Here is a 56316-nt window from a genome sequence, read left to right on the forward strand (position 1 = left end):
CGGTGGAGAGAAATGCTCTGTAGCTTTTGCAAACTGATATGGAAAAGAGAGTTTGGGATATGGTGGCTCACGCCTGTAATCCCAGCACTTTGTGTGGCCGAGGCGAGCAGATCACTTGAGGTCGGGAGTTCGAGACCAGCCTGGCCAACATGGTGAAACCCCGTCTCTACTAAAAATACACAAATTAGCTGGGCGTCGTGACAGGCACCTGTAGTCCCAGCTACTCGAGAGGCTGAGGCAGGAGAATCGCTTGAACCCGGGAGGCTGAGGTTGCAGTGAGTCGACATTGCGCCACTGAGCTCCAGCCTGGGCGACAGAGCGAGATTCCATGTCAAAACAAAACCAAAAACAAACGAGAGTTTGGGAAGCTGAAAATTGGGGACTGTAAAAGTGTTCTGTAAGCCTTCAGTGCTGTCATCCCCCTGTGCAAGCCCCCCACCCACAACCAAGGTGGCGTTAGATCTCCAGTTCTGGGCCCATCTGCACCCCCCTGCTCACCCTCAAGCGCTATCCTAGGATTCTCCCTCGCGGAGCCTGAAGCTGATGGAAAGGAGAAGGCTCAACACCGCTCACACCACACCTTCAGCTTCCAATCCAGTGGGAAAGGCAGCTCTGCTCTGTGACGCTGACTCAAATCCTTCCCTGGCCGAGAGGCTGTCGACCCTGGGGACAGCCTTAGCCAAGCTCTGTCTGGGCCTTACAGGGAAGTCCTCCCAGCTGGGCACGCAGCCGGGGTGTGGGAGGTGTGTTGCTGGGGCCACTGATTCAGCTGCCCTCCCAAATGTGAGTCTGCTGAGCAGGACACTGCCTCACTCCCACCTGCCTTCACTCATCCTGCCCTGGCAGTGCCTACTGAGCGCAGGTGCAGATGCCAGCGAGTCCAGAATGTCACACAGGCCAGCCTGCTGCCAACTGCTCTCCTGACTCCCTGAGGCATGACGACAGCTCTGCTGGGTCACCAGGAACATCACGGCCCCAGGGATGGAAAGGAAGAGAGTGTTGCTGTCTGAATTTCCGGTGCATGCCCTCCCCACCCTTTTTTTTTTTGAGACGGAGTTTCGCTCTTGTTGCCCAATCTGGAGTGCAGTGGTGCAATCTTGGCTCACTACAACCTCTGCCTCCCGGGTTCAAGCAATTCTCCTGCCTCAGCCTCCCAAGTAGCTGAGATTACAAGCATGCGCCACCATGTCTGGCTACTTTTTGTATTTTTAGTAGAGACGGGGTTTCACCATGTTGGCCAGGCTGGTCTCGAACTCCTGACCTCAGGTGATCCACCCACCTCGGCCTCCCAAAGTGCTGGAATTACAGGCGTGAGCCACTGCGCGTGGCGCCCCTCTCCACACCACACACCCAGTGCGCAGCCTAGAATGCTCCCAGGACAGGGCCTTGCCCACCGGAGAGAATGGCCTAGGAAAATTCATTTCCTTTCCTGCACTACTTAGGATACATTCGGAGGACATCCAGGGTCTGGGCTTGGGTGAAATGGAATCCTGGGAAAATCACTTCCAGAATGATGCTGGGGAAGAGAAAGGGTTTATGTGAAGCATGTCCTGAATTGGAGTGAGGGGAGGAAATGTGGCCAAAGCCCTTCAGAATGCCCTCCAGGTTCTCACCAGACTATCTACAGTTGGAAATTCCACCATTAGTGATTCATTCCTTTGGCTGACACCCCTGAAATCGTGTGATCTTCAGGATCAGGGGTTGCTTTCCATTGGAAGGCCAACAGAACTAATGAGGAGAGCAGGTGGTGTTGTGCATTTGTTATCCTGCTGCATCTTCAAGCAGCCCATAAAGTGCTGCCTTCCCCATTTAGCAACTGAGAACACTGAGGCTCAGAAAGGATAGGAAATTGACCAAAGCCCCCACAATGCCGGGGTTATGCTGAATTTGATCCCAAGTTCAGCAAGACACAGTCCCTCCCTCCAGGAGCTCCCAGGTCTGGGACCGGTGCAAGTAGCTGCATGAGGAAGGATGGGGCTCCAAGCCGTGATGCCGGAGAGCAGGGGGCATGACAGGGAGCAGAGGGGAAGCCCCTAAGTCAGAGGAAGGCCAGAAGTTCCCCAACGCTGATGCCTGAGCTGGACTTTGAAGGATGAGTAGGAGTAAGTCGCGTGGACAAGGGGATCAACAGTTCCCACCAGCAGGACCAGCACCTCCAAAAATCCAGGGGCATGAAGGAGCAGGCTGTCCTGGGGAAATGCAAGCCCAGATGCCCAGGAGGAGGGGGCACAGGAGGTGCAGGTGTCAGACTGAGGAGTCAGCAGCTGCTATGGGGCCACTAAAGAAGTCCCAAGCCATCCAAATAGGAAAAGAGGTCAAAGTATCTTAGAAGAAAAGAAGAAGAAGAAGAAGGAGGAGGAGAAGGAGGAGAAGAGGAGGAGGAGGAGGAAGAGAGGAGGAGGAGGAGGAGGAGGAGGAGGAGGAAGAAGAAGAAGAAGAAGAAGAAGGAGAAGAAGGAGAAGAAGGAGAAGAAGGAGAAGAAGAAGAAGAAGGAGAAGAAGAAGAAGGGGCAGCAATGAGAAGAAGAGGAGGAGGAGAAGGAGGAAGATGAAGGGGAAGAGGAGGAAGGGGAAGAGGAAGAAGGGGAAAAGGAGGAGGAAGCGGAGGAGGAAGAGGGGAGGAAGGGGAAGAAAGGGAAGAAGGAGAGGAATGGGAGGAAGGGGAGGAAAGGAGGGAGGGAAGGAGGAAGAGGAGGAGGAAAGAAGGAAGCAAGGAAGAAGGAGTAGTTCCAAGTCACTGGTCCCAGGAAGGTGCTTTGGTGTCCATCAGCGTCTTGATCACAGGATTTTATCTTGGCCTGGCATGGTGCCATGCCTTGGGAGGTCTCCTAAACAATACCCCAGAACCCCCAGAACCCCATCTCCCAGCCCCAGGCCCAGGCAGAGGTCAAGTTTTCAGTGTCTCTGTCCCCATTTGAGAGCGAGTCTCTCTCCAACCAGCCCTCCCCTGCAAAAGTTTCCCCACTGACCTCCAGCCCTGACCCCAGCTGGTGGGAAATATTTGGTGAGCTCCACAGGGAAGGCTTACCGAAGACAGCTTCCAGGCATTAGGAGTGCCTGTGTAGACACACGTTTGCACACACATGCACATATACACGCACACACACATGGGCAGGAGGACAAAAGCTATCCACACAGCATCTCCCAGCACGGAGGCAGTCTGATCTGTGGAATGTGTTGAGATAAATTAATACTGGCTTGCACACACTGGATTCCAGCTGCAGGAGCCCTGGAACCCCCTGGAATGTGCTAGAGATAAGCATAAGGCATCCTGTCTGTGCCCACTCCACCCTGGTTGGGAGTCGCAGAATGAGGACCTCCTGACTTGAGACAGATTCTTTATCCAGAGAATCTGAGATTCCAATTCAGATCCTGGAGCTGGGCCAGCTACTCACCTCCCCAGTAAATGTCCAGGCAGCAGTGGACAAAGAGGCTGTCCCCACCCTGACGGAGGCTGAAGAACAGGCCCCCAGAAGCCTTGTTGTTGGGCTACTGGGCACTTCAGAGGTTAGGGGGACCTGGAACAGTCTCCCCAGATCTGTGTGCCTTCCCTTTGGGGTACACCTGAGTAGCCTCTAACAGCCACTGATTGGCACCAAGAGAGAATCCAAATGTTGGCATCACAAACCTTAAGTATGGAACAAGGAGCAAGTGCCTGGGGGCTGTTTGCCCCATCTTATGAATGAATGGCTCTCGTAATGTCTCTGGATTTTTGGGGATGGGAAGAAATGGCCATGTAACAGCATCCTCATCCCCAACTGTACTGAGCACCAACTACGGTGGAACAGAACATCAGGGGCTGTGTGGGTGTGTGCCTCAGTTTCCCTCTACTGCCCCCAAACTGCCTACTCCAGGAGCTTCCAAAAAGGGAGGGGGAGATGAGGAGATAGGCATGTGAATGCCCATTTGGAGATTTTCAGCTACTCTGGCCATTATCCCATTTCAGAGCACACCAGACAGGAAGGGCGAAGAGGTCCCATCATGAGTGCCAAATTGATTGGTACTGGCTGCCCAGAACACTGTGCTGGGAGCAATTCTGACATCACCCATGTGCTGCACTTGATTGGTGATGTCTGCCATGGTCACAGCCATTCACCATCCCTCATCTTCAAGCTGGGCTGTCCCCTTTCCCTGAACCGGAGACAATTCGCCACCCTGGACTTTGGTAGCAGAGAGGGAGGCCCTGGCCACCCAGGTATAAACAACCCACAGGACTCCTTGCCAGATTCCTCAGGACCTTAAGAAACACAGATTGGCCCGTCATTCCCCAATTTTCCAGGACCACGCCTGCTTCCTTTTCTGAAGATGTTAATGTTGCTTGTATTAGGAAACACTCATCTAAAATAGAAACACATTACAGGGTTAATTTCTCCTCTGTAAGAATGGCTAAATGCTTTCTTTCTCGCTGGGTACTCGAGGGACGATCTGGCTGTCACTAGAAGTCACCTCGGAGCCATCAAGAACTCTACCCAATGAAGGGAAGACAGGCCTTGGCGCTGTGCTCTGGGTTAACGTTCACATAAACGTGCTCCACTCCTAAAGCCCAAACAACCTCTGGAGTCTGGTCACCTCATTTGGACACCTTGGTCTGCAGGGTGCTAGGCAGATAGAGGTACCTCCAGATGGCATAGTAGTGGGTACCAGCACCAAATGCTACAAAGAGATGCCAGATGGCGTGGGCAAAGGGGATCCTCCCGTCACTCTTGAAGAAGACCATGCCCAGGCAGTAGAAGACCCCTCCGGTCACCAGCTCCCAGATGCCCTCGGTGTTGGGCTGTCGGCAAGGACAAGGTTGGGGCACAGGTCAGAGGGGCAGCCAGTGTGGCTGGAAGCACCAGCCAGTCCCCACCACCCAAAACCAAAAGACACGCAGATGGCAAACCAGCCCAGACTCCCAGGTGGGAAGCCTCAACACTGATATACCAGCAATTCTCCCCAGACTAGTTCTCAGATGATAGACATTCTCATTTCTATTAAAATCTCACTAACTTTTTTTATTTTGACAGAGTCTCGGTCTGTTGCCCCAGCTGGAGTGCAGTGGCACAAGCGTAGCTCATTGCAGCCTCCAACTCCTGAGATGATCCTCCTGCCTCAGCCTCCCCAGTAGCTGGGACTATAGATATCCCATGGCGCAACCATGCCTGGCTAATTTTATTTTAGTTTTGGAGGTGGGGGCGTCTCACTATATTGCCCAGGTTGGTCTCAAACTCCTGGTCTCCAGTGATTCTCCCATCTCGGCTTCCCAAAGTGCTGGCATTACAGGTGCGAGCCACCACACTTGGCCTCAAATAATATTTTTATAACTTATCTTTTTTTTTTTTTTTTTGAGACACAGTTGCTCTTTTGCCCAGGCTAGAGTGCAGTAGCAAGATCTCGGTTCACTGCGGCCTCCACCTCCCAGATTCAACCAATTCTCCTGCCTCAGCCTCCCAAGTAGCTGGGACTACAGGCGTGCACCACCATGCCCAGCTAATTTTTGTATTTTAGTAGACACGGGGTTTTACCATGTTGGCCAGGCTGGTCTCAAACGCCTGACCTGAGGTGATCTGCCCACCTGGGCCTCCCAAAGTGCTGGCATTACAGGTGTGAGCCACCACACTCGGCCTCAAATAATATTTTTATAACTTATCTGTTTTTTGTTTGTTTGTTTGTTTGTTTTTGAGACACAGTTGCTCTTTTGCCCAGGCTAGAGTGCAGTAGCGAGATCTCAGCTCACTGTGACCTCCACCTCCCGGATTCAACCAATTCTCCTGCCTCAGCCTCCCGAGTAGCTGGGACTACAGGCGTGCACCACCATGCCCAGCTAATTTTTGTATTTTTAGTAGACACGGAGTTTTACCATGTTGGCCAGGCTGGTCTCAAACGCCTGACCTGAGGTGATCTGCCCGCTTTGGCCTCCCAAAGTGCTGGGATTATAGGCGTGAGCCACTGCGCCTGGCCTATAGCTTATCTTTTGTAAAAATGTAATACATCTGGGTATATACCCAAAGAATTGAAAGCAGGGTCTTGACAGATATTTGCACACCCATGTTCATAGCAGCATAATCACAACAGCAAAAGGTGCAAGCAACCCAGGGGTCCACCAAGGAATGAATGGATAGACAAAATGAGTTCGAGGCTGGGTGCAGTGGCTCACGCCTATAATCCCAGCACTTTGGAGGCTAAGGAGGGCGGATCACGAGGTCAGGAGTTCGAGACCAGCCTGGCCAACATGGTGAAACCCTGTCTCTACTAAAAATACAACAATTAGCCGAGAGTGGTGGCACGCGCCTGTAATCCCAGCTACTCGGGAGGCTGAGGCACGAGAATCACTTGAACCTGGGAGTTGGAGGTTGCAGTGAGCTGAGATCATGCCATTGCATTCCACACTGGGCAACTGAGTGAGACTCTGTCTCAAAAAAAAAAAAAAAAATGAGGACAGGACAGAGTTATAGTTTGCAGAGATGCAAAAAGTTCTGGAGATGGATGATGGGGATGGTCGCATGACAATGTGAGTGCGCTTACTGCCACTGAACTGAATCTTTTACAACAGTTTTTTAAAGTAATGGCATGGCAAAAAAAGAAAAACAAAAGTAGAGAAATAATTTTTTTTTGCTTCATGGCAAAAAATATTTAGAGAAAAAAACATGGTAAGAAAAAAGTGGTAGTCCTGGCCCCCAGATGTGAGTACTATTAACATGAGTTGTTCTTAGTAAAAGAAACTCTCCGCAGGGCATGGTAGCTCACGCCTGTAATCCCAGCACTTTGGAAGGCCAAGGTGGGCTTAAGCCCAGGAGATCGAGACCAGCCTGGGCAACATAGTGAGACCCCATCTCTAAAAAAAAGAAACACTCATAGAATAGGAGGGAATTAAGCAAGAAGAACCTGCCAAGACCTCACCAGACCAGGAATTCAAGACCATCCTAGGCAACACAGGGAGACCCTGCCTCTACAAAAAAAAAAAAAAAAAAAATTGTTTTTTTGAAACAGAGTTTCACTCTTGTAGCCCAGGCTGGAGTGCAGTGGTGCAATCTTGGCTCACTGCAACCTCCACATCCTGGGTTCAAGAGATTCTCCTGCCTCAGCCTCCAGAGTAGCTGAGACTATAGGTGTGCACCACATCTGGCTAATTTTTTTTTTTTTTTTTTTTTTTTTTTTAGAGATGGGTCTTGCTATGTTGCCCAGCTGGTCTCAAACCCCTGGACTCAAACTATCCTCCCGCCTCAGCCTCCCAACGGACTGGATTATAGGCATGAGCCACTGTGCCTGGCCTACTGCCTCTTTAGACAAGTCATGCCAAGCCTCAGTTTCCCCACCTGCCAAAGGAGAGGGTTTGTGACAATCTCAACAGCCAGGCCCAGCTCGGACACTCTTGGTCTCTTGCAGGGACCCATCTATGCAGGGCTGGCAGCACTTACCATGGAGAGGATGACCAGGGCGGGGAAGAAGCCCATTACGACGTAGCAGAGAAGCTCCACAAGCTTGTACCTGGCAGGAAGACAAGCCATGCGGGCCTTAGGACATGCCTCCCCACGAGGAAACAGCACACAGCTCCCTGTTCTTGGGGAAGAGGGAACACTCTGGCCAGAACAGTGAGAAGAAAGGACGCTTTCTCTGTCCAGCACGCCTTGGCTCAGATTTCGCCCAGCTACATCCAACAGGTGCTGGCAGTTATGTGACCTTGGGCACTTTCCCTCCTTGAAACTCTGTTTCCACATGTGTAAAATGCATGCTGGTGCCAGAGCAGGGATTACAAACATTGGGCATAGCACACACATGGGCACTTCCGATGCTCAGCCCATGGCAGACATCACTATTCAATCCCAGCATCTCTTCCAGCAGGGCCCAAGCAGCCACTTCCAATTGAGTTGGGTTGCTGCAGCAGCTGAAGCCTCTTTACTGTCCCTGGACTAAATGACTTCCAGAGGTTCCTGGGCTCTGAGACTGCAGGAAGTCTCATTCTCTTTTGCTTCTATCGTCCTGTTTCTTTCCCCACTGAATTATTTCCATGCTCATCACTTGACAGAATGGGGATACAGAGAGTGTGGCTGTTTCAGGACCTCTCCCTTCATCTGCTAATAATTTAGGGAGGGCAGGTGGCATGTGACCACCCCCGCCCCCACCCCCCGCCCCCAGTTCAATGGGGCTAGGAACCTATGTTTTTTTGTTGTTGTTTGTTTGTTTTTGAGACAGAGTCTCGCTCTGTTGCCCAGGCTGGAGTGCAGTGGTGCAGTCTCAGCTCACTGCAACCTCCACCTCCCGGGTATAAACCATTCTCCTGCCTCAGCCTCCCAAGTAGTTGGGATTACAGGCGCCCATCACGACGCCCAGCTAATTTTTGTATTTTTAATAGAGACAGGGTTTCATCATGTTGGCCAGGATGGTTTCGAACTCCTGACTCAAGTGATCCGCCTTCCTCGCGGATCACTCGGCTTCCCAAAGTGCTGGGATTACAGACGTGAGCCACCACGCCTGGCCACCTATGATGTCTTTTTTGACAACTTCAAGTTGACCCTAGGGTCTACAAGACCTGGTGGCCACCCATGAGCCTGAATGCCATGACAGCCAGAGCTGTGCTCTCATGATTATCGCATCATCCTGGGCTCTTGGCAGCCCAGGAGTGCTGGGGAGGCCGGAGCATCTAAGGGAATCCCGCCTCCCTGAAGCACCCAGGCCTGGCTTACCGCTCGTGGAAGAAGAAGACATAGATGGTGCCCACGGAAGCCATAATCCAGACCAGCCAGCGCATGTGGGAGGCCCAGGGGCCCAGCTCCCGAAGGTTCAGCCTGGGAGAGAAAGAGCCAAGGCCATGGCCCTGAGGGGGGCCCACCAGGACCCCAGCCCTCGAGGACCGGCCTGTCACAGGAAACGGACCGCAGGGAAGTCCTGTCACCTGTGGCTCCACGGCTGGGACATGGCACTCACAGGAAGATGGGTGAACAGGCAGAAAGGGTGCTAGATAACTTGAAACAGCAAGCAATTAGCGGAAAATTAGCAATATTGATAATATCTAGAAGAAAAGGTAAGTAGCACCTCAAACTGGTGGGATTATGAACAAGTAAAGCCTGTTTGGGGGCGATTGTGCATTCTCCATCACCGCAGTTCCGGCAGCTAACCAAAGCAATGCTGTTTTGTTTTGTTTTATTTTATTTTATTATTTTTATTTTTTTGAGATGCAGTCTCTCTCTGTGCCCCAGGCTGAAGTGTAGTGGCATAATCTCGGCTCACGGCAACCTCCGCCACCCGGGTTCAAGCGATTCTCCTGCCTCAGCCTCCTGAGTAGCTGGGATTACAGGCATGCGCCACCATGCCCGGCTAATTTTGTATTTTTAGTAAAGATGGGGTTTCTCCATGTTGGCCAAGTTTGGTCGCAAACTCCTGACCTCAGCTGATCCACCCACCTTGGCCTCCCAAAGTGCTGGGATTACAGGCCTGAGCCACCGCGCCCGGCCTCCAATCCTTTAATAATTATTTTAAGAGACAGGGTCTTGCTACTTGAGAAGCTGAGGTGGGAGGATCACTTAAGTCTGGGAGGTTGAAGCTGCAGTGAGCCACGATCACACCACTGCACTCCAGCCTGGGCAACAGAGTGAGACCCTGTCTCAAAAAAAATTAAAAATAATAATAATTTAAAAATGAAAAATATGAAGAAGATCTGTTTTTACCAACATAGATAGATCTCTAAGCTATATTGTGAGGTGTTCAGGGGGGTGGAGGTTATGAACCAAGAAGAATAAGATGACAATATTGTGTGTATGTATAAGGAGATAACTGTCAGCCGGGCGCGGTGGCTCACGCCTGTAATCCCAGCACTTTGCGGGGCTGAGGCGGGCGGATCACGAGGTCAGGAGATTGAGACCATCCTGGCTAACACGGTGAAACCCTGTCTCTACTAAAAATACAAAAGCAAAATTAGCCAGGCGTGGTGGCGGGCGCCTGTAGTCCCATCTACTTCTGGAATGAATTTCTTTTTCTGTTTGTTTGTTTTTTGAGATGGATTCTCGCTCTGTCACCCAGGCTAGAGTGCAGTGATGCAATCTCGGCTCACTGCACCCTCCGCCTCCCGGGTTCAAGTGATTCTCCTACCTCAGCCTCCCAAGTAGCTGGGATTACAGGCGTACCACCATGCCTGGCTAATTTTTGTATTTGTAGTAGAGATGGGGTTTCACCTTGTTGGCCAGGCTGGTCTCAAACTCCCGACCTCAGGTGATCTGCCCGCCTCAGCCTGCCAAAGTGCTGGGATTACAGGCGTGAGCCACCGCGCCTGGCCTGGAATGAATTTCTGAAATGAGAACGTGTTATGTAAAACTTTTGCCAAAAAAAGTGACCTGCTTGGAGTCTGTCATTATAAAGAAGTTAAGTAACACTGAAAAGTTTAAGAGTAAAAAATAATAACCCATTTCATTACCCAAAATAACCATCAGTGAACATCATTCTAGACATCCTTCCAAGTAGACCTAAAAATAGACCACTGGGTAGAAGGATAGGACGGGATGAACGGAAAGGAGAAAGGGTGAGAATTAAGTTATACACATCTTTTTAAATTAAAAGTATTACATTTAATTTGAACTTGACTTTAAAAGAAGAAAATGGACACTTAAAAATTTTGCTGACCTTCAAACAAATGTTTCTTCACCATAAAATTCACTTGGACTCTGAAGTTAAGTTTTGTAAAGCACAAGAAAACTGGATTTTCTGCCGGGCGCACTGTCTCGCGCCTGTAATCCCAGCACTTTGGGAGGCCGAGGCAGGTGGATCCACCTGTGGTCAGGAGTTCAAGACCAGCCTGGCCAAAATGGTGAAACCCCATCTCCACTAAAAATACAAAAATTAGTTGGGTGTGGTGGCAGAAGCCTATAATTCCAGCTACTTGGGAGGCTCAGGCAGGAGAATTGCTTGAACCCGGGAGGCAGAGTTTGCACTGAGCCAAGATCACGCCATTGCGTTCCAGCCTGGGCGACAAGAGCGAAACTTCATCTCGGCAAAAAAAAAAAAGTGGATTTTTTTTTTCAAGCCATTCCCCTGCCTCAGCCTCCCGAGTGGCTGGGACCACAGGCGCCCGCCACCACGCCTCGCTAATTTTTTGTATTTTAAGTAGAGACGGGGTTTCACTGTGTTAGCCAGGATGGTCTCAATCTCCTGACCTCATGATCCGCCTGCCTCGGCCTCCCAAAGTGCTGGGATTATAGGCATGAGCCACTGCGCCTGGCCGGTGGATTTTTTAAATTACATGTTTCAGTTTCTTGTTTGTTTTTGTAGAGACAGGGTCTCCCTCTCCTAGGCTGGAGTGCAGTGGCACAATCATAGCTCACTGCAGCCTCGACTTCCTGGGCTCAAGCGATCCTCCTGTCTCAGCCTCCTGAGTAGCTGGGAGCACAGGCACATGCCATCACAAACTAGTTTCTTTCAAAAACTCCTCATGGATATGGTATTCTTGGACTTCTTTCATGTGTGACAATGGTGCCTATTGTTTTTATGTCTGCATGACAACCCCATTTGATAGTTTATTCTGAAGTCTATCTCTGGGAAATTATTACAAGTGTCTCCACTGTGTGTCAGCATTAAGTGGTGCTGTGGCCACTTTCAGAAGTCAGCTTGCTTTTTTCACATTGCAAATAATTTATTTTTTCAGTCTCAATGCCTGCAGAATTTGTCTCTTTCTTTCATGTCCATCAGCTTCTCTCTGATTGCTCTAATTTAGACTTTTTGAAAATGTATTCTCCCTGGTTATGTAAAACCTTCAGTATTTATTTGGTTTTCGGTTTGTTTGTTTGTTTCCCCCACAAAGAGAGGGAGCTGGGGATTTGTTTGTGACAATACCCTCAGATACCAGCACAGGGCCTGGCACAGGGCAGTGCCCAGTCAATCACAACCAGGTGTAAAGGTAAAGAAGAGAAACTCAGGCCGGGCGCGGTGGCTCACACCTGTAATCTCAGCACTGTGGGAGGCCGAGGCAGGCGGATCACCTGAGGTCAGGAGTTTCAGACCACCCTGGCCAACATGGTGAAACCCCATCTCTACTAAAAACACAAAAATTAGCAGGGTGTGGTGGCACATGCCTGTAGTCCCAGCTACTCAGGGGGCTGAGGCAGGAGAATCATTCGAACCCAGGAGGTGGAGGTTGCAGTGAGTCAAGATCACGCCACTGCACTCCAGCCTGGGCAATAGAACAAGACTCCACCTCAAAAACATAAACAAAACAAAACAAAAAATAAAAACAAAATAAATATATACTTATAAAATGTGGCCATTGCAATGGCTCACGCCTGTACTCCCAACACTTTGGGAGGCTGAGGCGGGAGGATGGCTTGATGTCAGGAGTTCAAGACCAGCCTGGGCTACATACTGAGACCCATCTCTACAAAAATAAAAATATTAGCCAAGCATGGTGGCTTGCACCTGCAGTCCCAGCTACTTGGGAGGCTGAGGCAGGAGGACCACTTGAGCCCATGAGTTGGAGGCTGCAGTGAGCTATGATCACAACACTGCACTCCAGCACAGGCAACAGATCAAGACCTTGTCTCTTAAAAAAAAATAAAAATTTTAAAAGCTATATTAAATAAATTAAATATTAAGTAAATATAAATATAAGTATATATGTATGTATATGGATGTGTATGCATATGTCTATGTCTATTACACATATTTATATATGTGTATATATATATATAGACACGTGTGCATACATATGTACATATTAATATTTGCTTTTCTGGATGGGCATGGTGGCTCATGCCTGTAATCCAAACACTTTGGGAGGCCGAGGCGGGCAGATCACTGGAGGTTAGGAGTTCGAGACCAGCCTGGCCAACATGGTGAAACCCCATCTCTACTAAAAATACAAAAATTAGCTGGGCATAGTGGCGCACACCTGTAATCCCAGCTACTCGGGAGGCTGAGGCAGGAGAATCGCTTGAACCGGGGAGGCAGAGGTTGCAGTGAGCCAAGACCTCACTACTGCACTCTAGCCTGGGTGACAGTGAGATTCTGTCTCAGAATTCTCAGAAAAAAAAAGATGTATATATTTGCTTTTTCTGCATAAAATAACTCAAGAAGGACACACAAGAAAGTGAGTATAAGTAGCTGCTTCCAGGAAGGAGAAAAGGGTGGTGGGAAGTTTTTCACCTAACTCCTCTGTGCCAAGTCAACATATTACCCAGCCAAATAGAAAAATAAATTCAAACAATGAAAAGAAAGGCTGCCAAGCGTTTGCTGGGCAGCGGGACGGTACTCACCAGGGTGCGTAGGAAGCCGCTATGAAGAAATAGATAACCATCCGGTCGAACATGTGTAGACAGTGTTCCACCATCCTAGGGTGGCAGAGAAGCCGAGAGTCACAGCCCCTGCACAGCAGGGAAGGGCCAGTGCCCCTAGAGCCGTGCCCTGGGCTGATCGTGCCTGCCTACAGGTTAGCAGGGCTGGGCTCCTCTATCCAGCCAGGACCCCTTGGGCCTCAGAATCCCCATCTGTAAGTGATCAGTGCAGTCGTCTTTAAACCAGGCTCCTTATCACCCTAGGGGCTGCATGGAGACACCTTGCCTCGGGGGTCCCACTGAGGGCCTTGCACCCCTACAGGTAAGGATTGGACATCCTCCTTCCCACATTTTTTTTTTTTTTTTTTTTTAGACAAGGTCTTGCTCTGTCTCCCAGGCTAGAGTGCAGTGGCATGATCTCAGCTCACTGCAACCTCCGCTTCCCGGATTCAAGCCATTTTCTTGCCTCAGCCTTCCAAGTAGCTGGGATTACAGGTACCCGCCACCATGCCCGGCTAGTTTTTGTATTTTTAGTAGAGACAGGGTTTTGCCATGTTGGCCAGACTGGTCTCGAACTCCTGAACTCCAGTGATCCACCCGCCTCGGTCTCCTAAAGTGCTGGGATTACAAGCGTGAGCCACTGCGCCTGGCCATCCTCCCCTACTTTAATCACAGCCACTGTGCATTTCTGCTTTATATACTGGGTTTTTCCAAAGATTTATAATGGGGAAAGAATTCTGTGGAGAAAGTACAAAAATGGCCAGATGGAGTGGCTCACACCTGTAATTCCAGAGCTTTGGGAGGCTGAGGCGAGAGAATTGCTTGAGCTCAGGAGTTGGAAACCAGCCTGGGCAACACAGTGAGACCTCATCTCTACTAAAAATTAGAAAGATCAGCCAGGCATAACTGTGCGTGCCTGTAGGCCTAGCTACTCCAGAGGCTGAGGCAGGAGGATCTCTTGATCCTGGGAGGTTGAGACTGCAGTGAGCCATGTTTGTGCCACTGCACTCCAGTCTGGGCAACAGAGCTAGATCCTGTCTCAAAAAAAAAAAGAAGTGCAAAAACTACTAAATTTCGTGACCCTCAAGACTGTCTGACAGCTGACATTCTAATGCTAGAAGAACTTAGTGGTTCGGATCCAAGCTCTGGAGCCAGAAGGCCTGGGTTCGAATTCCAGCTCTACGCTTCAGGAGTACATAACCTTGAGCAAGTTACCTATTCGCTCTAGGTCTCAGCTTCCTTCTCTGTAAAATATGGAGGATGCCAGCAACCTGACACGGGGCTGTGGGGAGGATTACATTAGCTAATCCTCAGCACAGTACATAGTAAGTGCTCAATAAATACCGGCTGTTTTGGCCAGGCATGGTGGCTCATGCCTGTAATCCCAGCACTTTGGGAGGCCAAGGTGGGCGGATCACCTGAGGTCAGGAGTTTGAGACCAGCCTGGCTAACATGGTGAAACCCCGTTTCTACAAAAAATACAAAATATTACCCGTCTCTACTAAAAATACAAAAAACTAGCCGGGCGTGGTGGTGGGCACCTGTAGTCCCAGCTACTTGGGAGGCTGAAGCAGGAGAATGGCGTGAACCCGGGAGGCAGAGCTTGCAGGGAGCCGAGATCATGCCACTGCACTCCAGCCTGGGCGACAGAGCAAGACTCTGTCTCAAAAAAAAAATATATATATATATTAGCTGGGTGTGGTGGCGAGTGCCTGTAATCCCAGCTACTAGGAAGGCTGAGGCAGGAGAATTGCTTGAGCCTGGGAGGTGGAGGTTGCAGTGAGCTGAGATCGTGCCATTGCACTCCAGCTTGGGCAACAAGAGTGAAACTCTGTCTCAAAAAAACAAATAAATAAATAAATAATAAAAATAAATAAATAAATATACACCAACCATTTTTATGATGACCTCACTTTGTGTAGTGAGCAATAACCCTCAATACATGGGAATGGCATGGGGCCAGCCTCCACAATGGTGCCCAATGAGCCAAGCCCCTAGTATTCACACACTGGGACCCTCCCCTCCCAAAACGAATAAGGTAAACTCAGGGAACCAATAGAACATTGCAGAAATGATGGTGTGTGGTTCCTGAGGCCAGATCATAAAAGACATTACGGCTTCTACCTTGTTCTATTAAGTTGCTAAGTTTGGGGAAAACAAGCTCCCATGTGGCTGTGAAGACAGCCACACTACAACCCAGCACTAGCTCACCAGCCAAGTGAGGGAGCTTAGGCCCTCCAGCCCCAGTCAAGCCATCAGATGACAGCAGCCCCGGCCAGCCTCTGACAACAGGAAACACCACAGACTGGAGCCACACAGCTAAAGCTCTCAGATTCCTAACCCCTTGAGGCTTTGAGAGAGAATAAGTGTTTCTTGTTATTTTAAGCCATAGTGCTCTGGGATACTTTGTTACAAAGCAATCACTGACCAGTACAAACTGCAGTTCTGTCTAGCAAAGTGCAGCCCTGAACAAATTTGACTAATGATTGTATGCACGGCTCAACTGCATGTCTTCCTAGAAATTAAAGGGAATGGCATACAGCTTTATGGGGGGCCTGGATTCCCAGAATCAGCTTGGGTTGAATGCGGCTGCTATGCAACCTTGAGCAAATAAGGTTTCTTTTCTTTTCTTTTTCTTTTTTTTTTTTGAGACAGATTCTCACTCCATTGCCCAAGCTGGAGTGCAGTGGCACTATCTTGGCTCACTGCAACCTCCGCCTATCAGGTTCGAGCGATTCTTGTGCCTCAGCTCCCTGAGTAGCTAGGATTACAGGTGTGTGCCAGCCCCCGTGCCTGGCTAATTTTTGTATTTTTAGTAGAGACAGGGTTTCACCATGTTGGCCAGGCTGGTTTCAAACTCTTGACCTCAAGTGATCCTCCCACCTCGGCCACCCAAAATGCTGGGATTACAGGCATGAGCCACCTTGCCCAGCCTGTAATTTTTTTTTTTAATCAAAACTAGCCAGGCACAGTGGCTCACACTTGTAATCCCAGCCCATTGGGAGGCCAAGGAGGGCAGATCGCCTGAGCCCAGGAATTCAAGACCAGTCTGGGCAACATGATGAAATCCCATCTCTACAAGAAATATATAAAATTAGCTAGATGTGGTGGTGCATGCCTGTAGTCCCAGCTACTCGGGAGGCTGAGATAGGAGGATCGCTTGAGCCCTGGAGGTGGAGGCTGCAGTGAACCGAGATGACGTTACCACACTCCAGCCTGGGTGACACAGTGAGATCCTATCTCAAAAAAAATAAATAAATAAAAACTGTAAAACTTGGGGATTCTAGTGCCTACATTGCAGAATTATTGGAAAGATTAGGGAATGGCGCCTGTAGCATGCCTGGAACGACACCCAGAGGGGACCTGGCCCGTCATGACCACCCTGCAGCCAGCAAGGGCTTTTCTCTTGGTCCTCTCAGAAGTGAGCAAAGCAAGCCAGGCATGAAGGCTCATCCCTGAAACCCCAGCACTTTGCAAGGCTGAGGCAGGTGGATCATTAGAGCCCATGAGTTGGAGACCAGCCTGGGCAACATGGTGAAACTCCATCTCTACAAAAAGATACAAAAATTAGTCAGGCATGATGGCACATACCTGTGGTCTCAGTTCCTCAGGAGGCTGAGGCAGGAGGATTGCTTGAGCCCTGGAGGTGGAGGCTACAGTGAGCCGAGACTGTACCACTGCACTCCAGCCTGGGCAACAGATTAAGACTCTTTCTCAAAAACAAAACAAAAAACACAAGTTGGCCAGGCACAGTGGCTCACGCCTGTGATCCCAACACTTTGGGAAGCTGAGGTGGGTGGTGGACCATCTGAGGTCAGGAGTTCGAAACCAGCCTGGCCAACATGACGAAACCCCATCTCTACCAAAAAAAAAAAAAAAAAAAAAATTAGCTGGGCATGGTGGTGCACACCTGTAGTCCCAGCTACTCGGGAGGCTGAGGCAAGAGAATTGCTTGAACCCGGGAGGCGGAGGTTGCAATGAGCTGAGATAGCACCACTGCACTCCTGCCTGGGCTACAGAGTGAGACTCCATCTCAAAAAAAACAAAAAACAACAAAAACAAGTGAGCAAACCGGGCTCCCGTGGGCAAGGTGGTCTGCCCCGAAGAGACTCAACCGCAGCCTGTGTAAGGCAGGGCTTGTGCCTCCTGCAAAGCCAGCCGGTGGGTCGCCCAGCCCAGCCCCTCCCAGCTCAGTGGAGAATGTCACCAGGCAGACCGGATGTCCTGGTTCACCCCCCGGGCCGCCATGGGTCCCTCTGCCCGACCCCCTACCCGGCATGGGTCCCCTCTGGGTGGGAGGCACCTGAGGTGGCTCTTCTTCCAGGAGATGGTGTGAAACACGGTGGATACCACAAAGAGGCCGCAGAGGCCGAGGCCGTAGATCCAGGCGGAGATGGTCTCCCAGTCGTCATCCGAAAGGAAGTAGAGGTTGGAGCTGCCCAGGATGCTGGGGATGATCCAGAACTGGAGGGGCAGGGATGGCAGGGACAGGTGCAGCAGCTGGGTGGCTCAGAGCACACCTCCTGCCCCTTCCCCGGCTGAGCTGCGCAACTTGGCAGCACTCGGCTCTTGAAATGTGGTCAGTGCCACTGAAGAACGGAATCATTTTACTTTAAGGGATTCAAGTGTAAATTTCCTTTCTTCCTTCCTTCCTTCCTTCCCTCCCTCCTTTCCCTTTCCTTCTTTCCTTCCATCCTTCCTTCCTTCCTCCCTTCTTTCCTTCCTTTCCTTTCCTTTTCCCCTTTCCCCTCTCCTTTCCTTTTTTGCTTTTCTCTTTTCCTTTCCTCTTTCTTTCTTCTCCTTTCCTCCTCCCTCTCCTCCCTCCCTCCCTCCCTCCCTCCCCACTCCCTTCCTCCCTTCCTCCCTTCCTCCCTTCCTTCCTTCTTTGTCTTGTCCCCCAGGCTGGAGTGCAGTGGTGCAATCAAAGTTCACTACAGCCTCGACTTCCTGGGCTCAAGTGATCCTCCCACCTTAGCCTCCCAAGTAGCTGGGACTATAGGCGCACACCACCACGACTGGCCAATTTTTACATTTTTTATAGAGATGGGATCTGGCTATAAGGCCCAGGCTGGTCTTGAACTCCTGACCTCAGGCGATCCTCCCACCTTGGCCTCCAAAGGACTGGGATTATAGGCGTCAGCCACCACGCCCAGCCTCAGCTGTCAATTTCAACAGCCACGTGGGGCCAGTGGCTGCCAACCTGGACAGTGCAGGTCTAGATCTTTGATTCAATTCTCAAAGGGGTCCATGTACGAAATGGTCAAAGACCACGTCCCAGGGAGTGGCCGTCCCCACCACACCCCAGCCCCTCTCTGGGCCACCACACAGAGCAGTATGATGTGCCACATGGCACACATCATCACCACTGATGTCCTGACCTTATCTGCTTGGACTGCCCTGAAGGAAGAGCCCAGCCCTGAGCAGCACAGGTGCCCAGGTACCATTCAGCTTGTAAACGGGTTTAAATAGTGGATGGTGGCCGGGCGCAGTGGCTCACGCCTGTAATCCCAGCACTTTGGGAGGCCGAGGTGGGCGAATCACGAGGTCAGGAGTTCGAGACCAGCCTGGCCAATATGGTGAAACCCCGTCTCTACTGAAAAAATACAAAAAATTAGCCAGGCATGGTGGCACGTGCCTGTAATCCCAGCTACTCAGGAGGCTGAGGCAGGAGAATTGCTTGAACCCAGGAGGTAGAGATTGCAGTGAGCTCAGATCACGCCACTGCACTCCAGCCTGGTGACAGAGCAAGACTCCGTCTCAAAAAAAAATTTGTTTTTAAATAGTGGATGGTCCACCATGATTCACTGTAGAGAATGGAATCTCCAAATCCTCTGCCTTTATAGGTGCGTGGCCTGGCCCTTCCCAGCCCCTCTACTGTACTTTTCCCTACTCTCCCTCCTGCTCTGCCCCAGGTCACCACGCCTTGGCGTTCCTGGCCTTCGTTGAGTTGTCCCAACACTTTCCTGCCTCGGGGCCTCTGCACGTGCTGTTCCCTTGTCCTCAACATGCTGTTCCCTTCACTCTCTGGGAGGCTGGCTCCTACCCATCCTTCAGGAGCTGGTTAATGTCACTGTGGCAGGAGCACCTGCTCTGTCCTTTGACTGACACAGGCCTCTCCTGTTGTCTGTAGCATCTGGTGCCCTCTCTCCCTGGCAGCCCGCACATCTTATATGATAGACTTACTCAATCATTATTTCCCCCACACCACACGAGCTGCACAGGGTCACCAGTGCACGGTGGGCACCTAACAAATATATACCGAAGGCAGGCAGCGAGTCAGGCAGGAAGGAAGAAATGCTGGAAGAGCCCTTTTGGGAAGAGGTGGGCAAGTCAGGGCTGGGCGCAGTGGCTCATGCCTGTAATGCCAGCACTTTGGGAGGCCAAGGCAAGCGGATCACTTGAGGTCGGGAGTTCGAGACCAGCCTAGCCAATATGACAAAACCCCATCTCTACTTAAGAAAAAAAAAGAAATTAGCCAGGCATGGTGGTGGGCGCCTGTATCCCTGCCTGTCAGGAGGCTGAGGCAGGAGAATCGCTTGAACCCAGGAGGCGGAGGCTGCAGTGAGCCATGATCGCGCCACTGCACTCCAGCCTGGGTGACAGAGAGAGACTCCGTCTCAAAAAAATAATAATAATTTTAAACATCTTTTTAAAAAAGTAGGCAGGTGGTAGGCTGGGGGCGGTGGCTCACGCCTGTAACCCCAGTGCTTTGGGAGGCTGAGGTGGGCGGATCACGAGGTCAGGAGATCGAGACCATCCTGGCTAACACAGTGAAACCCTGTCTCTACTAAAAAAATACAAAAAATTAGCCGGGCGTGGTGGCGGGCGCCTGTAGTCCCAGCTACTCGGGAGGCTGAGGCAGGAGAATGGGTGAACCCAGGAGGCAGAGCTTACAGTGAGCTGAGATCACGCCATTGCACTCCAGCCTGGGCGGCAGAGTGAGACTCCATCTCAAAAAAAAAAAAAAGTAGGCAGGTGGGAATTCAGCCCCAACTATGTGCATCCTCCAGGACTCACTGAAAACAATCTGCCTGCAAGATCAGCCCAGGTGAGTCCCAAAGGAAGGAGATGTCTGCTAGCCTCCCTGACACCCAGGCTGGGCGCTGGATGGGGACAGGTCAACAGCAATGCACCAGAATGGGACGGCTCCTTAATAAGAGGCCATCAGCCGCCCACATGTCCATCTGCGCACGGCAGACTGAATATCAACAGGGAAGATAGAAGCCTTGCTGTAGGGGATGAAATTATAACTTTAAAAAATCATTTCTGGCCGGGTGCGGTGGCTCACACCTGTAACCCCAGCGCTTTGGGAGGCCGAGGCCAGGAGGATCACCTGAGGTCAGGAGTTCAAGACCAGCCTGGCCAACATGGTAAAACCCCCTCTCTACTAAAAATACATAAATTAGCTAGGTGTGATGGCATGCGCCTGTAATTCCAGCTACTTGGGAGGCCGAGGCAGGAGAATCGCTTCAACCCAGGAGGCGGAGGTTGTAGAGAGCCAAGATCACGCCACCATACTCCAACCTGGGTGACAGAGCGAGATTCCATCTCAGAAAAAAAAAAATCACTTTCGTTAATCTTATTACATCATCTTTAAAAAATAAACAGCAACTGGCCAGGTGCAGTGGCTCATGCCTGTAATCCCAGCACTTTGGGAGGCCGAAGTGAGTGGATCACTTGAGGCCAGGAGTTTGAGACCAGTCTGGCCAACAGGGCGAAACCCCATCTCTACTAAAAATACAAAAATTAGCCAGGCGAGGTGGCGCACGCCTGTAGTCCCAGCAAGACTACATCTCAAAAATAATAAACAGCAACTATCTCATGCTACTTCATAATTTGGGGACATCCTTCTCATTAGGTTGTAGACTCCGATTATGTTTTGTGCTATTTTAAAATATTTTATTTTATTATTTAGAGATGGAATCTCTCTCTGTTGCCCAGGCTGGAGTGCAGTGGTACAATCATAGCTAACTGCAGCCTCGACCTCCTGGGCTCCCATGATCCTCTTGCCTTGGCCTTCTGAGTAGCTGGGACTACAGACACATGCCACTGCGCCTGGCTCCTATTTTGTGCTATTTTGCGATCACCTACCATGCCTAGTATTCATTCAGTTGCTCACTCACTCATTCATTCATTCCACAGACCTGTGAGCACAGGACATGTCCTCAGGAATGAAATGATACATGCCCATCACCTTGCCCTCACCCTATGCTCATAGGTGCTAACTGAGGGTGCATCCAATACATGAATGAGTTAACAGCAGGGGCCTGGTAGCTGTGACTCAGTCACCCACTTCCTGGAGCCTGCTGGACCATGAATATGCCTTGTGTTTATAGCATGAGTGGCCAGAAGAGATCATAAATAGGTTTTTGTCCCCAGCCTCACAGCTTCTCCCAGGTATGATGGCAGGATCAATTCAGCACTTCTTTTTTTTTTTTTTTTTTTTGAAAATGAGTCTCACTCATTTTGTTCTGCACTCAACTGGAGTAAAGTGGCACCATCTTGGCTCACTGCAGCCTCTGCCTCCTGGGTTCAAGCGATTCTCCTGCCTCAGCCGCCTCAGTAGCTGGGATTACAGGCGCACACTACCACACCAGGCTAATTTTTGTATCTTTAGTAGAGACGGAGTTTCACCTGTTGGTCAGGCTGGTCTCGAACTCCCAACCTCAAGTGATCTGCCCGCCTCAGCCTCCCAAAGGGCTGGGATTACAGGCATGAGCCACTGTGCCCGGCCAATTCAGCACCTCTTTCCTCAAGAGTATGCTGGAAAAGAAACACATTTGTCAATGTGCCCACGTTGTGCCAACATGGTGCCTTGAGCAACACTCATGGCCACCGTTGGGAGTGGCTCTTACAACGCCCATTCTACAGATAAGGAAACTGAGGCTTAGGGCTACTAAATGATGGAGCTGGGATTCAAAGGCAGGTCTTCTCTTCCTAGAGCTTTACTTTTTGGGGTGCAGTGTAGACTTGTGTCGATGAGTTAGCTTGCAGTTTTGGGCAGATTCTCTCACCCAAGCCTCAGTTTCCTCCCTTGCAAAAGAGGGAGTCATGTGTTCATTCTGAAATACTTTCCGAGCCCCTACTATGCACACAGCATGGGGCTTCAGAGTTGAGCCAGTGAGAACCAGTCTCTGCTCAGCAGAGCACCTGCTCAAAAGGGACTGACTGAGAAAATGAGAACTTAGAACCCAGTGTGGGCCGGATACGGCGGCTCACACCTGTAATCCCAGCTCTATGGGAGGCCGAGGCGGGTGGATCACGAGGTCATGAGATCAAGACCATTCTGGCTAACACGGTGAAACCCCGTCTCTACTAAAAATACAAAAAATTAGCCAGGCTTGGTGGCGGGTGCCTGTAGTCCCAGCTACTCGGGAGGCTGAGGCAGGAGAATGGCGTGAACCCAGGAGGTGGAGGTTGCAGTGAGCCGAGATCGCGCCACTGCACTCCAGCCTGGGGAACAGATGAGACTCCGTCTCAAAAAAAAAAAAAAAAAAAAAAAAAAACAAACAAAAAAAACCAACTATGGTCCAGGCACACACTAAGTTCAAATCAGCACCAGCCACTGCTTTCTATTACACCAGTGGCCCATTGTTAAAGGCCTGGGCTCAGGCCAAACACACAATAGCCCCCGGGGTCTAACAGGTCAGGGTGGGGGGTTTGAGAATTCATTCACCTCCACACACGCTATCGGGGCACCTCCCTGTGCCAGGTGTGCTGAGATATCAAAGAATCCAGCAGGGATTCTGTTTGAACTCATGTCTGCATTGCCAGGGCCTGAAGCACTGCCTGGTGCCTTGAGGGTACCCAGGAACTGTTTGCTGAATGAATGTGCGATGGACAGCTAGCATGGTGCTGGGCCGTGAAGGCTACAATGGCTGGGGAGGCAGGCACTGGCTCAGAGCTTCCCAGCATCTGGGCAGAGGGGAAGACTTTGTTGGGGAACATTTCAGCAAGGCTTGTGAATGATGGAAAGGGTTTCATAGGCAGGGCTGGAGTGGAGATGAGAAGTATTCCAGGCAGTGGGAACAGCGCGTGCAAAGGCATGGAGTCATGCCTTCTATTTAGGAAACAGCGAGGGATTCAAGTGCTTGAGGCTGAGAGCAAGAGCATGGTGGTGGGAGGTACGTGGACAGACGGGTTAGGAGTTTGCTAGAGTGACAGGATACCGTACTAGGTACTAGGGAGCCATCGAAGGTTCTTTTTTGTTTGTTTGTTTTTGAGACAGGGTCTTGCTCTGTCACCCAGGCTGGAGTGCAATGGCATGATCTCGACTCACTGCAACCTCCAGCTTCTGGGTTCAAGCGATTCCTCCGTCTCAGCCTCCAGAGTAGCTGGGGTTACAGGTGCCCGCCAACATGCCCGGCTAATTTTTGTATTTTTAGTAGAGACGGGGTTTCACCATGTTGACCAGGCTGGTCTCAAACTCCTGACCTCAGGTGATCTGCCCGCCTCAGCCTTCCAAAGTGCTGGGATTATAGGCATGAGCCACCATGCCCGGCCCCATCAAAGGTTCTTAGAGCAAGAGAGAGACATGGCCAGCACTGCAGTCCAATTTACCCCAGTGGCCTTGCCTCGAGATGCACTCGCTCTTCTGAGGGCCACAGAAGACCCGAGGAACAGGCCACTTAGGACATACGTGAAGGAGGTGCCTTCCCCCACCCCCCTTCCCCGGAAGTGTCCCCATCCCTGAGCCCCTCAAAAGCCAACTCACAGCATGGGTGGCACAGTTGGCCGCATGTTCATACTCTGTGGGCTGGTACCTCTTGTGGGCAGGGACTCGGTGGTTCATGAACCTGGAAGGAGAGACAGAATTCCAGAGGGAGAATTCCAGGAAGCTCTGCCGGGGAAGAGGTGCCATCCGAATTCCCAGGAAGCCTGAAGACCTCACTTCCTACTGGTAGGAAAAGAAGAGCACTCCTCTTCTCCCTTTTCCATCTCCCCCTCTCTCTCTTCTTCCCTCCTATCCCTCTTTCCGATCATTAAATCGTTTTGGATTATCCAATATTTTGTGCCTAATCCCCAATGTGGTGTTTGTTACAAAATTTTACTAAATGCTAGATATGGCATTCTCTTCATTTACCTTTTTTTTTTTTGAGACGGAGTCTCGCTCTGTCGACAAACTGGAGTGTAGTGGCGTGATCTCAGCTCACTGCAACCTCTGCCCCCCAAGTTCAAGCAATTCTCTTGCCTCAGCTTCCTGAGTAGCTGGGCGTGTGCCACCACGCCAGGCTAATTCTTGTATTTTTAGTAGAAATGGGGTTTCACCATGTTGGCCAGGCTGGTCTCAAACTCCTGACCTCAGGTGATCCACCCACCTCAGCCTCCCAAAGTGCTGGGATTACAAGTGGGAGCCACCACTTCCGGCCTCATTTCCTGTTTTTTATTTTCTCTAAGTACAACTTACAAACAATATAGCTCTGTAAGGGGGCAGCTCGAAGGATTTTTACAGATGCATAGACCCATACAACCACCATCCAGGAAGAGCTACGGCTCACTTCTCACCCCCAAGAAAGTGCCCAGTGCCCCCTCCCGTGGGTACCTCTTCCCCCCGGGAAACCACCCTCTGCCGTTGTCATCTTGGATTTGTTTCCCCTGTTCTTGAGCTTGCTCAATGAACTCCCGCAGAACATGCTGTTTTGTGTCTGGCTTCTTTTGCTTAACATGATTTTTGCAAGATTCATCCACATTTTGGGGTACAGCAATTGGTAGTTTTCTTTTCTTTTTTTTTTTTTGAGACGGGGTCTCACTCTGTCGCCCAGGCTGGAGTGCAGTGGCACAGTCTTGGCTCACTGCAAGCTCTGCCTCCCGGGTTCACGCCATTCTCCTGCCTCAGCCTCCTGAGTAGCTGGGACTACAGGCTCCCGCCACCATGCCCAGCTGATTTTTTATATTTTTAGTAGAGACAGGGTTTCACTGTTTTAGCCAGGATGGTCTCGAACTCCTGACCTCATGATTCACCCGCCTCGGCCTCCCAAAGCGCTGGGATTACAGGTGTGAGCCACTGCACCCGGCCAAGCAACCGGTAGTTTTCATGGCTGTATCATATTCCACTGGGTGAACAGACCACAAGTGACTTCTCCAACCCACTGCAGGGGGACAGTGCTGTTTGGGGATATTATGGAGAACTCGGCCCTTGAACATTTTTGTGCACATTTTTTGGTAAACACACGCACTTACTTCTGCTGGGCTCAGGTGAGATTGCTACATGACTTTATCTTAAAAATAAATGTTCCTGGCCAGGGGCAGTGGTTCACGCCCGTAATCCCAGCACTTTAGGAAGCCGAGGCAGGCGGATCACTTTAGGCCAGGAGTTCGAGACCAGCCTGGCCAACATGGTGAAACCCCATCTCTACTAAAAATACAAAAATTAGCTGGGAGTGGTGGCATGTGCCTCTAATCCCAGATACTTGGGAGGCTGAGGCAGGAGAATCGCATGAAGGAGATGGAGGCTGCAGTGAGCCGAGATCGTACCATTGCACTCCAACCTGGGCGACAGAGTGAGTGAGACTCCATTTCAAAAAAAAAAAAAAATGTTAGCCAGGCGTGGTGCCACAGGCCTGTAATCCCAGCTACTTGGGAGGCTGAGGCAGGAGAATCACTTGAACCCGGGAGGCAGAAGTTGCAGTGAGCCAAGATTGTGCCACTGCACTCCAGCCTGGGCGACAGAGAGAGACTCATTCTCAAAAAACAAAACAAAACAAACAAACCAAACAAAAATTCCCGATGTTTTGGTGTCTTTATAGAATCTTCAAAGCGTTTTCACTTCTGTTTAATCCTCACCGGAGCACCATGTGGAGCTATTGGCCATTTTACAGACGGAGAAGCCACAGGGCATTTTACAGACGGAGGAGCCACGGGGCGTTTTACGGACGGAGGAGCCACGGGGCGTTTTACGGACGGAGGAGCCACGGGGCGTTTTACGGACGGAGCCACGGGGCGTTTTACAGACGGAGGAGCTACGGGGCATTGTACGGATGGAGGTGAGGGAAAGAGATCACCGGGTAGGAGGGGACACAACCCAGCCCTGGTTGACTCCGACGTCTGGTTCTGCCTTGATGCAAGTCTGTGCTGGAGGACTTAGTCAGGCTGGGAAGACAGACAAGGGTTGGCTGGGCAGGGAAGAGGCATCCAAGAGCTGGGGGTAAGGTCTGCACACACCTGGCTGTCGGACCAGCAGCCGGGACCACAGCAGCGGGCATGTCTTCCGCCCACACAGGCTCGGAATCAGCTCACCTGGACGTTGCCAAGCAGCAGCCACCCAGTGGGGTTAAACTCCACTAAACACACCAAAAACTTTCCCCCTAGGTCCGATTGTTACTTTGTAGACTGCCCCCCAAGCAAATGAGTGTATGGTTCAGAACAAATGACTCCATGCAGTATATATGGGTCACTAAGCATTTATTGGGCACTTTCTGTATGCTGGTGTCATACCAGAAGTTCATGGAACATTTATTCAGCACCTCCTGTGTGCTGGCTCCATGCTCGTAAAGACCCTGGAACATTCATTGAGCACCTTCTGTGTGTTGGCTCCATGCTAAGTATAGTTCATGGAGCATTTATTAAGCATCTTTTGTGTGCTGGCTCCATACTAAATAGAGCTCATGGAGCATTTGTTAAGCACCTCCTGTATGCTGGATCCAGGTTAAGTACAGTTATGGAGCATTCATTAAGCACCTTCCATATGCTGGCCTCATGCTAAGTACAGCTCATGGAGCACTTATTAAGCACCTTGTATGCTGGCTCCATGCTAAGTATAGTTCATGAAGCATTTATTAACCACCTTTGGTGTGCTGACTCCACGCTAAGTATAGTTCATGAAGCATTGTTAAGTACCTTTTGTGTGCGGGCTCCATGCTAAGTGCAGCGCATGGAGCATTTATTAAGCACCTTCTGTGTGCTGGCTCCATGCTAGTACAGACCTGGGGCATTGATTGAGCACCTTCTGCATGCTAGCTGTATGCTAGCATAGTTCAGGGCTCATTTATGGAGCATATTGTGTATGCTGGCTTCACGTATGCTGGTATGGGCAGGGCAGGAGTGAAAGCTGGGCAGGGGGGTCTGCCAGGCACTGACACTATGATTTGCCCTGGGACCCTTGGTGCCTGGGTGAGTCCAGGGGTCCAACGGTTCGGGCGACTGCTCTCTGCCTGCATCCAGCTGGGACTCCATGGTCGCGTGATTCCACAGTCAGTCAAGTGACTTCAACACCAGGGTCACGCCAAGCCCATTCGACAGATGAGAAAACTAAGACCCCTGGGACCAGGCTTCTGCACCAAGCCAGAGAGACACCAACCCCATCTCCCATGGCCGCAGCACCCTTGCAGGGGCAGACTGAAAACTGGAATTATAGTCACAGAGAACATGGAGGACCCACCCTGGGGACCCCATTGAAGCCCCCCCAGGAGCCCAGAACACGCTGCCCATCCACCCACCTTCCTCAAGGTGGGCCAGGAAGCTGCCTGTTGCCAAGACTGGCTTATGTTTGTTTGTTTGTTTGTTTTTTGAGATGGAGTCTCTTTTTTTTTTTGAGACGGAGTCTCGCTCTGTCGCCCAGGCTGGAGTGCAATGGCGCTGTCTTGGCTCACTGCAACCTCTGCCTCCCGGGTTCAAGCGATTCTCCTGCCTCAGCCTCCCTAGCAGCTGGAACTACAGGCGTGTGCCACCACACTCGGCTAATTTTTGTATTTTTAGTAGAGACGGGGTTTCACTATGTTGGCCAGGTTGGTCTCAATCTCCTGACCTCATGATCTGCCTGCCTCAGCCTCCCAAAGTGCTGGGATTACAGGCGTGAGCCACCGCGCCCACCCAAGACTGGCTTATTAACTAATAAGTAATAACAATGAAAATAGTGATATGGGTTGAACTGTGTCCTCCCAGCATTCACACGTCGAAGCCCTAACTTCTGGTATTCAGAAGGGGACCTCATTTGGGAACAGGATTGGAGCAGATTTCATTAGTTAAGATGAGGCCAGGGCCGGCTGCGGTGGCTCACGCCTGTAATCCCAGCACTTTGGGAGGCTGAGGCGGGCATATCACGAGGTCAGGAGATCGAGACCATCCTGGCTAACACAGTGAAACCCCATCTCTACTAAAAATACAAAAAATTAGCTGGGCGTGGTGGTGGGCACCTGTAGTCCCAGCTACTTGGAGGCTGAGGCAGGAGAATGGCGTGAACGCAGGAGGTGGAGCTTGCAGTGAGCCAAGATCACACCACTGCACTCCAGCCTGGGTGACAGAATGAGACTCCATCTCAAAAAAAAAAAAAAAAAAAAAAAAAAAAGAGGCCAGACTGCAGTAGGGTGGGCCCCCATCCAATATGAGCAATATGAGTAGGGTTCCCTAAAAAGATGAAACAGGCCGGGCATGGTGGCTCACACCTGTAATCCCAGCACTTTGGGAAGCAGAGGTGGGTGGATCATCTGAGGTCAGGAGTTCAAGACCAGCCTGGCCAACATGGCAATACCCCATCTCTACTAAAAAAAAAAATACAAAAGTTAGCCAGGCATTGTGGTGGGCGACTGTAATCCCAGCTACTCGGGAGGCTGAGGCAGGAGAATCGCTTGAACCTGGGAGGCAGAAGTTGTGCTGAGCCAAGATCACGCCACTGCACTCCAGCCTGGGCGACAAGACCAAGACTCCGTCTCCAAAAAAAAAAAGACGAAAGAGACACAGAGAGGACAACATCAAATGAAGACAGAGACACACGGGGAGGACAGTCATGTGATGGTGGAAGCAGAGATTGTGGCAATGCGAAGAAATATCTGCTGTTGTAAGCCGCTGGTGTGTGGCCACCTGTGATTTCAGCCCTCGGACACAAACACAGGTACATGTCCTGCTTGTTTTTTTTCTTTATTTTTATTTCTTTTTAATTTGAGACTGAGTCTTGCTCTGTCACCCAGGCTGGAGTGCAGTGGCGCGATCTCGGCTGACTGCAACCTTCGCCTCCTGGGTTCAAGCGATTCTCCTGCCTCAGACTCCTGAGTAGCTGGAATTACAGGCGCCTGCCACCACGCCCGGCTATTTTTTGTATTTTTAGTAGAGAGAGGGTTTCACCATGTTGGCCAGGCTGGTCTCAGACTCCCGACGTCAGGTGATCCACCTGTCTCAGGCTCCTAAAGCGCTGTGATTACAGGCGTGAGCCACTGCGCCCGGCCTTTGTTGTTGGTTTTTGTTTTTGTTTTTTGAGAAAGGGTCTTGCTCTGTGGCCCCACTATCATAGTTCACTGCAGCCTCGACCTCCTGGGCTCGAGCAAACCTCCCACCTCAGCCTCCCGAGTAGCTGGGATTACAGGTGCACACCACCACACCCGGCTAATTTTTTTTTTTTTTTGTAGAAGCGAGGTCTCACTATGTTGTCCAGGCTGGTCTCAAAGTCCTGACCTCAGTTAATCCTCCCATCTCAGCCTCCCAAAGTGTTGGGATTACAGGCATGAGCCACTGCTCCTGGCCTCTTTACCCTTTTCTTTTGAAACTGGGTCTCACTCTGTCACCCAGGCTGGAGTGCAGTGGTGTGATCACAGTTCACTGCAAGCTTGAACTCCTGCGCTCAAGGGATCCTCCCTCCTCAGGTGCACTCCACCATGCCCAGCTAATACTTTTTAATTTTTGTAGAGATAGAGTCTCACTATGTTGCTCAGGCTGGTCTCAAACTCCTGGGCTCAAGCAATCCTCCTGCCTCAGCCTCCTGAGTAGCTGAGATTACAGGTGCATGCCACCACACCCAGCTAATTTTTTAATTTTTTGTAGAGACTGGATCTTGCTCTGTTGCCCAGGCTGGTCTCAAACTCCTGACCTCAAACAGTCGTCCTCCCTTGGCCTCCCAAAGTGCTGGGATTATAGGAATGAGCCACTGTGCCCGGCCTCACAGTATTCATTTAGAGAGACTCTGCCCAAAAGCCCTCCAGGAGGCTGGGCCAATTTACGCTTCCTACCAACTGGGCAGGGAGTCCGGAGACCAACTATGAGGGTGTGGTTTTCACCGGTCTCCAAGGTGGGAAACCTATTCTCCCCCTGAGGTCTCCCCCTCTACCTGCCACCAGGTGCAGGCCTGAAGCCCTGGCTCCCCCTGCTCCTGTAACAAACACCAGGAAACCACCAAGGGTGCCAGCCACATGGGTCCCAGGGTGATGTCACGGTTGCCGTGGTGACCTGGGGCGGGCAGTTATTTATTTATTTCTGAGTTCCACAAGACTCTCCTTGTCTCTCAGTCACTGTGGCCATTGAATGCTGGCGGAGAGGGGAGAGGGAGGCCCGGAGACAGGGCCGTGGGCAAACGACCAAGAAACAGCGTTCCCACCACCCTGAAGACGCAAGCACTTTCCCTTTAACTCCTTGCGACCTCATTTCTTTCCTCCCTAAACCTCTAGTCAGGCATTTTAAGAAAAAGTGAATTCATATTTTAATTTGCATTATAATTTATGTGAAGCAAAATTTCCTCTTTTTTTGCTATAGTTTTGTGAGTTTTGACAAATGCGGAGAGTCCTATAACTGCCACCGCCACCATCAAGATGAATGACAGATCCACCATCCCCCAGAATTCTCTCCTGCCCCGTCTTTGCAGCAGAAACCTCTGCCCAGTGCCAGCTGGGCAGCCAAGACCCTGCCCCCGTCCTCTGTGGTGCTTCTTTTTTTTTTTTTTTGAGATGGAGTTTTGCTCTGTCGCCCAGACTGAAGTGCAATGGCATGATCTCAGCTCACTGCAGCCTCCACCTCTCGGGTTCAAGTGATTCTCCTGCCTCAGCCTCCTGAGTATTTGAGATTACAGGCATGTGCCACCACCCCTGTCTAATTTTTGTATTTTTAGTAGAAATGGGGGGTCTCACCATGTTGGCCAGGCTGGTCCTGAACTCCCAACCTCAGGTGATCCCCCCACCTTTGCCTCCCAAAGCACTGGGATTACAGGCGTGAGCCACCAGGCCTGGCCTCTGTGCTTTGCCTTTTCCAGAATGTCACATATGTGGAGTCACACAGCAGTTGTACAGCCTTTTTTTAAAAAAATGTTTAAAGAGAATCTGTTGTATAAAGTCGAAAGGGCATTCTTAGGTGAAAAGAAACTGTACTCTGAATGCCAAAGAGGGATTTACTTATTTTCTCTTAAAATGTATTGTGGTCAGGCGCGGTGGCTCACGCCTGTAATCCCAGCGCTTTGGGAGGCTAAGGCCAGAGGATCGCTTGAGACCAGCTTTGGCAACATAGCAAGACCCGGTCTCTACAAAATATTAAAAAATTACCTGGGTGTGGTGGCATGTGCCTGTCGTCCCAGCTGCTTGGAAGGCCAAGGCAAGAGGATCGCTTGAACGAGCCAAGATCGTGCCACTGCACTCTAGCCTGGGTGACAAAGCATGATCGTCTCAAAATAAAACAAAATGTATTGAAGGTGAATTTGTTTTATACTAAAAGAAAATGGCCCCTCCTAAATGTAACGTTATCTTTCCTGGTAATTATTCTCGACTCTTCCATCCCTATCTTTGCTCCTGCATCCCCTTTGCAGTCTGGCTTTGTTGTTCAGCAGGGAGCATCTGAGATTCCTCCTCCCTAGTATTGCACGTCCCTTCCTTTTTACTGCTGAGCAGCATTGCTTTGCATGGACATACCAGAGTTTGTTCATCCATTCTCCAGTTGAGGGATAACAAATGCATTTTTTTTTTTCAGATAGGGTCTATCACCCTGGCTGGAGTGCAGTGGTGCCATCATAGCTCACTGCGGCCTTGCACTCCGGGGCCCGATCATTCCTCCTGCCTCAGCCTCCCAAGTAGCTGAGACCACAGGTACACACCACCATGCCTGGTTAATTTTTAAATTTTTTGTAGAGACAGGCTCTTGATATGTTGCCCAGGCTGGTCTCAAACTCCTGGACTCAAGTGATCTTCTGGCCTCAGCCTCCCAAAGTATTGGGATTACAGGCATGAGACACTGTGCCCGGCCATAAGCATTTTTTTTTTTTTTTTTTTTTGAGACAGTCTCCTAGGCTGGAGTGCAATGGTGCAATCTCAGCTCACTGCAACCTCTGCCTCCTGGGTTCAAGCAATTCTCCTGCCTCAGCCTCCCAAGTAGCTGGGATTACAGGCATCCGCCACAACGCCCAGCTAATTTTTGAATTTTGACTACAGACGAGGTTTTGCCATGTTGGCCAGACTGGTCTCAAACTCCTGACCTCAAGTGATCTGCCCACCTCAGCCTCCCAAAGTGCTGGGATTACAGGCGTGAGCCACTATGCCCAGCCCACAGTGCTTTTATTTTTTCCACCACCACACCCGACTAATTTTTTTGGATTTTTAGCAGAGACAGGGTTTTGCCATGTTGCCCAGGCTGGTCTCAAACTGCTGGCCTCAAGCAGTCCTCCTGCCTCTGATTCCCAAAGTGCCGGGTTACAGGTGTGAGCCACTGGGCCTGGCCAGGATGCATTTTTAACAAGTGAAATGCATAGATAAAATTGAGACTGTGTTAGAACAGAGGTGGCAGTCAGAGAGGCAGCCTTGACTGTGGGAAACTTCTCTTGAAAGAGCCGACGTTTCTAGCAGGCCGTGGCTGGTTAAACTAAAGGAGGGAAGTGGCCTTTTCTTCCTCCTCCCTGGAGAACAGAATCCTCATTTTGTAGCCAACCCTTACTGCTTAGATGAGCACATGGCCATGGCTTGGTGGAGGACTCCCAAACTGAGCCAGGACCCAGAGCCAGACGCTGGCAGGAGACGAGGAGAGAATGTTGAATTCTCACCTTGAACTTGAGGAGGTACAGGCTTTGGAGCTTGGCACTGTTGGGCAGAAAATGCCTGCATGGGCAGTTAACCGCTGTGTGAGCTAGGGAAAATTACTTGACGTCTCTGGGCGGCAGCTTCCGGGTATGTAAAACGGGAATGTTACCTAGCCTGCAGGTGTCATAAAGAATATGGTTTAAGGCCGAGCGCAGTGGCTCACACCTGTGATCCCAGCACTTTGAAAGGCTGAGGCGGGCGGATAACCTGAGGTCAGGAGTTCAAAGCCAGCCTGGCCCACATGGTGAAACCCCATCTCTACTAAAAATACAAAAATTAGCCTGGCGTGGTGGCGCACACCTGTAATTCCAGCTCCTCAGAAGGCTGAGGCAGGAGAATCTCTTGAACCCTGGAGGCAGAGGTTGCATGGAGCCGAGATCGCACCACCACACTCCAGCCTGGGAGACAGAGCGAGACTCTGTCTCAAAAAAAGAAAAAAAAAATTAGCTATACATGGTGGTGCACTACTGTAGTCCCAGCTACTTGAGACGGTGAGGCGGGAGGATCATGTGAGCCAGGAGGTCGAGGCTACAGTGAGCTATGATCGTGCCGCTGCACTCCAGCCTGGGCCACAGAGTGAGACCCTGTCTCAAAAAATAATAATAAAATACTGACAACTGGGCTCCACACCCAGAGATTTCAGTTTATTCAGTCTGGGGTAAAGCCTGGATATTGGCATGTTTAGAAGTTTCTTTTTCTTCTTCTTTTTGTTTTTTTTAGCATTTAAAAAATGGGCAGAGACAGTGAGACCTTATTTCCACAAAAAAATAAAAAAATTAGCCAGACATGGTGGCATGCGTCTATAGTCCCAACTACTCAGGAGGCTGAGGTGGGAGGATCACTGGAGCCCAGGGAGGTTGAGGCTGCAGTGAGCCATGATTGAGCCATTGCACTCCAGCCTGAATAACAGAGCGAGACCCTGTCTCAAAACAAAACAAAACAAAACAAAACAAAACAAAAAACTCAAAAAAATTGTATATGTTGATGGTGCTATACCATGATGCTTGGCATTGTGGAATGGCTCCAATACCAATTTCTTGCTTTAGACCCTGTACTTGAGTTATGTAAGATGTTCCACTAGGGGAATTGGAGAAAGGATACTCAGGATCTTTCTACCATTTTTGCAACTACCTGTGCATTTATAATTATTTCAAAATAAAAAATTTTTGCCTGGGCGCGATGGCTCACGCCTGCAATCCCAGCACTTTGGGAGGCTGAGGCAAGCAGATCATCTGAGGTCAGGAGTTCAAGACCAATCTGGTCAACATTGAGAAACCCCATCTCTACTAACAATACAAAAACTAGGCAGGCGTGCTGGTGGGCACCTGTAATCCCAGCTACTCGGGAGGCTGAGGCAGGAAAATCACTTGAACCCGGGAGGCAGAGGTTGCCGTGAGCTGAGATCGTGCCACTGCATTCCAGTCTGGGTGACAAGAATGAAACTCCGTCTCAAAAAAAAAAAAAAAAAAAAGGAAAAAAAAAATGTAAAGTGTAACCACATACAATGCAAAGACATTCATCAAAATCAAATGAAAAAATCAAGTAATAAAATTATATACACAACATGATTTCATTAGTGTAAAACACACACACCCCAACATTTTGAAACATAAATGCATAGAAATAGACTTGAAAGAAAACAGGGAGATTGGTGAGTTTGGGGGTGCTGGTCACAGAAGACTTTGCCCCCCTCCCTTATTGTTTTAATTTTTAGGATTGGGTGGGAGATAAAGAGTCTTTCATTTGACTTGTGTTGTTTGAATCTTTAAAAGATTGTATTCAAATTTTACTCATGTAACTACAATAAAAGTGTCATTTTTATTTCATTATTAATTTACTTTGTAGAGATGGGGTTTCACTATGTTGCCCAGGCTGGTTTTGAACTCATGGGCTAAAGCAATCCTCCTGCCTCAGCCTCCCAAAGAACTGGGATTGCAGGCATGAGCCATCACACCCAGCCTAAAAATTGCTAAAATTATACGGGAAATGTTTGTCACAGAATATTTTATTTTATTTTATTTTTATTTTTATTTTTTTGAGACAAAGTCTCAGTCTGTCACCCAGGCTGGAGTGCAACGGCACAATCTCAGCTCACTGCAACTTCCGCCTCCCGGGTTCAAGCAATTCTCCTCCCTCAGCCTCCCAAGTAGCTGGAATGACAGGTGCTTGCCACCACACCCAGCTAATTTTTTGTATTTTTAGTAGAGATGGGATTTCACCATGTTGGTCACGATGGTCTCAAACCCCTGACCTCAAGTGATCCACCCGCCTCGGCCTCCCAAAGTGTTGGAATTACAGGCGTGAGCCACCATGCCCAGCCCACACAGTCTTTAAAGGGTGTCTTAGTCCACCTTCTGCTGGAATGCCTGAGACCGGGTAATTTATAAAGAAATTATTATGGGCCGGGCATGGTGGCTCATGCCTGTAATCCAGCACTTTGGGAGGCTGAGGCAGGTGGATCACCTGAGGTCAGGGGTTCAAGACCAGCCTGGCCAACATGGCGAAACCCTGTCTCTACTAAAAATACAAAAATTAGCCAGGCACAGTGGTGCACACCTGTAATCCCAGCTACTTGAGAGGCTGAGGCAGGAGAATCACTTGAATCCAGGAGGTGGAGGTTGCAATGAGCCAGGATCACACTACTGCACTCCAGCCTGGGCAACAGAGAGAGACTCTGTCACAAAAAGAAAAAAAAAAAGAGAGAAAGGAAGAAAGAAACAAGAAAGAAAGAAAGAAAGAAAAAGGAAGGAAGGAAGGAAGGAAGGGAAATTATTATAAATTATAAATTATTTTTTGCTGTTTTGTTTTTTAGAGAAAATAATGACAGGTTCTCGCCCTGTCATTCACGCTGAAATGCACTGGCACAATCATAGCTTGTTGCAGCCTCCAACTCCTGGGTTCAAGCGATGTTCCTGCCTCAGCCTCCCGAGTAACTGGGACTACAGGCACACACCACCACGCCCCGCTAATTTTTAATTTTTTGTAGAGACAGAATCTCTCCATGTTGCCCAGGCTGGTCTCGAACTCCTGGGCTCAAGTGATCCCACCCCGCCTCAGCGTCTCGAGTAGCTAGGACTACAGGTGTGCATCACTACATCCAGCTAATTTTTAAACTTTTTTTTGTAGAGATGGGGGCCTCACTATTGTTGCCCAGGCTGGTCTCAAACTCCTGGCCTCAAGCAGTCCTCCTCCTTTGGCCTCCCAAAGCACTGAGATTACAGGCATGAGCCACATCACCTGGTCCTAAGAAAACAATTTAATTTCTTTTTCTTTCTTTCTTTCTTTCTTTCTCTCTCTTTTTTTTTTTTTTTTTTTTTTTTTGAGATGGAGTTTTGCTCTTGTTGCCCAGGCTGGAGTGCAATGGTGCAATCTCAGCTCACTGCAACCTCCACCTCCTGGTTCAAGAGATTCTCCTGCCTCAGCCTCCCCCATAGCTGGGATTACAGGTGCCCACCACTATGAAAGGCTAATTTTTGTATTTTTAGTAGAGATGGGGTTTTGCCATGTTGGTCAGGCTGGTCTCAAACTCCTGACCTCGTGATCCCAGAGTGCTGGGATTACAGGCATGAGCCACCATGCCCAGCCCAACAATTTAATTTCTTACAGCTCTTTAGGCTGGGAAGTCCAGGGTCTAGGGACTGTGTCTGGTGGGGGCCTTCTTGCTGCTGAAGATGCTGTAGAATCCCAAGGCAGTGTGGGGCATCCCGTGGTGAGGGGCCTGTAGTGCTAACTCAAGTCTCTTTTTCTCTTCTTCTAAAGCCACTAATGCCTCACCCTCAAGACCGCAGCTAATCCTAATCACCTCCCAAAAGTCCCACCCCTCCAATACTACAGTCAAATTTCCCACCCTCTTAATACTGTTACAATGGGGATTAAGTTTCAGAATAAGTTTTCGAAGAGACAAACATTGGAAACACAGCAAGGGGCAAGGCCAGGTTGTCGACTTGGAAAGGCAGAAGGTATGAAAGAAAGCAAAGCCAACCTTTGGCTGTAGCAGAGGAGAGACTGGGGGAGACAGGCATGAGAAATGTTATTTTATTTATATTTGTGTGTTACTTGACCAGCTACAATGTTCATGTACTACCTCAGTGATCTTTTTAAAATCCTATCAAATAAAAAACATTTTAAATAAAGTCAAGTTTTGAAATCAACACTCAAGGCCAGATGACATCAAATAAGCTGCATCAAAGTTGGGGAGGGGTGGCTGGGCTCGATGGCTCATGCCTGTAATCCCAGTACTTTGGGAGGTTGGGGTGGGTGGATCACCTGAGGTCAGAAGTTGGAGACCAGCCTGGCCAACATGGGGAAACCCCGTCTCTACTAAAAATACAAAAAAATTAGCTGAGCATGGTGGTGGGCACTTGTAATCCCAGCTACTCGGGAGACTGAGGCAGGAGAATCGCTTGAACTAGAGACACAGAGGTTGCAGTCAGCTGAGATCACGCCACTGCACTCCAGCCTGGGTGACAGAGCGAGACTCCATCTCAAAAAAAAAACAAAAAAAACAAAGTTGAGGAGGGGAGGTGCTAGGTAAAAGGAATCCTGGAGGCTGGGCCCGGTGGCTCATGCCTGTAATCCCAGCACTAGGGAGGCAGGAGGACTGCTTGAGGCCAGGAGTTCAAGACCAGCCTGGGCAACATAGTAAGACCCTTTCTCTACAGAAAAAACTTAAAAATTAGCCAGGTGTGGTGGTGTGTACCTGTGGTCTCAGCTGCCCAGGAGGCTAAGGTGGGAGAATAGCTTGAACCCAGGAATTTGAGACTACAGTGAGCTATGATCATGTCACTGCACTCCAGCCTGGGTGACAGAGAGAGACCTTGTCTCAGAAAAAAAAAAAAGTCTTGGAAACTACCCAAATGCCTACCCATGGTAGAATTAGCATAGAAATATTCACACAATGGAACACTAGATAGTAATGAGAATGAACGAATTACAGCTTTCGGAAGAAATAAGGACACTCTGCAGACTGCAGACAAATGTCAAATGGCGGTGCACACACTTCCAATCTATTTCTTTCTTTCTTTCTTTTTTTTTTTGAGATGGAGTCTTGCGCTGTTGCCCAGGCTGGAGTGCAGTGGCACAATCTCAGCTCACTGCAACCTCTGCCTTCCAGGTTCAAGCAATCTCCTGCCTCAGCCTCCTGAGTAGGTGGGACTACAGGTGTACAGAAACACACTGGCTAATTTTTTTTGTATTTTTACTAGAGACGGGGTTTTGCCATGTTGGCCAGGCTGGTCTTGAACTCCTGACCTCAAGCAATCCATCCGCCTTGGCCTCCCAAAATGCTGGCATTACAGGCATGAGCCACCGCACCTGGCCCAATCTATTTCTATAAACCTCAAGAACAGGCAGCGCAGGTCTGATGAAGGTCCGATGAAGCCAGGAGAGTGGCTGCCCTTCACGGTAGTGAGGACTGACTAATGGGGTGTGAAGGGGTTCCCGGGGCCTGGCATGTTCTGCATCCTGACCTGGGTGCAGGGTCCGGCACACCCCAGCTCCCCCGGCTCTCTCCTCCAAAGTCTGGCAGGAGCCAGGCCCAGTCTCAGAGCTCAGCTTCTGCAATTCCTCCCTCTCTCTCTGGCCTGACCCAGCTGGGGTCTATGGCCCCCAGAGAGAAGCCTGACCCCTTTCATGAATGAGCCCGGGCCCAGGAACGCGGCTGCTGCCACCCCTCCCAGGCTGGGCTGGTGCCTGTCAGTGGCGACCCTGAGTCCCTTGGACAGAGGACTAGAGAGATTTGCCCGGGCTCCTACACAAAGGGGGTTCTGTCCATCTGTCCCACAGAGGCAAAGGACCACGCAGGGCCAAGCTGGCCCCGGCCGTGCTAAGCCTCTCTCCCCCTCTCCGCTTGGCCCTGGCCGCTTCTTTGTGTCCATTCATGAATTCAAGGCTCCTCCTGAAAGGCCGGCGGTATCTTGGCTCAGTCTTTGGGAAACAGTCCTTGGGCCGGTGCCACCTGGGACTGGTCATGAAATAAAATCCTGGGGCAGACAGTGATGGGAACAGGAAGGGGAAACTGAGCAAGGGGTGGAAGGGGCCCGGGCTTGCATCTCGTGCCAGAGGTGAGGGACTCTGGCATGATCTGCAGGAGACAGCACTCAGGTGCACTGTGCGTGGCATCCCATGTGAACGGCCCCCTGGGCCTGGGGGTACTGACCCGACAGATCTGAGACCAGCTCCCAGCCTTGGCGCTCACCGTGTGGCTCCCCGGGAAATCTCTTCCCCTATGGGATGAGAAGGGTTCGTATCTCCAAAGCCAGGACCATCTCCCAGCCTCAGGAGGCTCCCAGATGCTATCAAGTGAGAAGGGGCCATGGTCATCGCTGTCTGCTCTGAGTGGGCTTAGGAGGAGGGGTCGCCCCAACAAAGATGGGGGCCACTTTGCCACCTGTTCGTCCTCAGCTAGCTCCTGGGTCAGCCTCTGTGAACATGCCACAGATACCAGCCATAACCATCAAGCCCTCCTTCCACCTGACCGAGGGGCTCTCACCCACCAATCATCTCCCAGAGATTCCTGTGACGTCACCAGCAGCCAATCAGAGTGTCCCAGGTTGGCAGGTCAGAGGCAGCCTTACTTTGAGAGTTGGTAAATTTTCAGACAATAGCAGAAAAAGGACACTTCTGGCTGGGCGCGGTGGCTCGCGCCTGTAATCCCAGCACTTTGGGAGGCCGAGGCAGGCGCATCACTTGGGGCCAGGAATTCAAGACCAGCCTGGCCAACATGGCGAAACCCTGTCTCTACTAAAAATACAAAAATGAGCCGGGCATGGTGGCGGGTGCCTGTAATCCCAGCTACTCAGGAGGCTGAGGCAGGAGAATCGCTTGAACCAGGGAGGCGGAGGTTACAGTGAGCCGAGATGGCCAGGCTAATTTTTTGTATTTTTAGTAGAGATGGAGTTTCACCATGTTGGCCAGGCTGGTCTCAAACTCCTGACCTTGTGATCCGCCTGCCTCAGCCTCCCAAAGTACTGGGATTACAGGCATGAGCCACTGCGCCTGGCCTTTTTTCTGTATTTTTAGTAAACACGGGGTTTCACCATGTTGACCAGGATGATCTCGATCTCCCGAACTCGTGATCCACCCGCCTCAGCCTCCCAAAGTGCTGAGATTACAGGCGTGCGCCACCATGCCCGGTTGGTCCTTCCCTTTTCAACTCACACCCTACCCATTTCACAGAAGAGAAGACTGAGACCCAACTGCTCTACCCTGATGCCCCCCTAGCAGTGCCCATTACCTAGCTTGTGTCAAAGGGCAGGGAGAAAGTTTAGGCTGAGCATTCACATTGTGGCCACAGAAAGCCTCTAGATTTGGAGTCCAGTGGCCAGCATGTTAGCCCTGCAGTCCAGCCCTAGCTGTGCAACCCAGGAAATGGTACGTAACCTCCCTGAGCTTGTAGCCCTTCTGGAAAATTCCTGTCCTAGACACTTCACAAACTGCCTTGAGAGCCGAAGAGGAGGGCAGCTTGAAGACAAATCACTGTTGTTGACTGATTATTTTATTTTACTTATTTTTTGAGACAGGATCTTGCTCTGTCACTCAGGCTAGAGTGCAGTGGCACGATGACAGCTCACTGCAGCCTCAAACTCCTGGGCTCAAGTGATCCTCCCACCTCAGCCTCCTGAGTAGCTGGGACTATAGGTGCACGCCACCACCCCCAACTAATTTTCTCTTTATTTTTTGTAGAGATGAGGTCTCACTGTGTTGCTCAGGCTGGTCTTGAACTCTTTAGCTCAAGTAATCTTCCCACCTCAGCCTCCCAAGTAGCTGAGGACTACAGGTGCACACTACCACGTCCAAGACTCCCTCTCTACAAAAAATGTAAAAATTAGCTGGGTATGGTGGCACATGCCTGTAGTCCCAGCTACGGGGGAGGCTGAGGAGGGAGGATCGCTTGAGCCCAGGAGTTCGAGGCTGCAGTGAGCTATGATCGAGCCACTGCACTTCAGCCTGGGCAACAGTGCAAGAAAAAAAATTGGAATCCATTCCGAAGGAAATGAGCAAATCCTTCCCTTCCCTCCCCTGGCCCCAGGGAAACGTTAGCCCCGGCTCACTTGGAGGGAGAAAAGGTGGGTCTAGTTCCAGACATGAGGGGAGCCAGGGGTGAGCCCACCCTCCTGCTGGAGCCAAGAGGCATGACCTGGGCCAGCCCACCCCACGCTGGATCTGTGGAGCAGGCTCCGGAGTGGCCGATGCTCTCCGTTTTTCAACCCTCTCAGCACTCCTACTATTCCTGCGAAAGGACTGGTGGAAGATTGGGGAGGACTTGGAATGGCCATTCTCCACCAGAATAGTCCAGCCCGGCCAGTGGCCATGGGTCCAGTATGTCATCACAGAGCCCAGAATAGGAGACAGACAGTCTCTCTGGGTCCTGCTGAACCCCGCTACTTCTGGTCTTTTCAGTCCTAAACACCAACACATTCCTTTTTTTTCTTTTTTCTCTTTCTTCTTCTTCTTCTTCTTCTTTTTTTTTTTTTTTTTGAAACGGAGTCTTGCTTTGTCGCCCAGGCTGGAGTGAAGTGGCGCGATCTCGGCTCACTACAAGCTCCGCCTCCCAGGTTCACGCCATTCTCCTGCCTCAGCCTCCTGAGTAGCTGGGACTACAGGCGCCCGCCACCACACCCGGCTAATTTTTTTTGTATTTTTAGTAGAGACGGGGTTTCACCGTGTTAGCCAGGATGCTCTTTCTTCTTTTTCTTCTTTTCTTCCCTCTCCCTCTCCTTCTTCTTCTTCTTCTTCCTCCTCCTCCTCCTTCTTCTGGACACCAACAATTTTTTTTTTCTTTTTCTCTCTTTCCTTCTCCTTCTTCTTCTTCCTTCCCTCTTCTTTTTTTTCCTTCTTCCTCCTCTTCCTCTTCCTCTTTCTTCTTCTTCCTCTCTTTCTTTCTCTCCCCTTTCTTTCTTTTTTTTTTTTTTGAGACAGTCTTGCTCTGTCACCCAGGCTGGAGTGCAGTGGTGTGATCTTGGCTCACTGCAACCTCTGCCTCCCGGGTTCAAGCAATTCTCCTGCCTCAGCCTCTGGAGTGGCTGGGACTACAGGCACCCACCACCATGCCCAGCTAATTTGTGTATTTTAGTAGCAACGGGGTTTCACCATGTTGGCCAGGCTGTTCTTGAACTCCTGACCTCGTGATCCACCCGCCTCGGCCTCTCAAAGTGCTGGGATTACAGGCATGAGCCACCTCACCCGGCCCTTCCCTCCCCTTTCTCCCTTCCTTTCCTTTGGAGATCTCACTTTGCCGCCCAGGCTGGAGTGCAGTGGCACAATCTTGGCTCACTACAGCCTCCACCTCCAGGGTTCAAACGATTCTCCTGCCTCAGCCTCCTAAGTAGCTGGGATTACAGGTGTGCACCAACACACCTGGCTAATTTTTGTATTTTTAGTGGAGACGGGGATTCATCATGTTGCCCAGGCTGGTCTCAAGCTCCTGAGCTCAAGTGATCCGCCCGCCTTGGCCTCAAAGAGTGCTGGGATTACAGGCGTGAGCCACCGCACCCGGCCCCTTTCCTTCTTTCCTCCAGGACAGAGGAGTGAAAATTCCAAAGCAGAGAGCTCTGAAATAGGTACAAGCCAGTCTCCAGCCCAACTCCTTTCCCAAAGACCAGAATTCAGCATTCATTCCTATGTAACCCAGCTGCCTGCTCAGAGAAGATTCCTCTGGAGACCTACACCTCTCTGGGGCAAAATGCGCGTGCACACACACGTGCACACACACACACACACGCACACGCACGCACGCACACACACGCACACACATGCATGCGCGCGCACACACACACACACGCGCGCGCACACACTCCACCCCGTGCATACACATGCACGCGCACACACACGCACACACGCACACACACCACCCCGTGCACACACACACGCACACGCGCACACACACCCCACCCCGTGCACGCGCTCACACACACACACACCCCACCCTGTGCACACAATCCCAGGAGCTTCACAGAGTCGAAACACCATCCACACATCCTAAGAACAGCCATGCTCCAAACACGGACTGATCAATTTGTTTCCCTCTGCGGCCTTTCTCTGAAAGAAATGAAACCTTGGCTTTATCTAAGATAATAATGAAAATCCAAGTACTTTAAAAAGCTGAGTCCAGCGATGCTGAAGGGAGGTGGGGGTGCAGAGTCTTCACTAAGGGAGGATCTTGAAAAAGCATAAAATCGCAACCGCGAGTGAAACAAAGGATTCAGACAATAATAACCAATGGATGCTAAGACCACCAGGTGAGAGGCTGCTGAGTAACAGGATGCTGAAAAGGACCTCAGTATCTCTCATCCCAGGGGTTACCTTAGAGCCCTCATGGATCAACCTAGCACCACGGGAGGCAGGTCTACCAGATATCTCCCAGTAAGATGAAGTACACCATATGGCCTATAATCCTCCTGGCCTTTCTTTCTTCTTATTTTTAGAGACAGGGTCTGGTTCTGTTGCCCAAGCTGGAGTGCAGTGGTGCAAATATAGCTCACTGCAGCCTCGAACTCCTGGGCTCAAAGGATCCTCCCACCTCCCCAATAGCTGGGACTACAGGCTCGTGCCACACTACTAGAAAGAAATACTTGAGACTGGGTAATTCATAAAGAAAAGGAGTTTAGGCTGGGTGTGGTGGCTCATATCTGTAATCCCAGCACTTTGGGAGACCACGATGGGCCGATCACCTGAGGTCAGGAGTTCAAGACCAGCCTGGCCAACTTGGTGAAACCCCGTCTCTACTAAAAATACAAAAATTAGCTGGGTGTGGTGGTGCATGCTTGTAATCTCAGCTACTCCAGAGGCTGAGGCAGGAGAACCGCTTGAACCTGAGAGAAGGAGGTTGCAGTGAGCTGAGATCATGCCACTGCACTCCAGCCTGGTGACAGAGCAAGACTCCATCTCAAAAAAAAAAAAAAAGAAAAAAGAAAAGCGGTTTGGTTGGCTTATGATTCTGCAGGCTGTACAGGAAGCATGGTGGCTTCTGCTTCTGGGGAAGACTCAGGAAGCTTCCAATCATGGTGGAAGGCAAAAGGGGAGCAGGTGTCTTACATGGGAGGAGCAGGAGGAAGGGAGAGAAGGGAGACGGGTGCTACACACTTTTTTTTTTTGAGACAGGGTCTCGCTCTGTTGCACAGGCTGGAGTGCAGTGGTGCAATCTCAGCTCACTGCAACCTCCACCTCCCGGGTTCAAGCGATTCTCCTGCCTCCCGAGTATCTGGGATTACAGGTGCGTGCCTCCAGGCCCAGCTAATTTTTTGTATTTTTAGTAGAGACGGAGTTTCACCATGTTAGCCAAGATGGTCTCGATCTCCTGACCTGGTGATCTGCCTGCCCCAGACTCCCAAAGTGTTGGGATTACAGGCATGAGCCACTGCACCCGGCCTGTTTTTTTTTTTTTTTTTTTTTTTTTTTTTGAGACAGAGTTTTGCTCTCTCGCCTAGGCTGGACTGCAGTGGTGCAATCTCAGCTCACCGCAAACTCCATCTCCCGTGTTCAAGCAATTTTCCTGCCTCAGCCTCCTGAGTATCTTGGATTACAGGGCGCGCTTCCACACCTGGCTAATTTTTTGTATTTTTAGTAGAGACGGGGTTTCACTGTGTTAGCCAGGATGGTCTCGATCTCCTGACCTGGTGATCCACCCACCTCGGCCTCCCAAAGTGCTGGGATTACAGGCGTGTGCCATGGCACTCAGCCACTACACACTTTTTAACGACCAGATCTCACAAGAACTCATTCACTATCTCAACCAAGGCGGATGCTGCTAACCCATTCATGAGAAACCGCCCCCATGATCTGCCCCCATCATCCAATCACCTCCCACCAGGCCCCACCTCCAACATCGGGGATTACAACAGAGACACAGATCCAAACCATATCAAACTCTATACAAATGTTATCAATTGCATGTTGGCATCATCTCAAAATCCACATGTTGAGGCCGGGTGTGGTAGCTCACACCTGTCAACCCAGCACTTTGGGAGACTGAGGCAGGCAGATCACCTGAGGCCAGGAGTTCGAGACCAGCCTGGGAGGGGATCCCCATCTCTACTAAAAATACAAAAATTAGCTGGACGTGGTGGCGCACACGCCTGTAGTACCAGCTACTCGGGAGGCTGAGGCAGGAGAATCACTTGAACCTGGGAGGCGGAGGTTGCAGTGAGCCAAGATCACGCCACTGCACTCCAGCCTGAGTGACAGGAGCAAGACTCCGTCTCACCGAAAAAAAAAGAAATCTGCATGTTGAAATCCTCACTCCTCAATGTGATAGCATTAGGAGGCGGGGCCTCTGGAAAATGACACGGTCATGAGGGTGGAGCCCTCACAAATGGGATTAGTGCCCCTAGAAGAAGAGACCAGAGAGCTCCTTCTGCCATGTGAGTCTATAAGAAGTCTGCCGTCTACCACCTGGGAACAAATTTGACTGTGCTAACACTTTGATCTTGACTTCCAGCCTCCAGAACTGTAGGAAATACATTTTTGTGCTTTTTTTTTCTTTCCAAAATTCTTTTTAGGTTCTATAAATTTCTGTGGTTTATAAGCCACCTAGTCTAGGCTAAAGTACAGCGGCACGGTCACGGCTCACACAGCCTCCATCTCCCAAGCTCAGGTGATCCTCCCACCTTGGTCTCCAGAGTAGCTGGGCCTACAGGGTTTTGCCACCACGCCCAACTAATTTTTGTATTCTTGTGTTCAAAAGATGGTTGCAGTGAGCTGAGCCAACCTGGCAAAATCTGTCTCTACTAAAAACGGAAAAATTAGCTGGGCACGGTGGTGCACACCTATAACCCCAGCTACTCAGGAGGCTGAGGAAGGAGAATCACTTGAGCCTGGGAGGCGAAGGTTGCAGTGAGCCGAGATCACACAGCTGTACTCTAGCCTGGGCAATAGAGTGAGACTCTGTCTCAAAAAAATTATTATTATTAAATTATTAACTATTGTCACCCTGCTGTGCTATCAAATATTAGGCCTTATTCATTCTAACTATTTTTTGGTACCCATTAACCATCCCAACCTCCTCCCCACCTGCCTACTCCCCTTCCCAGCCTCTGGTAACCATCTTTCTACTCTCTATGTCCAAGAGTTCAATTGTTTTGATTTTTTGATCCCACAAACAAGTGAGAACATGCAATGTTTGTCTTTCTGTGCCTGGCTTATTTCACTTAATAGAATGATCTCCATTTCCATCCATGTTGTTGCAAATGACAGAATCTCAGTCTTTTTTTTTTTTTTTTTAGATGGAGTCTCACTCTCTTGCCAGGCTGGAGTGCAGTGGTGCAATCTCGGCTCACTGCAACCTCCACTTCCCAGGTTCAAGCAATTCTCCTGCCTTAGCCTCCTGAGTAGCTGGGACTACAGGCACCCGCCACCACACCCAGCTAATTTTTGTATTTTTAGTAGAGACGGGGTTTCACCATATTGGCCAGGATGGTCTCGAACTCCTGATCTCCTGATTCACCCGCCTCAGCCTCCCAAAGTGCTGGAATTACAGGCATGAGCCACTGTGCCTGGCCAGAATATCAGTCTTTTTATGGCTGAACAGTACTATGGCATTTTATAAGAGCAGCGTGAACAGGCTAAGACAATTTGATCATAATTTTGCATCAATGTTAAATTTCCTTTCCCCCCCATCTCCTCTCTCACATTTAACAAATGACCTGCCTACGTTACCATTTCCGGCTAGGTATTTTTAGAATAATTTTTTTCACTGTGGTAAAACACACATCAAATGTACTATCCTAACCATTTTTAAGCATACAATTTGCTGTCATTAAGTACATTCACCTTCTTTTGTGTGTGTGTGTGTATCCGTGTTGTGTGTGTGTGTGTGAGAGATGGAGTCTCACTCTGTTGCCTAGGCTGGAGTGCAATGGCGCAATCTCGGCTCACCACAACCTCCGCCTCCTGGGTTCAAGTGATTCTCCTGCCTCAGCCTCCTGAGTAGCTGGGATTACAGGCATACACCACCAGGCCTGGCTAATTTTGTACTTTTAGTAGAGACAGAGTTTCTCCATGTTGGTCAGGCTGGTCTTGAACTCCCTACCTCAGGTGATCCGCCTGCCTCGGCCTTCCAAAGCGTTGGGATTACAGGTGTGAGCCACTGCGCCTGGCCCTACATTCACCTTCTTATACCATCATCACCACCATCCATCTCCAGAACTCTTTTCATCTTGCAAAACTGAAACCCGGTCCCTATTAAACACTAATTCCCCATTCCCTACCCACCCCCACCTGCCTCTGGCAGCCACCACTCCACTTCCTGTCTCTATGGATGTGACTCCTCGAGGGACCTCAGATAAGTGGAATCACACAGTATTTGTCCCCTTGGGGCTGATTTCATTTAGCATAATGAATGTCCTTGTGGTTCATCCAGGCTGCTGCGTGTGCCAGAATTTCCTTCCTTTTTAAAGCTAAATTTCTTTTTTTTTTTTGAGATAGAGTCTCACTCTGTTGCCCAGCAGGCTAGAGTGCAGTGGTGTGATCTCAGCTCACTGCACCCTCCGCCTCCCAGATTCAAGCAATTCTCGCGCCTCAGCCTCTTAAGTAGCTGGGATTACAGGCATGCACCACCATGTCCAGTTAATTTTTCATTTTTAGTAGAGACAGGGTTTCACCATCTTGGCCAGGCTGGTCTCGAACTCTTGACCTCAGATGACCCACCCGCCTCAGCCTCCCAAAGTGCTGGGATTACAGGCGTGAGCCACAGCGCCTGGCCTAAATTTCCTTATTTTGATCTCATTGCGTAAGAGAGTGCCCTGAAGGGTTTATGGGTCTAGAGGCCTGATGTCCACAGGCAGCTCCCACAGTCCAGGAGGTGAAGGGCAGCTATGACCCCATGAGGCACCTATAGCTCCAGCCCGCCTGCAGCCCTATCCTTGGAATTCCAAGAGACCTACTCCCTTGATAACTGTGATGGCAGCCTCAAAAGTAGCTTCTGTCCCTTTATTTTCTTCCCTCTGGAGCCCAAATCATGCCGCCATCAGTTTAAAAGCCCTTAATGGTGCCATAGAGCCCACGGAACAGTGGTTGGGTGTGCTCAGGGCCTGTTGGGACCAGGCTCAGTATCCTCTCCACGCCCAGCCTGTGTTGCAACCTCACCAGACCCTGCCCTGGGTCCCTGCACTTCACCCCCCAATGCCCTCATTCTTCAATGTCCTTCCCTCACCCTGGAAAACTCCTATTCATCCTGAAGAGCCCACTTACATGCTGCAACCTCCGAGGCTTGTCCTGTCCTGTCATGGACACCTGTGGTTTCTGCCCATCCAGCATCTAGCCCTACTCATTCTTCCCCACTCCACCTCCTGAGACAAGGTCTCTCTCTGTCACCCAGGCTGGAATGCAGTGGCACCATCATGGTTCACTGTAACCTCAATCTCCTAGGCTCAGGTGATCCTCCCATCTCAGCCTCCAAAGTAGCTGGGACTACAGGCATGAGCCACCACACCTGGCTAATTTTTAAATTTTTTGTACAGACAGGGTCTTGCTATGTTGCCCAGACTGGTCTGAAACTCCTGGGCTCAAGCAATCATCCCACCACAGCCTTCCAAGTAGCTGGGACTATAGGTACGTGCTACCATGCCCAGCTAATTTTTTGCCTTTTTTTTGGAGAGACAGGGTTTCACCATGTCACCCAGGTTGGTCTTGAACTCCTGGGCTCTAGTGATCTTCCAGCTCAGCCTCCCAAAGTGCTGGGACTACAGGCTTGAGCCATGATGCCCGGCCTCAACAAGGTTTTTAAATGCATCAATGAACCAACTAACCAGCTGTGCGATGTGGACAAGCCAGGGATGCCCACCACACACCAGACCATGCTGGCCCCTTGGGGAACACAAGAGGGTTTGAATAGCCCCAGCCCACTCCTGTTCTGAGCGGCTTGAAGTCTGGCTGGGGAGAGGTATGCAAAGCTGAAGGACATGTGGGGCCATCCCCTGCTCATTCCTGAAGGATCCTGAAAGGCCCGGGACTTGGGACAAGCCTGGAAGGGTGGGCTGTGCCTGGATGAATCTGAAGATGCGTTTCTGCACTGCTGATGAAGTGGGGATTTCCAGGCAAATCTCACTTCCTATTTCTCCCTGCATATTCGTCAACTCAGCTCTTCAGTCAAGGAGGAAAGAAACACACTGAGACTTGCTGGTGCTGAAAGAACAGCTCCCCCCAGGCATAGGCAGGGCGGCCACAGCCCCAACCTCCGCCCAACACTGCATGGTATCAGCCCATCGTTTATTGGGCACCTACTGTATACCACTCTGCATGCATTTCCTCACAGTCAGTCCTACCAAGAAGGCATCCTTTTTTTTGTTTTTTAGATTCTCATAGGAGCATGAGCCCTATTGTGAACTGCACATGTGGGGATCTCGGTTGCGTGCTCCATAAGAGATTTTTTTTTTTTTTTTTTGAGACAGAGTCTTGTTCTGTCGCCCAGGCTGGAGTGCAGAGGCACAATCCTGGATCACCGCAGCCTCCGCCTCCTGGGTTCAAGCAATTCTCCTGCCTCAGCCTCCCGAGTAGTTGGGATTACAGACACCCACCACCACACCTGGCTAATTTTTGTATTTTTAGTAGAAAAGGGGTTCACCTTGCTGGCCAGGCTGGCCTCAAGTGATCTGCCCGCTTCAGCCTCCCAAAGTGTTGGGATTACAGGCGTGAGCCACCACACCTGGCCTTTTTTTGTTTGTTTGGTTGGTTTTTTAGAGACATGATCTCGATATAATGGTCAGGGTGGTCTCAAACTCCTGGCCTCAAGTAATCCACCGGGATTACAGGCATGAGACACCATGCCCAGCCAAAGAAGGCATCTTAATCCCTGTTTCTTCCATCCCTACAGCTCCCCATCTCACCTGGCCATATTCCTATCTGAAGTGTTATCACATAGTTATTATCTGTTGTCTGCTTCCCACAGAAGAATGTGAGCTCCAGGAGGGCAGGGAATTGTCTTGGTCAGCACTGCCTGGCTACTTCCAACAGGTGCACATGGCAGCCGGAAACACCATCAATATCAACACATTCCTAAAACTCCTGAACTCCTGCAGGTGTTGGGCTACACATGACTTGTATAAAACCCGATTCCAATTCTTTACACTGGCAACTAGATGGACATTGAACCCTCAGCCTGAGTGGTTTCATTTTCGTGTGATTCAGTTTCTTTTTTTCTTTTTTTTTAAGATGGAGTCTCACTCTGTCGCCCAGGTTGGAGTGCAGTGGCAAGATCTTGGCTCACTGCAACCTCTGCCTCCCAAGTTCAAGCAATTCTCCTGCCTCAGCCTCCCAAGTAGCTGGGACTACAGGTGCGTGCCACCACACCTGGCTAATTTTTGTATTTTTAGTAGAGACGGGGTTTCGCCATGTTGGTCAGGCTGGTCTCGAACTCCTGACCTCAGGTGATCCACCTGCCTTGGCTTCCCAAAGTGCTGGAATTACAGGCGTGAGGCACCGCACCCGGCCTCAGTCTCATTTTCATAAAATATTTCGGTTTTATTGAATTACTTTGGACTTTAAATTTTTATAGTTGTTCATCTTAAATTTACATTTTGCCTTTTATTGTATTTTTTAGAGATGGAGTTGTTCTATCACCCAGGCTTGAGTGCAGTGGCGGGATCATAGCTCACTGCAGCCTTGAATTCCTGGGCTCAAGGGATCCTCCTACCTCAGCCTCCTGAGTAGCTGGGACCGCAGGCACACAACCATGCCCAGCTAACTTTTTTCTTTTTGGAGAGGCGGGGATCTCACTTTGTTGCTGAGGCTGGTCTCAAACTCCTGGCCTCCAGAGATCCTCCCATCTCAGCCTCCCAAAGCACTGGGGTTACAGGCATGAGCCACTGCACCCAGACAGTTAGGCTTCTTATGCACTGGATATTAAAGTGGTATCTCATTTTGCATTGTCTTGGTTACCACTGCGAGGGAGCAGTTCTTCACACGCTCAACTGTGTTCTCTTCCAAGAAATCCCTGTCCATGTCTTTTACACTTTCTATTGGGTTATGTGTCTTTTTCTATTTCTTATTCTCTATATATTTTGGGTATTAACTACTTGTTGGTTAAAGATGTTGCAAATATGTCCTTCGCACTGTGGCTTGTCTTCTACTTTCTTCGTGGCATTTTTGATTAACAGAAACTTAATTATTTTTTCTTTTTTTGAGATGGGGTCTCCCTCTGTCACCCAGGCTGGAGTGCGGGAGCTCAGTCTCAGCTCATTTGCAGCCTCGATCCCCAGGCTCAAGCAAGCCTCCCACCTTGGCCTCCTGAGTAACTGGGACTACAGGCGCACTTCACCATGCCCAGCTAATTGTTTGTATTTTTTGTAGAGATGGGGTTTCACCATGTTGCCCAAGCTGGTCTTGAACTCCCGGACTCAGGTGCTCTTCCCACCTCGGCCTCCCAAAATGTTGGGATTACAGGCATAAGCCACCTTGCCCAGGCTGAAACTTAATTTTTAATGTAGTCAAGTTCATCAATCTTTTTTTTATGATTTGTACTTTATGTGCCTTCAGAAACCTTACCCCAAAGTTCAAAAGTTATTCTTTTATAGATTCTCAAAGTTTTCAACTTTTTTATTTATTTCATGTTTACATCTTTCATCCCTCTAAAAGTGTCTTTTCTGCATGGTGTGAGGTAGGGTTCCTGTTCCACTGTTCTCATCTGAATAATTAATTGTCTCAGTACCATTTATCCAATAGACCATCCTTACCTAGGTTTATCAGCAACACCATCTTTGGTAAAAATAAAATGCCTTTTAAAAAGTTGATATGGGATCTTGCTATGTTGCCCAGAGTGTTCTCAATCTCCTGGCCTCAAGTGATCCTCCTGCCTTGGCCTCAGGTGTAGCTGGGATTACAGGCACGTGCTACCACACACAGCTTAAAACGCCTTTACATGCATAAATCTATTTCAGCCTCTTTATTCTGCTCCACTGGTCAATCTGCCTAACCATGCACCAACACCATACTGTCTTAATTCTTACAGCTTTATGATATGAATGTTTCTTGATGTACAAAAACCATTCCAGGTGACCAGGTGGTTACTTACATCAAAGACTCTAGGTTAGAACCTAGGGGTTAGCTGGCCCTACTATCCACTGAGAAACAGAGACTCCAAGAAGGAGAGCATTTTTTACAATGTCACACAGCATTTAATTTGGAATACCCATCTCTCACCACAGAAGATACCAATCTGGTAGACACAATCTACATGTGGTTATTGAGTACTTGGAATTGACTAGTCCAAATTCAGACGGGCTGTAAGTATAAAATGCACATTAGATGAAGACTTGTGGTGGAAAATAATGTAAAATATCTCATGAATAATTTGTTCATATTCATTGCATATTGATATAATAATGCTTTGGATATAAAGAGTTAACTAAAATATATTCTAAAAATTATAATAATTTCACCTGTTTATTTTTACCTTCTTATAACAAGATGGAATATTAGGCACACATTAAACTGAGTGTCTACTAGAAAATTTAAAGCTGGCCGGGCATGGTGGCTGACTCCTGTAATCCCAGCACTTTGGGAGGCCAAGGTGGGTGGATCATTTGAGGTCAGGAGTTCGAGACCAGCCTGGCCAATATGGTGAAACCCTACCTCTACTAAAAATACAAAAATTAGCCAGGTGTGGTTGCGGGCATCTGTAGTTCCAGCTACTTGGGAGGCTGAGGCAGGAGAAGCGCTTAAACCTGGGAGGTGGAGGTTGCAGTGAGCAGAGATTGTGCCATTGCACTCCAGCCTGGGTGACAGAGTGAGACTCCATCTCAAAACTAAATAAAATAAAGCCACATCTGTGGCTTGTATATTACTCACGGACAGCCCTGGATTATACCATTAAATTCATTCAATCAGCTGGGTGCAGTGGCTCATGCCTGTAATCCCAACACTTCAGGAGGCTGAGGCAGGAGGATCACTTGAACCTAGGAGTTCAAGACCAGCCTGGGCAACATAGTGAGACCCCATCTTTACAAATACCTTTTTTTAAATTAGCCAGGCATGGTGGTGCACACCTGTAGTCCCAGCTACTCAGGAGGCTGAGACAGGAGAATCATGTTTGCCTAAGAGTTTGAGGCTGCAGTGAGCTATGATCACACCACTGCATTCCAGCCTGGGCAACAGAGTAGATCCTATCTTTAAAAAAAAATCACTTAATCAAGCAGCCTTTATTACAGACTTAATTTGTGGACTGTACAGTTGTAAAGACTGCACGATGAGGAAGGGAACAGAAATAGAACTAATCCATGCGATCCATTTCCTCCCTGGACCCATCACCCATAGAAGCTGCATTGGCCCAAGCATGAAAGACTGGCCCGCACTCCAGTTCCAGATCCCTATTCCAATTCCACAGCAGCCAGCGCAAGTGTCCAAATCTTGAGACCATTTAGACCAGCTCTCCTGACTTTACAAATCAACCCACTGGGGTCAAGAGAGGTTGAGACATCTACCAAGGTCACACAGCAGGTGTGGGACAGGCCCGGGCTGGTTGCTGAGACTTCAGAGCTCCTTTCCTTCGTGTCCACGTCGGCAGCCTTCAACCCAGGATTTCTCCCTTTCCCGTGAACAGTCCACCAACTTATGTCTCACAAAATCCCCTGGAGCCAGCCTTTACAAGCCCAAGTGCCCACTTTGGGAGGCCGAGGTGAGAGGATCACTTGAGCCCAGGAGTTCAAGACCAGCTTGGGCAACATGGCAAGACCCCGCCTCTACTAAAAATACAAAAGTTAGCCAGGCGTGATGGCGGGCACCTGTAGTCCCAGTTACTCGGAAGGCTGAGGCAGGTGAATCACTTGAACCCGGGAGGCGGAGGTTGCAGTGAGCTGAGATCACACCACTGCACTCCAGAGTGGGCAACAGAGTGAGACTCCGTCTCAAAAAATATATACATATACAAAAATTATCTGGGTATGGTGGTGGTCCACACCTGGAATCCCAGCTACTCTGGAGGCTGAGGCAGGGGGATTGCTCAAGCCCAGGAATTTGAGGCTGTAGTGAACCATGATTGTGCCACTGCACTCCAGCCTTAGTCTGGGTGACAGAGCGAGACCCTGTCTCAAAGAGAAAAAACAAAGGCCGGGGGCGGTGGGTCACGCCTGTAATCCCAGCACTTTGGGAGGCCGAGGCGGGCAGATCACGAGGTCAGGAGATTGAGACCATCCTGGCCAACATGGTGAAACCCCATCTCTACTAAAAATACAAAAAATTAGCCGGGCATGGTGGCAGGTGCCTGTAGTCCTAGCTACTCGGGAGGCTGAGGCAGGAGAATTGCTTGAAACCAGGAGGCGGAGGTTGCAGTGGGCCAAGATCACGCCATTGCACTCCAGCCTTGGCAACAAAAGCAAGACTCCATCTCAAAAAAAAAAAAAGTCCAGTCCAGTCCCACAATCTAGCCAAAAGCAAATCCGCAGGAACTCATCCTCAAGTCCTCCCCAAGTGCATCGCATCTCCGGGTGGGATTCCCCAAGTTTAGGAAAGATAGACTCATCACGTCCCCCGGGGGAAACAGAGGGTGAGACTGAGGGGGAAGGAAGGGCTCCGTCCTGTCCACCAGCCTTCCCTACCCTGGACACCATCCTAGCCCTGAGCTTCTGTTGTCAAGCTGTGCTCAATCTGACCAGAACTTGCAGAGACTTCAGGGGCACCAGGGGACTCTTAACAACCAGTTGCAAGTAACAAGCCACACTGATGTGAGTAGGAAAAATACTGCCAAGCCATCTCCCACTCACCACCCACTGGAGCCTCACCACACACCAGGCCCCTCTGTTCACGAAGGCAGGGGACCCCAGGTGGCAGAGGGGGAAAGGTGACCTGGAGGATGGCCTGGTGCCCCCCCCAAAGAGGCCCCCGGGGACTGCTCCCACCAGAAGGGTCTGTGCTCCCTGAAGACCACTGGGGACCGAGGAGCAACTTTAGGAGGGGATTTTTCATGCCAGCTTCCAGGCAAGCACACCTCCCAACAAAATCTTAAAGATATGTAAAAGGAGAAACCCCCTCCCCACGCCCACCTTCTTCACTGGAATTCCAAGCAACAGGAGCCTAACTTCTACTCAGATATCACAGTGTCTGTTAATCACCATTTTACAAAAGAGACCGAGGTTCTGAGGGGACCACGGAGTTCACACTATGAAAAGACCAGGATGTACAGGTGCACCCCCCGCCCACCCCGAGCCTCAGTTTCTCCATCTGAAAAGAGCACTTACTCTTTCCTCCGACTTGCTGGAAGGGTGGACGGAGGTGGTACCAACGCCTTTTACCACGAACAAGAGTGCCCAAGAGAGACCGAGCTTAAGAGAGACCGAGCGTAACTGCCCGAGCGTAACTGCCCTGGGCTCCAGGCGCTGTGCAAAGTGCTTTGCAAGGACCAGCTCGCTTAATCCTCACGGCGACCCAGGACACGGGGACTCGCATAACCCCCGTTTTGCAAACGTGGAAATGAGGTTCAGAGAAGTGAAGCGACTTGCCCAATGGCAGCCAGCGAGGAGGCGCGGGCGCCCCGGTTACTCCATCCCAGCGAGAAGACGAGGCTGCCTGGGTCCTGGTTTTCTCGGGCGGGGGTCAGGGGTCCGCCGATCCCCTCTAGCGCTCTGGGCGGCGGGACCCGAGAACCAAGGTGGCCCCCGCGGTCCCAGCCGCCGCGCGCCCCTCCCTCCCTCCCCGCGGACCCCCGCGGCTGCCGCTCACCTCGCGTATTTCGTCTTCTGGAAATCCAGCAGCCGGGGGGCGAACATCGCGGCGCTTCCATGGGAATCCGGCCCCGGGCTCAGAGCGCGGGCAGCTGGCAGAGCCTGGGGGGCGCGGCAGCGGCAGCAGCAGGTTGGAGGGCGCGCGGCGGGGGCCAAGGGGACCTGGTCGGCGCCCGGAGCCGGAGCCGGAGCCCGAGCCCGAGCCGGAGCTGGAGGCGCCCGGAGCCGCCGACGCCAAATCCCGAGCAGATGGTGGCGGGGGCGGGGCGGGCGGGGGCGCGGGGGGGCTCCGGGGCTCGCGCTGCCAATCGCCTAAGCCCGGCCCCCTCCCTCCCGCGACCCCGCAGCCTCCGCTGGGGTGGAGGAGGGTCGTGGGGAGATGGGGGTGGGAGAGGTGGGGGTGAGGAAGTGGGCGTAAGGAGTGGGGGCGGGACGGGGGGGGTCCCGGCTGCGCGCGCGAGCCACCCATCGCCCAGGCCTGGGGCGGCCCTGGTCCCGGCCCCTTTCCCTCGTGCCCTCGCTGGAAGCCGGGAGGTGGGGGGTTGGTGGTGGGGTGGGGAGCGGGAAGTGGTAGTAGGGGGAGTGGGAAGGATTGGGAAGGGGGGGTGCCGGGGGAGTGGAATGCAAAGTTGGGGGGCTGAGGGAATGGGGGAGTGGGAAGGGGACGGGAGTGGGAACTGGGGGT

The 56316-nt window shown here is 50.4% G+C and overlaps 1 protein-coding gene across 1 annotated transcript; it reads right to left on the bottom strand.

Moving 5' to 3' along the window:
- Window positions 1–261: 261 nt before the first annotated feature.
- MMD2 (monocyte to macrophage differentiation associated 2) lies at window positions 262–55864 on the bottom strand. The gene is made up of 7 exons (XM_054496057.2): window positions 55630–55864; window positions 23946–24027; window positions 17535–17695; window positions 13214–13288; window positions 8663–8764; window positions 7397–7466; window positions 262–4773 (listed from the first exon to the last, which is right to left on the bottom strand). The coding sequence occupies exons 1-7, from the start codon at window positions 55674–55676 to the stop codon at window positions 4570–4572; spliced, it is 741 nt and encodes a 246-aa protein (XP_054352032.1). The 5' UTR covers window positions 55677–55864; the 3' UTR covers window positions 262–4569.
- Between the last annotated feature and the right edge of the window lie 452 nt (window positions 55865–56316).

Source organism: Pongo pygmaeus, chromosome 6, assembly GCF_028885625.2.
Source record: "Pongo pygmaeus isolate AG05252 chromosome 6, NHGRI_mPonPyg2-v2.0_pri, whole genome shotgun sequence".
In the NCBI taxonomy this organism is placed as follows: Eukaryota; Metazoa; Chordata; class Mammalia; order Primates; family Hominidae; genus Pongo; species Pongo pygmaeus.

Bases quoted from the DNA above. Each gene is read 5' to 3' on its own strand.
- MMD2 (XM_054496057.2), bottom strand. From the start codon at position 55,676: ATGTTCGCCCCCCGGCTGCTGGATTTCCAGAAGACGAAATACGCGAG. The intron at 13,289-17,534 runs GTGCCTCCCACC...CTGCCACCCTAG, and splicing joins TGGAAGAAGAGCCACCTCAG to GATGGTGGAACACTGTCTAC. The intron at 8,765-13,213 runs GTGAGTACCGTC...TTTCTCTCCCAG, and splicing joins GCGGCTTCCTACGCACCCTG to GCTGAACCTTCGGGAGCTGG.